We start from the raw sequence: 72,089 nt of genomic DNA, 5'->3' as shown, positions 1-72,089 counted from the left end.
ACTGGACTCACAGGAGATGTTGAAATCTTAGAAAGTGAGATTGTCTGTCTTCTTGTACTAAAGTCGCCATTGTGATTTTTGTATTAAATTCGGATGCAATTTCTGTGTTTCATCGTCAATAAGAAGGTCCAAGGGATACAGTAAACCTTAAGTGAAGCATCGGAATCTAAAAGTGGACTCACAGGAGAGGTGCAAATCATAGAAATTTAGAGTGTCAGTCCTCATGTACTTAAGTCGGCATTGTACCTTTTATATTAAATTCGGATGTAAACTCTGTGTTTCATCGTCAATTAGAAGGTCCAAGGGATACAGTAAACCTGAAGTGAAGCATCGGAATGTAAAACTGGACTCACACGAGTGGTTCAAATCATAGAAAGTGAGAGTGTCAGTCCTCTTGTACTTAAGTCGGCATTGTGCCTTTTGAATTTAATTCCGATGCCATTTCTGTGTTTCATCGTCAATAAGAAGGTGCAAGGTATACAGTAAACCTGAATTGAAGCGTCGGAATCTAAAACTGGACTCGCAGGAGAGGTTCAAATCATAGAATATTAGAGTGTCAGTCCTCTTTTACTTAAGACGGCATTGTGCCATTTGTATTAAATTCGGATGCGATTTCTGTGTTTTATCGTCAACAAGAAGGTCCAAGGGATACAGTAAACCTGAAGTGAAGCATCGGAATCTAAATCTGACCTCCCAGGAGAGGTTCGAATCATAGAAAGTGAGAGTGTCAGTCCTCTTGTACTTAAGTCGGCATTGTGCCATTTGTATTAAATTCGGATGCAATTTCTGTCTTTCATCGTCAATAAGAAGGTCCAAGAGATACAGTAAACCTGAGCTGAAGCATCGGAATCTAAAACTGGACTCACAGGAGAGGTTCAAATCATAGAAAGTGAGAGTGTCAGTCCTGTTGTACTAAAGTCACCATTGTGACTTTTGTATTAATTTCGGATGCAATTTCTGTGTTTCATCGTCAATAAGAAGGTCCAAGGGATACAGTAAACCTGAAGTGAAGCTTCGGAATCTAAAACTGGACTCACAGGAGAGGTTCAAATCATAAAAAGTTAGAGTGTCAGTCCTCTTGTACTTAAGTCTGCATTGTGCCTTTTGAATTTAATTCCGATGCTATTTCTGTGTTTCATTGTCAATAAGAAGGTCCAAGGGATTCAGTAAACCTGAAGTGAAGCATCGGAATCTAAAACTGGACTCACAGGAGAGATTCAATTCATAGATAGTGAGAGTGTCAGTCCTCTTTTGCTCAAGTCGGCATTGAGCGTTTTAAATTTAATTCCGATGCATTATCTGTGTTTCATCGTCAATAAGAAGGTCCAAGGGATACAGTTAACATGAAGTGAAGCATCGGAATCTAAAACTGGACACACAGGAGAGGTTCGAATCATAAAAAGTGAGAGTGTCAGTCCTCTTGGACTTAAGTCGGCATTGCGCCATTTGTATTAAATTCGGATGCAATTTCTATGTTTCATCGTCAATAAGAAGGTCCAAGGGATATAGTAAACCTGATTTGAAGCATCGGAATCTAAAACTGGACTCACAGGAGAGGTTCAAATCATAGAAAGTTAGAGTGTCAGTCCTCCTGTACTTAAGTCGGCATTGTGCCTTTTGTATTAAATTCGGATGCAAACTCTGTGTTTCATCGTCAACAAGAAGGTCCAAGGGATACAGTAAACCTGAAATGAAGCATCGGAATGTAAAACTGGACTCACAGGAGAGGTTCAAATCATAGAAAGTTAGAGTGTCAGTCCTCTTTTGCTTAAGTCGGCATTGTGCGTTTTGAATTTAATTCCGATGCAATTTCTGTGTTTCATCGTCAATAAGAAGGTTCAGGGGTACAGTAAACCTGAAGTGAAGCATCGGTATCTAAAACTGGACTCACAGGAGAGGTTCAACTCATAGAAAGTTAGAGTGTCAGTCCTCTTGTACTTAAGTCGGCATTGTACCTTTTGTATTATATTCGGATGTAATTTCTGTGTTTCATCGTCAATTAAAAGGTCCATGGGATACAGTAAACCTGAAGTGAAGCTTTGGAATCTAAAACTAGAATCACAGGAGAGGTTCAAATCATAGAAAGTGAGAGTGTCTGTCCTCTTGTACTTAAGACGGCATTGTGCCTATTGAATTCAATTCCGATGCATTTTCTGTGTTTCATCGTCAATATGAAGGTGCAAGGTATACAGTAAACCTGAAGTGATGCATCGGAATCTAAATCTGACCTCACAGGAGAGGTTCGAATCATAGAAAGAGAGAGTGTCAGTCCTCTTGTACTTAAGTCGGCATTGTGCCATTTGAATTAAATTCGGATGCAATTTCTGTGTTTCGTCGTCAATAAGAAGGTCCAAGGGATACAGTAAACCTGAAGTGAAGCATCGGAATCTAAAACTGGACTCACAGGGGAGGTTCAAAACATAGAAAGTGAGAGAGTCAGTCCTCTGGTACTCAAGTCGCCATTGTGCCTTTTGTATTAAATTCGGATGCAATTCCTGTTTTCATCGTCAATAAGAAGGTCCAAGGGATACAGTAAACCTGAAGTAAAGCATCGGAATCTAAAACTGGACTCACAGGAGAGGTTCAAATCATAAAATGTTAGAGTGTCAGTCCTCTTGTACTTAAGTCGGCATTGTGCTTTTTGAATTTAATTACGATGCTATTTCTGTGTTTCATTGTCAATAAGAAAGTCCAAGGGATACAGTAAACCTGAAGTGAAGCATCGGAATCTAAAACTGGACTCACAGGAGAGATTCAAATCTTAGAAAGTGAGAGTGTCAGTCCTCTTTTACTTAAGTCGGCATTGTGCGTTTTAAATTTAATTCCGATGCTATATCTGTGTCTCATCGTCAATAAGAAGGTCCAAGGGATACAGTAATCCTGAAGTGAAGCATCGGAATCTAGAACTGGACTCACAGGAGATGTTCAAATCATAGAAAGTGAGAGTGTCAGTCCTCTTGTACTTAAGCAGCCATTGTGATTTTTGTATTAAATTCGGATGCAATTTCTGTGTTTCATCGTCAATAAGAAGGTCCAAGGGATACAGCAAACCTGAAGTGAAGCATCGGAATCTAAAACTGGACTCACAGGAGAGGTTCAAATCATAGAAAGTTAGAGTGTCAGTCCTCTTTTGCGTAAGTCGGCATTGTGCGTTTTGAATTTAATTCCGTTGCAATTTCTGTGTTTCATCGTCAATAAGAAGGTTCAGGGGTACAGTAAACCTGAAGTGAAGCATCGGTATCTAAAACTGGACTCACAGGAGATGTTCAAATCATAGAAAGTGAGAGTGTCAGTCCTTTTGTACTTAAGTCGCCATTGTGATTTTTGTATTAAATTCGGATGCAATTTCTGTGTTTCATCGTCAATAAGAAGGTCCAAGGGATACAGTAAACCTGAAGTGAAGCATCGGAATCTAAAACTGGACTCACAGGAGAGGTTCAACTCATAGAAAGTTAGAGTGTCAGTCCTCTTGTACTTAAGTCGGCATTGTACCTTTTGTATTAAATTCGGATGTAATTTCTGTGTTTCATCGTCAATTAAAAGGTCCATGGGATACAGTAAACCTGAAGTGAAGCATCGGAATCTAAAACTAGAATCACAGGAGAGGTTCAAATCATAGAAAGTGAGAGTGTCTGTCTTCTTGTACTTAAGACGGCATTGTGCCTTTTGAATTTAATTCCGATGCATATTCTGTGTTTCATCGTCAATATGAAGGTGCAAGGTATACAGTAAACCTGAAGTGATGCATCGGAATCTAAATCTGACCTCACAGGAGAGGTTCGAATCATAGAAAGAGAGAGTGTCAGTCCTCTTGTACTTAAGTCGGCATTGTGCCATTTGAATTAAATTCGGATGCAATTTCTGTGTTTCGTCGTCAATAAGAAGGTCCAAGGGATACAGTAAACCTGAAGTGAACAATCGGAATCTAAAACTGGACTCACAGGGGAGGTTCCAATCATAGAAAGTGAGAGTGTCAGTCCTCTGGTACTCAAGTCGCCATTGTGCCTTTTGTATTAAATTCGGATGCAATTCCTGTTTTCATCGTCAATAAGAAGGTCCAAGGGATACAGTAAACCTGAAGTAAAGCATCGGAATCTAAAACTGGACTCACAGGAGAGGTTCAAATCATAAAAAGTTAGAGTGTCAGTCCTCTTGTACTTAAGTCGGCATTGTGCTTTTTGAATTTAATTACGATGCTATTTCTGTGTTTCATTGTCAATAAGAAAGTCCAAGGGATACAGTAAACCTGAAGTGAAGCATCGGAATCTAAAACTGGACTCACAGGAGAGATTCAAATCTTAGAAAGTGAGAGTGTCAGTCCTCTTTTACTTAAGTCGGCATTGTGCGTTTTAAATTTAATTCCGATGCTATATCTGTGTCTCATCGTCAATAAGAAGGTCCAAGGGATACAGTAATCCTGAAGTGAAGCATCGGAATCTAGAACTGGACTCACAGGAGATGTTCAAATCATAGAAAGTGAGAGTGTCAGTCCTCTTGTACTTAAGCAGCCATTGTGATTTTTGTATTAAATTCGGATGCAATTTCTGTGTTTCATCGTCAATAAGAAGGTCCAAGGGATACAGTAAACCTTAAGTGAAGCATCGGAATCTAAAAGTGGACTCACAGGAGAGGTGCAAATCATAGAAATTTAGAGTGTCAGTCCTCTTGTACTTAAGTCGGCATTGTACCTTTTGTATTAAATTCGGATGTAAACTCTGTGTTTCATCGTCAATTAGAAGGTCCAAGGGATACAGTAAACCTGAAGTGAAGCATCGGAATGTAAAACTGGTCTCACACGAGTGGTTCAAATCATAGAAAGTGAGAGTGTCAGTCCTCTTGTACTTAAGTCGGCATTGTGCCATTTGTATTAAATTCCGATGCCATTTCTGTGCTTCATCGTCAATAAGAAGGTGCAAGGTATACAGTAAACCTGAATTGAAGCATCGGAATCTAAAACTGGACTCGCAGGAGAGGTTCAAATCATAGAATATTTGAGTGTCAGTCCTCTTTTACTTAAGACGGCATTGTGCCATTTGTATTAAATTCGGATGCGATTTCTGTGTTTTATCGTCAACAAGAAGGTCCAAGGGATACAGTAAACCTGAAGTGAAGCATCGGAATCTAAATCTGACCTCACAGGAGAGGTTCGAATCATAGAAAGTGAGAGTGTCAGTCCTCTTGTACTTAAGTCGGCATTGTGCCATTTGTATTAAATTCGGATGCAATTTCTGAGTTTCATCGTCAATAAGAAGGTCCAAGAGATACAGTAAACCTGAGCTGAAGCATCGGAATCTAAAACTGGACTCACAGGAGAGGTTCAAATCATAGAAAGAGAGAGTGTCAGTCCTGTTGTACTTAAGTCACCATTGTGACTTTTGTATTAATTTCGGATGCAATTTCTGTGTTTCATCGTCAATAAGAAGGTCCAAGGGATACAGTAAACCTGAAGTGAAGCTTCGGAATCTAAAACTGGACTCACAGGAGAGGTTCAAATCATAAAAATTTAGAGTGTCAGTCCTCTTGTACTTAAGTCTGCATTGTGCCTTTTGAATTTAATTCCGATGCTATTTCTGTGTTTCATTGTCAATAAGAAGGTCCAAGGGATTCAGTAAACCTGAAGTGAAGCATCGGAATCTAAAACTGGACTCACAGGAGACATTCAATTCATAGACAGTGAGAGTGTCAGTCCTCTTTTGCTGAAGTCGGCATTGTGCGTTTTAAATTTAATTCCGATGCATTATCTGTGTTTCATCGTCAATAAGAAGGTCCAAGGGATACAGTTAACCTGAAGTGAAGCATCAGAATCTAAAACTGGACACACAGGAGAGGTTCGAATCATAAAAAGTGAGAGTGTCAGTCCTCTTGGACTAAGTCGGCATTGCGCCATTAGTATCAAATTCGGATGCAATTTCTATGTTTCATCGTCAATAAGAAGGTCCAAGGGATATAGTAAACCTGAGGTGAAGCATCGGAATCTAAAACTGGACTCACAGGAGAGGTTCAAATCATAGAATGTTAGAGTGTCAGTCCTCTTGTACTTAAGTCGGCATTGTGCCTTTTGTATTAAATTCGGATGCAAACTCTGTGTTTCATCGTCAACAAGAAGGTCCAAGGGATACAGTAAACCTGAAATAAAGCATCGGAATCTAAAACTGGACTCACAGGAGAGGTTCAAATCATAGAAAGTTAGAGTGTCAGTCCTCTTCTGCTTGAGTCGGCATTGTGCGATTTGAATTTAATTCCGATGCAATTTCTGTGTTTCATCGTCAATAAGAAGGTTCAGGGGTACAGTAAACCTGAAGTGAAGCATCGGTATCTAAAACTGGACTCACAGGAGATGTTCAAATCATAGAAAGTGAGAGTGTCAGTCCTTTTGTACTTAAGTCGCCATTGTGATTTTTGTATTAAATTCGGATGCAATTTCTGTGTTTCATCGTCAATAAGAAGGTCCAAGGGATATAGTAAACCTGAAGTGAAGCATCGGAATCTAAAACTGGACTCACAGGAGAGGTTCAACTCATAGAAAGTTAGAGTGTCAGTCCTCTTGTACTTAAGTCGGCATTGTACCTTTTGTATTAAATTCGGATGTAATTTCTGTGTTTCATCGTCAATTAAAAGGTCCATGGGATACAGTAAACCTGAAGTGAAACATCGGAATCTAAAACTAGAATCACAGGAGAGGTTCAAATCATAGAAAGTGAGAGTGTCTGTCCTCTTGTACTTAAGACGGCATTGTGCCTTTTGAATTTAATTCCGATGCATTTTCTGTGTTTCATTGTCAATATGAAGGTGCAAGGTATACAGTAAACCTGAAGTGATGCATCGGAATCTAAATCTGACCTCACAGGAGAGGTTCGAATCATAGAAACAGAGAGTGTCAGTCCTCTTGTACTTAAGTCGGCATTGTGCCATTTGAATTAAATTCGGATGCAATTTCTGTGTTTCGTCGTCAATAAGAAGGTCCAAGGGATACAGTAAACCTGAAGTGAAGCATCGGAATCTAAAACTGGACTCACAGGGGAGGTTCAAATCATAGAAAGTGAGAGTGTCAGTCCTCTGGTACTCAAGTCGCCATTGTGCCTTTTGTATTAAATTCGGATGCAATTCCTGTTTTCATCGTCAATAAGAAGGTCCAAGGGATACAGTAAACCTGAAGTGAAGCATCGGAATCTAAAACTGGACTCACAGGAAAGGTGCAAATCATAGAAAGTTAGAGTGTCAGTCCTCTTGTACTTAAGTCGGCATTGTGCGTTTTAAATTTAATTCCGATGCTATATCTGTGTCTCATCGTCAATAAGAAGGTCCAAGGGATACAGTAAACCTGAAGTAAAGCATCGGAATCTAAAACTGGACTCACAGGAGAGGTTCAAATCATAAAAAGTTGGAGTGTCAGTCCTCTTGTACTTAAGTCGGCATTGTGCTTTTTGAATTTAATTACGATGCTATTTCTGAGTTTCATTGTCAATAAGAAAGTCCAAGGGATACAGTAAACCTGAAGTGAAGCATCCGAATCTAAAACTGGACTCACAGGAGAGATTCAAATCTTAGAAAGTGAGAGTGTCAGTCCTCTTTTACTTAAGTCGGCATTGTGCGTTTTAAATTTAATTCCGATGCTATATCTGTGTCTCATCGTCAATAAGAAGGTCCAAGGGATACAGTAATCCTGAAGTGAAGCATCGGAATCTAGAACTGGACTCACAGGAGACGTTCAAATCATAGAAAGTGAGAGTGTCAGTCCTCTTGCACTTAAGCAGCCATTGTGATTTTTGTATTAAATTCGGATGCAATATCTGTGTTTCATCGTCAATAAGAAGGTCCAAGGGATACAGTAAACCTGAAGTGAAGCATCGGAATCTAAAACTGGACTCACAGGAGAGGTGCAAATCATAGAAAGTTAGAGTGTCAGTCCTCTTGTACTTAAGTCGGCATTGTACCTTTTGTATTAAATTCGGATGCAAACTCTGTGTTTCTACGTCAATTAGAAGGTCCAAGGAATACAGTAAACCTGAAGTGACACATCGGAATGTAAAACTGGACTCACTGGAGAGGTTCAAATCATAGAAAGTGAGAGTGTCAGTCCTCTTGTACTTAAGTCGGCATTGTGCCTTTTGAATTTAATTCCGATGCAATTTCTGTGTTTCATCGCCAATAAGAAGCTGCAAGGTATACAGTAAACCTGAAGTGAAGCTTCGGAATCCAAAACTGGTCTCACAGGAGAGGTTCAAATCATAGAAAGTCCTCATCTACTTAGGTCGGCACTGTGCCTTTTGAATTTAATTCCGATGCAATTTCTGTGTGTCATCGTCAATAAGAACGTCCAAGGGATACAGTAAACCTGAAGTGAAGCATCGGAATCTAAAACTGGACTCGCAGGAGAGGTTTAAATCATAGAATATTAGAGTGTCAGTCCTCTTTTACTTAAGACGGCATTGTGTCATTTGTATTAAATTCGGATGCGATTTCTGTGTTTTATCGTCAACAAGAAGGTCCAAGGGAAACAGTAGACCTGAAGTGAAGCATCGGAATCTAAATCTGTTCTCACAGGAGAGGTTCGAATCATAGAAAGTGAGAGTGTCAGTCCTCTTGTACTGAAGTCGACACTGTGCCATTTGTATTAAATTCGGATGCAATTTCTGTGTTTCATCGTCAATAAGAAGGTCCAAGGGATACAGTAAATGTGAGGTGATGCATCGGAATCTAAAACTGGACTCAGAGGAGAGGTTCAAATCATATAAAGTGAGAGTGTCAGTCCTCTTGTACTTAAGTCACCATTGTGACTTTTGTATTAATTTCGGATGCAATTTCTGTGTTTCATCGTCAATAAGAAGGTCCAAGGGATACAGTAAACCTGAAGTGAAGCATCGGAATCTAAAACTGGACTCACAGGAGAGGTTCAAATCATAGAAAGTGAGAGTGTCAGTCCTCATGTACTTAAGTCGCCATTGTGCCTTTTCTATTAAAATCGGATGCAATTTCTGTGTGTCATCGTCAATAAGAAAGTCCAAGGGATACGGTAAACCTGAAGTAAAGCATCGGAATCTAAAACTGGACTCACAGGAGAGGTTCAAATCATAGAAGGTTAGAGTGTCAGTCCTCTTGTACATAAGTCGGCATTGTGCCTTTTTAATTTAATTCCGATGCTATTTCTGTGCTTCATTGTCAATAAGAAGGTCCAAGGGATACAGTAAACCTGAAGTGAAGCATCGGAATCTAAAACTGGACTCACAGGAGAGATTCAAATCATAGATAGTGAGAGTATCAGTCCTCTTTTACTTAAGTCGGCATTGTGCGTTTTAAATTTAATTCCGGTGCATTATCTGTGTTTCATCGTCAATTAGAAGGTCCAAGGGATACAGTTAACGTGAAGTGAAGCATCGGAATCTAGAACTGGACTCACAGGAGATGTACAAATCATAGAAAGTGAGAGTGTCAGTCCTCTTGTACTGAAGCCGCCATTGTGATTTTTGTATTAAATTCGGATGCAATTTCTGTGGTTCATCGTCAACAAGAAGGTCCAAGGGATACAATAAACCTGAAGTGAAGCATCGGAATCTAAAACTGGACACACAGGAGTGGTTCTAATCATAAAAAGTGAGAGTGTCAGTCCTCTTGGAATTAAGTCGGCATTGCGCCATTTGTATTAAATTCGGATGCAATTTCTATGTTTCATCGTCAATAAGAACGTCCAAGGGATGCAGTAAACCTGAGGTGAAGCATCGGAATCTAAAACTGGACTCACAGGAGAGGTTCAAATCATAGAAAGTTAGAGTGTCAGTCCTCTTGTACTTAAGTCGGCATTGTGCCTTTTGTATAAAATTCGGATGCAATTTATGTGTTTCATCGTCAATAAGAAGGTCCATGGGATACACTAAATCTGAGGTGAAGCATCGGAATCTAAAACTGGAATCAGAGGAGAGGTTCAAATCATAGAAAGTGAGAGTGTCAGTCTTCTTTTACTTAAGTCGGCATTGTGCGTTTAAAATTTAATTCCGATGCTATATCTGTGTTTCATCGTCAATAAGAAGGACCAAGGGATACAGTAAAATTGAAGTGAAGCATCGGAATCTAGAACTGGACACACAGGAGATGTTCAAATCATAGAAAGTGAGAGTGTCAGTCCTCTTGTTTTTAAGTCGGCATTGTGCTATTTGAATTTAATTCCGATGCTATTTCTGTGTTTCATCGTCAACAAGACGTTCCAAGGGATACAGTAAACCTGAAGTGAAGCATCGGAATCGAAGACTGGACTCACAGGAGAGGTGCAAATCATAGAAAGTTAGAGTGTCAGTCCTCTTGTACTTAAGTCGGCATTGTACCTTTTGTATTAAATTCGGATGCAAACTCTGTGTTTCATCGTCAATTAGAAGGTCCAAGGGATACAGTAAACCTGAAGTGACGCATCGGAATGTAAAACTGGACTCACAGGAGAGGTTTAAATCATAGAAAGTGAGAGTGTCAGTCCTCTTGTACTTAAGTCACCATTGTGACTTTTGTATTAATTTCGGATGCAATTTCTGTGTTTTTTCGTCAATAAGAAGGTCCAAGGGGTACAGTAAACCTGAAGTGAAGCATTGGAATCTAAAACTGGACTCACAGGAGAGGTTCAAATCATAGAAAGTGAGAGGGTTTGTCCTCTTCTACTTAGGTCGGCACTGTGCCTTTTGAATGTAATTCCGATCCAATTTCTGTGTTTCATCGTCAATAAGAATGTCCAAGGGGTACAGTAAACCTGAAGTGAAGCATCGGAATCTATAACTCGACTCACAGGGAGAGGTTCGAATCATAGAGAGTGAGAGTGTCAGTCCTCTTCTACTTAAGTCGGCATTGCGCCATTTGTATTAAATTCGGATGCAATCTCTGTGTTTCATCGTCAATAAGAAGGTCCAAGGGATACAGTAAACCTGAAGTGAAGCATTGGAATCTAAAACTGGACTCACAGGAGAGGTGCAAATCATAGAAAGTTAGAGTGTCAGTCCTCTTGTACTTAAGTCGGCATTGTACCTTTTGTATTAAATTCGGATGCAAACTCTGTGTTTCATCGTCAATTAGGAGGTCCAAGGGATACAGTAAACCTGAAGTGACGCATCGGAATGTAAAACTGGACTCACAGGAGAGGTTCAAATCATAGAAAGTGAGAGTGTCAGTCCTCTTGTACTTAAGTCGCCATTGTGCCTTTTGAATTTAATTCCGATGCAATTTCTGTGTTTCATCGTCAATAAGAAGCTGCAAGGTATACAGTAAACCTGAAGTGAAGCTTCGGAATCTAAAACTGGATTCACAGAAGAGGTTCAAATCATAGAAAGTGAGAGTGTTAGTCCTCTTCTACTTAGGTCGGCACTGTGCCTTTTGAATTTAATTCCGATGCAATTTCTGTGTTTCATCGTCAATAAGAACGTCCAAGGGGTACAGTAAACCTTAAGTGAAGCATCGGAATCTAAAACTGGACTCACAGGAGAGGTTCGAATCATAGAAAGTGAGAGTGTCAGTCCTCTTGTACATAAGTCGGCATTGCGCCATTTGTATTAAATTCGGATGCAATTTCTGTGTTTCATCGTCAATAAGATGGTCCAAGGGATACAGTAAACCTGAAGTGAAGCATCGGAATCTAAAACTGGACTCAGAGGAGAGGTTCAAATCATAGAAAGTTAGAGTGTCAGTCCTCTTGTACTTAAGTCGGCATTGTGCCTTTTGAATTTATTTGCGATGCTATTTCTGTGTTTCATTGTCAATAAGAAGGTCCAAGGGATACAGTAAACCTGAAGTGAAGCATCGGAATCTAAATCTGACCTCACAGGAGAGGTTCAAATCATAGAAAGTGAGAGTGTCAGTCCTCTTTTACTTAAGTCGGCATTGTGCGTTTTAAATTTAATTCCGATGCAATATCTGTGTTTCATCGTCAATAAGAAGGTCCAAGGGATACAGTGAACCTGTAGTGAAGCATCGGAATCTAAAACTGGATTCACAGGAGAAGTTCAAATCCTAGAAAGTGAGATTGTCGGTCCTCTTGTACTACAGTCGCCATTGTGATTTTTGTATTAAATTCGGATGCAATTTCTGTGTTTCATCGTCAATAAGAAGGTCCAAGGGATACAGTAAACCTGAAGTGAAGCATCGGAATCTATAACTGGACTCACGGGAGAGGTGCAAATCATAGAAAGATGGAGTGTCATTCCTCTTGTACTTAAGTCGGCATTGTGCCTTTTGTATTAAATTCGGATGCAAACTCTGTGTTTCATCGTCAATTAGAAGGTCCAAGGGATACAGTAAACCTGAAGTGAAGCATCGGAATGTAAAACTGGACTCACACGAGAGGCTCAAATCATAGAAAGTGTGAGTGTCAGTCCTCTTGTCCTTGAGTCGGCATTGTGCCGTTTGAATTTAATTCCGATGCAAATTCTGTGTTACATCGCCAATAAGAAGGTGCAAGGTATACAGTAAACCTGTAGTTAAGGATTGGAATCTAAAACTGGACTCACATAAGAGGTTCAATTCATAGAAAGTGAGAGTGTTAGTCGTCTTCTACTTAGGACGGCACTGTGCCTTTTGAATTTAATTCCGATGCAATTTCTGTGTTTCATTGTCAATATGAACGTCCAATGGATACAGTAAAACTGAAGTGAAGCATCGGAATCTAAAACTGGACTCACAGGAGAGGCTCAAATTAAAAATGTTAGAGTGTCAGTCATCTTGTACTTAAGTCGGCATTGTGCTTTTTGAATTTAATTCCGATGCTATTTCTGTGTTTCATTGTCAATAAGAAGGTCCAAGGGATACAGTAAACCTGAAGTGAAGCATCGGAATCTAAAACTGGACTCACAGGAGAGATTCAAATAATAGAAAGTGAGAGTGTCAGTCCTCATTTACTTAAGACGGCATTGTGCGTTTTAAATTTAATTCCGATGCTATATCTGTGTTTCATCGTCAATAAGAAAGTCCAAGGGATACAGTAAACCTGAAGTGTAGCATCGGAATATAGAACTGGACTGACAGGAGATGTTCAAATCATAGAAAGTGAGAGTGTCAGTCCCCTTGTACTTAAGTCGGCATTGTACCTTTCGTTTAAATTCGGATGCAAACTCTGTGTTTCATCGTCAATTAGAAGGTCCAAGGGATACAGTAAACCTGAAGTGACGCATCGGAATGTAAAACTGGACTCACAGGAGAGGTTCAAATCATAGAGAGTGACAGTGTCAGTCCTCTTGTACTTAAGTCGGCATTGTGCCTTTTGAATTTAATTCCGATGCAATTTCTGTGTTTCATCGTCAATAAGAAGCTGCAAGGTATACAGTAAACCAGAAGTGAAGCTTCGGAAACTAAAACTGGTCTCACAGGAGAGGTTCAAATCATAGAAAGTGAGAGTGTTAGTCCTCTTCTACTTAGGTCGGCACTGTGCCTTTTGAATTTAATTCCGATGCAATTTCTGTGTTTCATCGTCAATAAGAACGTCCATGGGGTACAGTAAACCTGAAGTGAAGCATCGGAATCTAAAACTGGACTCACAGGGAGAGGTTCGAATCATAGAAAGTGTGAGTGTCAGTCCTCTTGTACTTAAGTCGGCATTGCGCCATTTGTATTAAATTCGGATGCAATTTCTGTGTTTCATCGTCAATAAGAAGGTCCAAGGGATACAGTAAATCTGAGGCGAAGCATCGGAATCTAAAACTGGACTCAGAGGAGAGGTTCAAATCATAAAAAGTGAGAGTGTCAGTCCTCTTGTACTTAAGTCACCATTGTCACTTTTGTATTAATTTCGGATGCAATTTCTGTTTATCATCGTCAATAAGAAGGTCCAAGGGATACAGTAAACCTGAAGTGAAGCATCGGAATCTAAAACTGGACTCACATGAGAGGTTCAAATCATTGAAAGTGAGAGTGTCAGTCCTCTTGTACTTAAGTTGCCATTGTGCCTTTTGCATTAAATTCGGATGCAATTTCTGTGTGTCATCGTCAATAAGAAGGTCCAAGGGATACAGTAAACCTGAAGTGAAGCATCGGAATCTAAAACTGGACTCACAGGAGAGGTTCCAATAATAGAAAGTTAGAGTGTCAGTCCTCTTGTGCTTAAGTCGGCATTGTGCCTTTTGTATTAAATTCGGATGCAAACTCTGTGTTTCATCGTCAATAAGAAGGTCCAAGGGATACAGTGAACCTGTAGTGAAGCATCGGAATCTAAAACTGGACTCACAGGAGATGTTCAAATCTTAGAAAGTGAGATCGTCGGTCCTCTTGTACTAAAGTCGCCATTGTGATTTTTGTATTAAATTCGGATGCAATTTCTGTGTTTCATCGTCAATAAGAAAGTCCAAGGGATATAGTAAACCTGAAGTGAAGCATCGGAATCTAAAACTGGACTCACAGGAGAGGTGCAAATCATAGAAAGTGAGAGTGTCAGTCCTCTTGTACTTAAGTCGGCATTGTGCCTTTTGTATTAAATTCGGATGCAAACTCTGTGTTACATCGTCAATTAGAAGGTCCAAGGGATACAGTAAACCTGAATTGAAGCATCAGAATGTAAAACTGGACTCACACGAGAGGTTCAAATCATAGAAAGTGAGAGTGTCAGTCCTCTTGTACTTAAGTCGGCATTGTGCCTTTTCAATTTAATTCCGATGCAATTTCTGTGTTTCATCGTCAATAAGAAGGTGCAAGGTATACAGTAAACCTGAAGTGAAGCACCGGAATCTAAAACTGGACTCGCAGGAGAGGTTCAAATCATAGAATATTAGAGTGTCCGTCCCCTTTTACTTAAGGCGGCATTGTGCCATTTGTATTAAATTCGGATGCGATTTCTGTGTTTTATCGTCAACAAGAAGGTCCAAGAGATACAGTAAACCTGAAGTAAAGCATCGGAATCTAAATCTGACCTCACAGGTAAGGTTCGAATCATAGAAAGTGAGAGTGTCAGTCCTCTTGTACTTAAGTCTGCATTGTGCCATTTGTATTAAATTCGGATGCAATTTCTGTGTTTCATCGTCAATAAGAAGGTCCAAGGAATACAGTAAATCTGAGGTGAAGCATCGGAATCTAAAACTGGACTCAGAGGAGAGGTTCAAATCATATAAATTGAGAGTGTCAGTCCTCATGTACTTAAGTCACCATTGTGACTTTTATATTAATTTCGGATGCAATTTCTGTGTTTCATCGTCAATAAGAAGGTCCAAGGGATACAGTAAACCTGAAGTGAAGCATCGGAATCTAAAACTGGACTCACAGGAGAGGTTCAAATCATAGAAAGTGAGAGTGTCAGTCCTCTTGTACTTACGTCGCCCTTGTGCCTTTTGTATTAAATTCGGATGCAATTTCTGTGTGTCATCGTCAATAAGAAGGTCCAAGGGATACAGTAAACCTGAAGTAAAGCATCGGAATCTAAAGCTGGACTCACAGGAGAGGTTCAAATCATAGAAAGTTAGAGTGTCAGTCCTCTTGTACTTAAGTCGGCATTGTGCCTTTTGTATTAAATTCGGATGCAAACTCTGTGTTTCATCGTCAATAAGAATGTCCAAGGGATACAGTAAACCTGAAGTGAAGCATCGGAATCTAAAACTGGACTCACAGGAGAGGTTCAAATCATAGAAAGTTAGATTGTCAGTCCTCTTGTACTTAAGTCGACATTGTGCCCTTTGAATTTAATTCCGATGCAAATTCTGTGTTTCATCGTCAATAAGAAGGTGCAAGGTATACAGTAAACCTGAAGTTAAGCATCGGAATCTAAAACTGGACTCACATAAGAGGTTCAAATCATAGAAAGTGAGAGTGTTAGTCGTCTTCTACTTAGGGCGGCACGGTGAATTTTGAATTTATTTCCGATGCAATTTCTGTGTTTCATCGTCAATAAGAAGGTCCAAGGGATACAGTAAAACTGAAGTGAAGCAACGGAATCTAAAACTGGACTCACAGGAGAGGTTCAAAGCATAAAAAGTTAGAGTGTCAGTCCTCTTGTACTTAAGTCGGCATTGTGCTTTTTGAATTTAATTCCGATGCTATTTCTGTGTTTCATTGTCAATAAGAAGGTCCAAGGGATACAGTAAACCGAAAGTGAAGCATCGGAATCTGAAACTGGACTCACAGGAGAGATTCAAATCATAGAAAGTGAGAGTGTCAGTCCTCTTTTACTTAAGTCGGCATTGTGCGTTTTAAATTTAATTCCGATGCTATATCTGTGTTTCATCGTCAATAAGAAGATCCAAGGGATACAGTAAACCTGAAGTGAAGCATCGGAATCTAGAACTGGACTCACAGGAGATATTCAAATCATAGAAAGTAAGAGTGTCAGTCCTCTTGTACTTAAGCCGCCATTGTGATTTTTGTATTAATTTTGGATGCAATTTCTGTGTTTCATCGTCAATAAGAAGGTCCAAGGGATACAGTAAACCTGAAGTGAAGCATCGGAATCTAAAACTGGTCTCACAGGAGAGGTGCAAATCATAGAAAGTTAGAGTGTCAGTCCTCTTGTACTTAAGTCGGCATTGTACCTTTTGTATTAAATTCGGATGCAACCTCTGTGTTTCATCGTCAATTGGAAGGACCAAGTGATACAGTAAACCTGAAGTGACGCATCGGAATGTAAAACTGGACTCACAGGAGAGGTTCAAATCATAGAAAGTGACAGTGTCAGTCCTCTTGTACTTAAGTCGGCATTGTGCCGTTTGAATTTAATTCCGATGCAATTTCTGTGTTTCATCGTCAATAAGAAGCTGCAAGGTATACAGTAAACCTGAAGTGAAGCTTCGGTATCTAAAACTGGACTCACAGGAGAGGTTCAAATCATAGAAAGTGAGAGTGTTAGTCCTCTTGTACTTAAGTCGGCATTGTGCCTTTTGAAATTAATTCCGATGCAATATCTGTGTTTCATCGTCAATAAGAAGCTGCAAGGTATACAGTAAACCTGAAGTGAAGCTTCGGAATCTAAAACTGGACTCACAGGAGAGGTTCAAATCATAGAAAGTGAGAGTGTTAGTCCTCTTCTACTTAGGTCGGCACTGTGCCTTTTGAATTTAATTCCGATGCAATTTCTGTGTTTCATCGTCAATAAGAAGGTCCAAGGGATACAGTAAATATGAGGTGAAGTATCGGAATCTAAAACTGGACTCAGAGGAGGGGTTCAAAACATATAAAGTGAGAGTGTCAGTCCTCTTGTACTTAAGTCGGCATTGTGCCTTTTGAATTTATTTCCGATGCTATTTCTGTGTTTCGTTGTCTATAAGAAGGTCCAAGGGATACAGTAAACCTGAAGTGAAGCATCGGAATCTAAATCTGACCTCACAGGAGAGGTTCAAATCATAGAAAGTGAGAGTGTCAGTCCTCTTTTACTTAAGTCGGCATTGTGCGTTTTAAATTTAATTCCGATGCAATATCTGTGTTTCATCGTCAATAAGAAGGTCCAAGGGATACAGTGAACCTGTAGTGAAGCATCGGAATCTAAAACTGGACTCACAGGAGATGTTCAAATCTTAGAAAGTGAGATTGTCGGTCCTCTTGTACTAAAGTCGCCATTGTGATTTTTGTATTAAATTCGGATGCAATTTCTGTGTTTCATCGTCAATAAGAAGGTCCAAGGGATACAGTAAACCTGAAGTGAAGCATCGGAATCTAAAACTGGACACACAGGAGAGGTGCAAATCATAGAAAGATAAAGTGTCAGTCCTCTTGTACTTAAGTCGGCATTGTACCTTTTGTATTAAATTCGGATGCAAACTCTGTGTTTCATTGTCAATTAGAAGGTCCAGGGGATACAGTAAACCTGAAGTGAAGCATCGGAATGTAAAACTGGACTCACACGAGAGGTTCAAATCATAGAAAGTGTGACTGTCAGTCCTCTTGTACTTAAGTCGGCATTGTTTCTTTTGAATTTAATTCCGATGCAATTTCTGTGTTTCATCGTCAATAAGAACGTCCAAGGGATACAGTAAAACTGAAGTGAAGCATCGGAATCTAAAACTGGACTCACAGGAGAGGTTCAAATCAAAAAAAGTTAGAGTGTCAGTCCTCTTGTACTTAAGTCGGCATTATGCTTTTTGAATTTAATTCCGATGCTATTTCTGTGTTTCATTGTCAATAAGAAGGTCCAAGGGATACAGTAAACCTGAAGTGAAGCATCGGAATCTAAAACTGGACTCACAGGAGAGATTCAAATAACAGAAAGTGAGAGTGTCAGTCCTCTTTTACTTAAGTCGGCATTGTGCGTTTTGAATTTAATTCCTATGCAATTTCTGTGTTTCATCGTCAATAAGAAGGTCCAAGGGATACAGTAAACCTGAAGTGACGCATCGGAATGTAAAACTGGACTCACAGGAGAGGTTCAAATCATAGAAAGTGACAGTGTCAGTCCTCTTGTACTTAAGTCGGCATTGTGCCTTTTGAATTTAATTCCGATGCAATTTCTGTGTTTCATCGTCAATAAGAAGCTGCAAGGTATACAGTAAACCTGAAGTGAAGCTTCGGAAACTAAAACTGGACTCACAGGAGAGGTTCAAATAATAGAAAGTGAGAGTGTTAGTCCTCTTCGACTTAGGTCGGCACTGTGCCTTTAGTATTTAATTCCGATGCAATTTCTGTGTTTCATCGTCAATAAGAAGGTCCAAGGGGTATAGTAAACCTGAAGTGAAGCATCGGAATCTAAAACTGGACTCACAGGGAGAGGTTCGAATCATAGAAAGTGAGAGTGTCATTCCTCTTGTACTTAAGTCGGCATTGCGCCATTTGTATTAAATTCGGATGCAATTTCTGTGTTTCATCGTCAATAAGAAGGTCCAAGGGATACAGTAAATCTGAGGTGAAGCATCGGAATCTAAAACTGGACTCAGAGGAGAGGTTCAAATCATATAAAGTGAGAGTGTCAGTTCTCTTGTACTTAAGTCACCATTGTGACTTTTGTATTAATTTCGGATGCAATCTCTATGTATCATCGTCAATAAGAAAGTCCAAGGGATACAGTAAACCTGAAGTGAAGCATCGGAATCTAAAACTGGACTCACAGGAGAGGTTCAAATCATAGAAAGTGAGAGTGTCAGTCCTCTTGTACTTAAGTCGCCATTGTGCCTTTTGCATTAAATTCGGATGCAATTTCTGTGTGTCATCGTCAATAAGAAGGTCCAAGGGATAGAGTAAACCTGAAGTAAAGCATCGGAATCTAAAACTGGACTCACAGGAGAGGTTCCAATCATAGAAAGTTTGAGTGTCAGTCCTCTTGTGCTTAAGTCGGCATTGTGCCTTTTGTATTAGATTCGGATGCAAACTCTGTGTTTCATCGTCAATAAGAAGGTCCAAGGGATACAGTGAACCTATAGTGAAGCATCGGTATCTAAAACTGGACTCACAGGAGATGTTCAAATCTTAGAAAGTGAGATTGTCGGTCCTCTTGTACTAAAGTCGCCATTGTGATTTTTGTATTAAATTCGGATGTAATTTCTGTGTTTCATCGTCCATAAGAAAGTCCAAGGGATATAGTAAACCTGAAGTGAAGCATCGGAATCTAAAACTGGACTCACAAGAGAGGTGCAAATCATACAAAATTAGAGTGTCAGACCTGTTTTACTTAAGTCGGCATTGTACCTTTTGTATTAAATTCGGATGCAAACTCTGTGTTTCATCGTCAATTAGAAGGTCCAAGGGATACAGTAAACCTGAAGTGATGCATCGGAATGTAAAACTGGACTCACACGAGAGGTTCAAATCATAGAAAGTGTGACTGTCAGTCCTCTTGTACGTAAGTCGGCATTGTAACTTTTGAATTTAATTCCGATGCTATTTCTGTGTTTCATTGTCAATAAGAAGGTCCAAGGGATACAGTAAACCTGAAGTGAAGCATCGGAATCTAAAACTGGACTCACAGGAGAGATTCAAATAACAGAAAGTGAGAGTGTCAGTCCTCTTTTACTTAAGTCGGCATTGTGCGTTTTAAATTTAATTCCGATGCTATATCTGTGTTTCATCGTCAATAAGAAGGTCCAAGGGATACAGTAAACCTGAAGTGAAGCATCGGAATCTAGAACTGGACTCACAGGAGATGTTCAAATCATAGCAAGTGAGAGTGTCAGTCCTCTTGTACTTAAGTCGGCATTGTACCTTTTGTATTAAATTCGGATGCAAACTCTGTGTTTCATCGTCAATTAGAAGGTCCAAGGGATACAGTAAACCTGAAGTGACGCATCGGAATGTAAAACTGGACTCACAGGAGAGGTTCAAAACATAGAAAGTGACAGTGACAGTCCTCTTGTACTTAAGTCGGCATTGTGCCTTTTGAATCTAATTCCGATGCAATTTCTGTGTTTTATCGTCAATAAGAAGCTGCAAGGTATACAGTAAACCTGAAGTGAAGCTTCGGAAACTAAAACTGGACTCACAGGAGAGGTTCAAATCATAGAAAGTGAGAGTGTTAGTCCTCTTCGACTTAGGTCGGCACTGTGCCTTTAGTATTTAATTCCGATGCAATTTCTGTGTTTCATCGTCAATAAGAACGTCCAAGGGGTACAGTAAACCTGAAGTGAAGCATCGGAATCTAAAACTGGACTCACAGGGAGAGGTTCGAATCATAGAAAGTGAGAGTGTCAGTCCTCTTGTACTTAAGTCGGCATTGCGCCATTTGTATTAAATTCGGATGCAATTTCTGTGTTTCATCGTCAATAAGAAGGTCCAAGGGATACAATAAATCTGAGGTGAAGCATCGGAATCTAAAACTGGACTCAGAGGAGAGGTTCAAATCATATAAAGTGAGAGTGTCAGTCCTCTTGTACTTAAGTCACCATTGTGACTTTTGTATTAATTTCGGATGCAATTTCTGTGTATCATCGTCAATAAGAAGGTCCAAGGGATACAGTAAACCTGAAGTGAAGCATCGGAATCTAAAACTGGACTCACAGGAGAGGTTCAAATCATAGAAAGTGAGAGTGTCAGTCCTCTTGTACTTAAGTCGCCATTGTGACTTTTGCATTAAATTCGGATGCATTTTCTGTGTGTCATCGTCAATAAGAAGGTCCAAGGGATAGAGTAAACCTGAAGTAAAGCATCGGAATCTAAAACTGGACTCACAGGAGAGGTTCCAATCATAGAAAGTTAGAGTGTCAGTCCTCTTGTGCTTAAGTCGGCATTGTGCCTTTTGTATTAAATTCGGATGCAAACTCTGTGTTTCATCGTCAATAAGAAGGTCCAAGGGATACAGTGAACCTGTAGTGAAGCATCGGAATCTAAAACTGGACTCACAGGAGATGTTCAAATCTTAGAAAGTGAGATTGTCGGTCCTCTTGTACTAAAGTCGCCATTGTGATTTTTGTATTAAATTCGGATGTAATTTCTGTGTTTCATCGTCAATAAGAAAGTCCAAGGGATATAGTAAACCTGAAGTGAAGCATCGGAATCTAAAACTGGACTCACAAGAGAGGTGCAAATCATACAAAATTAGAGTGTCAGTCCTCTTTTACTTAAGTCGGCATTGTACCTTTTGTATTAAATTCCGATGCAAACTCTGTGTTTCATCGTCAATTAGAAGGTCCAAGGGATACAGTAAACCTGAAGTGAAGCATCGGAATGTAAAACTGGACTCACACGAGAGGTTCAAATCATAGAAAGTGAGAGTGTCAGTCCTCTCGTACTTAAGTCGGCATTGTGCCTTTTGAATTTAATTCCGATGCAATTTCTGTGTTTCATCGTCAATAAGAAGGTCCAAGGAATACAGTAAATCTGAGGTGAAGCATCGGAATCTCAAACTGGACTCACAGGAGAGGTTCAAATCATAGAAAGTGAGAGTGTCAGTCCTCTTGTACTTACGTCGCCATTGTGCCTTTTGTATTAAATTCGGATGCAATTTCTGTGTGTCATCGTCAATAAGAAGGTCCAAGGGATACAGTAAACCTGAAGTAAAGCATCGGAATCTAAAACTGGACTCACAGGAGAGGTTCAAATCATAGAAAGTTAGAGTGTCAGTCCTCTTGTACTTAAGTCGGCATTGTGCCTTTTGTATTAAATTCGGATGCAATCTCTATGTTTCATCGTCAATAAGAAGGTCCAAGGGATACAGTAAACCTGAAGTGAAGCATCGGAATCTAAAACTGGACTCACAGGAGAGGTTCAAATCATAAAAAGTTAGAGTGTCAGTCTTCTTGTACTTAAGTCGGCATTGTGCTTTTTGAATTTAATTCCGATGCTATTTCTGTGTTTCATTGTCAATAAGAAGATCCAAGGGATACAGTAAACCTGAAGTGAAGCATCGGAATCTGAAACTGGACTCACAGGAGAGATTCAAATCATAGAAAGTGAGAGTGTCAGTCCTCTTTTACTTAAGTCGGCATTGTGCGTTTTGAATTTAATTCCGATGCTATATCTGTGTTTCATCGTCAATAAGAAGATCCAAGGGATACAGTAAACCTGAAGTGAAGCATCGGAATCTAGAACTGGACTCATAGGAGATATTCAAATCATAGAAAGTAAGAGTGTCAGTCCTCTTGTACTTATGCCGCCATTGTGATTTTTGTATTAATTTTGGATGCAATTTCTGTGTTTCATCGTCAATAAGAAGGTCCAAGGGATGCAGTAAACCTGAAGTGAAGCATTGGAATCTAAAACTGGTCTCACAGGAGACGTGCAAATCATAGAAAGTTAGAGTGTCAGTCCTCTTGTACTTAAGTCGGCATTGTACCTTTTGTATTAAATTCGGATGCAACCTCTGTGATTCATCGTCAATTAGAAGGTCCAAGTGACACAGTAAACCTGAAGTGACGCATCGGAATGTAAAACTGGACTCACAGGAGAGGTTCAAATCATAGAAAGTGACAGTGTCAGTCCACTTCTACTTAAGTCAGCATTGTGCCTTTTGAATTTAATTCCGATGCAATTTCTGTGTTTCACGGTCAATAAGAAGCTGCAAGGTATACAGTAAACCTGAAATGAAGCTTCGGAATCTAAAACTGGACTCAAAGGAGAGGTTCAAATCATAGAAAGTGAGTGTGTTAGTCCTCTTGTACTTAAGTCGGCATTGTGCCTTTTGAAATTAATTCCGATGCAATTTCTGTGTTTCATCGTCAATAAGAAACTGCAAGGTATACAGTAAACCTGAAGTGAAGCTTCGGAATCTAAAACTGGACTCACAGGAGAGGTTCAAATCATAGAAAGTGAGAGTGTTAGTCCTCTTCTACTTAGGTCGGCACTGTGACTTTTGAATTTAATTCCGATGCAATTTCTGTGTTTCATCGTTAATAAGAAGGTCCAAGGGATACAGTAAATATGAGGTGAGGTATCGGAATCTAAAACTGGACTCAGAGGAGAGGTTCAAATCATATAAAGTGAGAGTGTCAGTCCTCTCGTACTTAAGTCGGCATTGTGCCTTTTGAATTTAATTCCGATGCAATTTCTGTGTTTCATCGTCAATAAGAAGGTGCAAGGTATACAGTAAACCTGAAGTGAAGCATCGGAATCTAAAACTGGACTCGCAGGAGCGGTTCAAATCATAGAATATTAGAGTGTCAGTCCTCTTTTACTTAAGACGGCATTGTGCCATTTGTATTAAATTCGGATGCGATTACTGTGTTTTATCGTCAACAAGAACGTCCAAGGGATACAGTAAACCTGAAGTGAAGCATCGGAATCTAAATCTGACCTCACAGGTGAGGTTCGAATCATAGAAAGTGAGAGTGTCAGTCCTCTTGTACTTAAGTCGGCATTGTGCCATTTGTATTAAATTCGGATTCAATTTCTGTGTTTCATCGTCAATAAGAAGGTCCACGGAGTACAGTAAATCTGAGGTGAAGCATCGGAATCTCAAACTGGACTCACAGGAGAGGTTCAAATCATAGAAAGTGAGAGTGTCAGTCCTCTTGTACTTACGTCGCCATTGTGCCTTTTGTATTAAATTCGGATGCAATTTCTGTGTGTCATCGTAAATAAGAAGGTCCAAGGGATACAGTAAACCTGAAGTAAAGCATCGGAATCTAAAACTGGACTCACAGGAGAGGTTCAATTCATAGAAAGTTAGAGTGTCAGTCCTCTTGTACTTAAGTCGGCATTGTGCCTTTTGTATTAAATTCGGATGCAATCTCTATGTTTCATCGTCAATAAGAAGGTCCAAGGGATACAGTAAACCTGAAGTGAAGCATCGGAATCTAAAACTGAACTCACAGGAGAGGTTCAAATCATAAAAAGTTAGAGTAGCAGTCTTCTTGTACTTAAGTCGGCATTGTGCTTTTTGAATTTAATTCCGATGCTATTTCTGTGTTTCATTGTCAATAAGAAGATCCAAGGGATACAGTAAACCTGAAGTGAAGCATCAGAATCTGAAACTGGACTCACAGGAGAGATTCAAATCATAGAAAGTGAGAGTGTCAGTCCTCTTTTACTTAAGTCGGCATTGTGCGTTTTAAATTTAATTCCGATGCTATATCTGTGTTTCATCGTCAATAAGAAGATCCAAGGGATACAGTAAACCTGAAGTGAAGCATCGGAATCTAGAACTGGACTCATAGGAGATATTCAAATCATAGAAAGTAAGAGTGTCAGTCCTCTTGTACGTATGCCGCCATTGTGATTTTTGTATTAATTTTGGATGCAATTTCTGTGTTTCATCGTCAATAAGAAGGTCCAAGGGATACAGTAAACCTGAAGTGAAGCATCGGAATCTAAAACTGGACTCACAGGAGAGGTTCAAATCATAGAAAGTGAGAGTGTCAGTCCTCTTGTACTTAAGTCGCCATTGTGCCATTTGTATTAAATTCGGATGCAATTTCTGTGTGTCATCGTCAATAAGAAGGTCCAAGGGATACAGTAAACCTGAAGTAAAGCATCGGAATCTAATACTGGACTCACAGGAGAGGTTCAAATCACAGAAAGTTAGAGTGTCAGTCCTCTTGTACTTAAGTCGGCATTGTGCCTTTTGCATTAAATTCGGATGCAAACTCTGTGTTTCATCTTCAATAAGAAGGTCCAAGGGATACAGTAAACCTGAAGTGAAGCATCGGAATCTAAAACTGGACTCACAGGAGAGGTTCAAATCACAGAAAGTTAGAGTGTCAGTCCTCTTGTACTTAAGTCGGCATTGTGCCTTTTGCATTAAATTCGGATGCAAACTCTGTGTTTCATCTTCAATAAGAAGGTCCAAGGGATACAGTAAACCTGAAGTGAAGCATCGGAATCTAAAACTGGACTCACAGGAGAGGTTCATATCATAGAAAGTTAGAGTATCAGTCCTCTTGTACTTAAGTCGACATTGTGCCTTTTGAATTTAATTCTGATGCTATTTCTGTGTTTCATTGTCAATAAGAAGGTCCAAGGGATACAGTAAACCTGAAGTGAAGCATCGGAATCTAAATCTGACCTCACAGGAGAGGTTCAAATCATAGAAAGTGAGAGTGTCAGTCCTCTTGTACTTAAGTCGGCATTGTGCGTTTTAAATTTAATTCCGATGCAATATCTGTGTTTCATCGTCAATAAGAAGGTCCAAGGGATACAGTGAATCTGTAGTGAAGCATCGGAATCTAAAACTGGACTCACAGGAGATGTTCAAATCTTAGAAAGTGAGATTGTCGGTCCTCTTGTACTAAAGTCGCCATTGTGATTTTTGTATTAAATTCGGATGCAATTTCTGTGTTTCATCGTCAATAAGAAGGTCCAAGGGATATAGTAAACCTGAAGTGAAGCATCGGAATCTAAAACTGGACTCACAGGAGAGGTGCAAATCATACAAAGTTAGAGTGTCAGTCCTCTTGTACTTAAGTCACCATTGTGACTTTTGTATTAATTTCGGATGCAATTTCTGTGTTCCATCTTCAATAAGAAGGTCCAAGGGATACAGTAAACCTGAAGTGAAGCATCGGAATCTAAAACTGGACTCACAGGAGAGGTTCAAATCATAGAAAGTGAGAGTGTCAGTCCTCTTGTACTTAAGTCGCCATTGTGCCTTTTGAATTTAATTCCGATGCAATTTCTGTGTTTCATCGTCAATAAGAATGTGCAAGGTATACAATAAACCCGAAGTGAAGCATCGGAATCTAAAACTGGACCCGCAGGAGAGGTTCAAATCATAGAATATTAAAGTGTCAGTCCTCTTTTACTTAAGACGGCATTGTGCCATTTGTATTAAATTCGGATGCGATTTATGTGTTTTATCGTCAACAAGAAGGTCCAAGGGACACAGTAAACCTGACGTGAAGCATCAGAATCTAAATCAGACCTCACAGGTGAGGTTCGAACCATAGAAAGTGAGAGTGTCAGTCCTCTTGTACTTAAGTCGGCATTGTGCCATTTGTATTAAATTCGGATGCAATTTCTGTGTGTCATCGTCAATAAGAAGGTCCAAGGGATACAGTAAACCTGAAGTAAAGCATGGGAATCTAAAACTGGAGTCACAGGAGAGGTTCAAATCACAGAAAGTTAGAGTGTCAGTCCTCTTGTACTTAAGTCGGCATTGTGCCTTTTGTATTAAATTCGGATGCAAACTCTGTGTTTCATCGTCAATAACAAGGTCCAAGGAATACAGTAAACCTGAAGTGAAGCATCGGAATCTAAAACTGGACTCACAGGAGATGTTCAAATCATACAAAGTTAGAGTGTCAGTCCTCTTGTACTTAAGTCGGCATTGTGCCTTTTGAATTTAATTCCGATGCTATTTCTGTGTTTCATTGTCAATAAGAAGGTCCAAGGGATACAGTAAACCTGAAGTGAAGCATCGGAATCTAAATCTGACCTCACAGGAGAGGTTCAAATCATAGAAAGTGAAAGTGTCAGTCCTCTTTTACTTAAGTCGGCATTGTGCGCTTTAAATTTAATTCCGATGCAATATCTGTGTTTCATCGTCAATAAGAAGGTCCAAGGGATACAGTGAACCTGAAGTGAAGCATCGGAATCTATAACTGGACTCACTGGAGATGTTCAAATCTTAGAAAGTGAGATTGACGGTCCTCTTGTACTAACGTCGCCATTGTGATTTTTGTATTAAATTCGGATGCAATTTCTGTGTTTCATTGTCAATAAGAAGGTCCAAGGGATACAGTAAACCTGAAGTGAAGCATCGGAATCTAAAACTGGTCTCACGGGAGAGGTGCAAATCATAGAAAGTTAGAGTGTCAGTCCTCTTGTACTTAAGGCGGCATTGTAGGTTTTGTATTAAATTCAGATGCTAACTCTGTGTTTCATCGTCTATTAGAAGGTCCAAGGGATACAGTAAACCTGAAGTGAAGCATCGGAATGTAAAACTGGACTTACACGAGAGGTTCAAATCATAGAAAGTGAGAGTGTCAGTCCTCTTGTACTTAAGTCGGCATTGTGCCTTTTGAATTTAATTCCGATGCAATTTCTGTGTTTCATCGTCAATAAGAAGGTGCAAGGTATACAGTAAACCTGAAGTGAAGCATCGGAAACTAAAACTGGACTCACAGGAGATGTTCAAATCTTAGAATATTAGAGTGTCAGTCCTCTTTTACTTAAGACGGCATTGTGCCATTTGTATTAAATTCGGATGCGATTTCTGTGTTTCATCGTCAATAAGAAGGTCCAAGAGATACAGTAAACCTGAGGTGAAGCATCGGAATCTAAAACTGGACTCACAGGAGAGGTGCAAATCATACAAAGTTAGAGTGTCAGTCCTCTTGTACTTAAGACGTCATTGTGCCTTTTGAATTTAATTCCGATGCTATTTCTGTGTTTCATTGTCAATAAGAAGGTCCAAGGGATACAGTAAACCTGAAGTGAAGCATCGGAATCTAAAACTGGACTCACAGGAGAGATTCAAATCATAGATAGTGAGAGTGTCAGTCCTCTTTTACTTAAGTCGGCATTGTGCGTTTTAAATTTAATTCCGATGCATTATCTGTGTTTCATCGTCAATAAGAAGGTCCAAGGGGTACAGTTAACCTGAAGTGAAGCATCGGAAACTAGAACTTTACTCACAGGAGATGTTCAAATCATAGAAAGTGAGAGTGTCAGTCCTCTTGTACTTAAGCCGAAATTGTGATTTTTGTATTAAATTCGGATGCAATTTCTGTGTTTCATCGTCAACAAGAAGGTCCAAGGGATACAGTAAACCTGAAGTGTAGCATCGGAATCTAAAACTGAACTCACAGGAGAGGTGCAAATCATAGAAAGTTAGAGTGTCAGTCCTCTTGTACTTAAGTCGGCATTGTACCTTTTGTATTAAATTCGGATGCAAACTCTGTGCTTCATCGTCAATTAGAAGGTCCAAGGGATACAGTAAACCTGAAGTGAAGCATCGGAATCTAAAACTGGACTCACAGGAGAGGTTCGATTCATAGAAAGTGAGAGTGTCAGTCCTCTTGTACTTAAGTCGGCATTGCGCCATTTGTATTAAATTCGGATGCAATTTCTGTGTTTCATCGTCAATAAGAAGGTCCAAGGGATACAGTAAACCTGAGGTGAAGCATCGGAATCTAAAACTGATCTCACAGGAGAGGTTCAAATCATAGAAAGTTAGAGTGTCAGTCCTCTTGTACTTAAGTCGGCATTGTGCCTTTTGTATTAAATTCGGATGCAAACTCTGTGTTTCATCGTCAATAAGAAGGTCTAAGGGATACAGTAAACCTGAAGTGAAGCATCGGAATCTAAAACTGGACTCACAGGAGAGGTTCAAATCATAGAAAGTTAGAGTGTCAGTCCTCTTGTACTTAAGTCGGCATTGTGCCTTTTGAATTTAATTCCGATGCTATTTCTGTGTTTCATTGTCAATAAGAAGGTCCAAGGGATACAGTAAACCTGAAGTGAAGCATCGGAATCTAAATCTGACCTCACAGGAGAGGTTCAAATCATAGAAAGTGAAAGTGTCAGTTCTCTTTTACTTAAGTCGGCATTGTGCGCTTTAAATTTAATTCCGATGCAATATCTGTGTTTCATCGTCAATAAGAAGGTCCAAGGGATACAGTGAACCTGAAGTGAAGCATCGGAATCTATAACTGGACTCACTGGAGATGTTCAAATCTTAGAAAGTGAGATTGTCGGTCCTCTTGTACTAACGTCGCCATTGTGATTTTTGTATTAAATTCGGATGCAATTTCTGTGTTTCATCGTCAATAAGAAGGTCCAGGGGATACTGTAAACCTGAAGTGAAGCATCGGAATCTAAAACTGGTCTCACAGGAGAGGTGCAAATCATAGAAAGTTAGAGTGTCAGTCCTCATGTACTTAAGGCGGCATTGTAGGTTTTGTATTAAATTCGGATGCTAACTCTGTGTTTCATCGTCTATTAGAAGGTCCAAGGGATACAGTAAACCTGAAGTGAAGCATCGGAATGTAAAACTGGACTTACACGAGAGGTTCAAATCATAGAAAGTGAGAGTGTCAGTCCTCTTGTACTTAAGACGGCATTGTGCCTTTTGAATTTAATTCCGATGCAATTTCTGTGTTTCATCGTCAATAAGAAGGTGCAAGGTATACAGTAAACCTGAAGTGAAGCATCGGATTCTAAAACTGGACTCACAGGAGAGGTTCAAATCTTAGAATATTAGAGTGTCAGTCCTCTTTTACTTTAGACGGCATTGTGCCATTTGTATTAAATTCGGATGCGATTTCTGTGTTTTATCGTCAACAAGAAGGTCCAGGGGATACAGTAAACCTCAAGTGAAGCATCGGAATCTAAATCTGACCTCACAGGAGAGGTTCGAATCATAGAAAGTGAGAGTGTCAGTCCTCTTGTACTTAAGTCGGCATTGTGCCATTTGTATTAAATTCGGATGCAATTTCTGTGTTTCATCGTCAATAAGAAGGTCCAAGAGATACAGTAAACCTGAGGTGAAGCATCGGAATCTAAAACTGGACTCACAGGAGAGGTGCAAATCATACAAAGTTAGAGTGTCAGTCCTCTTGTACTTAAGTCGTCATTGTGCCTTTTGAATTTAATTCCGATGCTATTTCTGTGTTTCATTGTCAATAAGAAGGTCCAAGGGATACAGTAAACCTGAAGTGAAGCATCGGAATCTAAAACTGGACTCACAGGAGAGATTCAAATCATAGATAGTGAGAGTGTCAGTCCTCTTTTACTTAAGTCGGCATTGTGCGTTTTAAATTTAATTCCGATGCATTATCTGTGTTTCATCGTCAATAAGAAGGTCCAAGGGATACAGTTAACCTGAAGTGAAGCATCGGAAACTAGAACTTTACTCACAGGAGATGTTCAAATCATAGAAAGTGAGAGTGTCAGTCCTCTTGTACTTAAGCCGAAATTGTGATTTTTGTATTAAATTCGGATGCAATTTCTGTGTTTCATCGTCAACAAGAAGGTCCAAGGGATACAGTAAACCTGAAGTGTAGCATCGGAATCTAAAACTGAACTCACAATAGAGGTGCAAATCATAGAAAGTTAGAGTGTCAGTCCTCTTGTACTTAAGTCGGCATTGTACCTTTTGTATTAAATTCGGATGCAAACTCTGTGCTTCATCGTCAATTAGAAGGTCCAAGGGATACAGTAAACCTGAAGTGAAGCATCGGAATCTAAAACTGGACTCACAGGAGAGGTTCGATTCATAGAAAGTGAGAGTGTCAGTCCTCTTGTACTTAAGTCGGCATTGCGCCATTTGTATTAAATTCGGATGCAATTTCTGTGTTTCATCGTCAATAAGAAGGTCCAAGGGATACAGTAAACCTGAGGTGAAGCATCGGAATCTAAAACTGATCTCACAGGAGAGGTTCAAATCATAGAAAGTTAGAGTGTCAGTCCTCTTGTACTTAAGTCGGCATTGTGCCTTTTGTATTAAATTCGGATGCAAACTCTGTGTTTCATCGTCAATAAGAAGGTCTAAGGGATACAGTAAACCTGAAGTGAAGCATCGGAATCTAAAACTGGACTCACAGGAGAGGTTCAAATCATAGAAAGTTAGAGTGTCAGTCCTCTTGTACTTATGTCGGCATTGTGCCTTTTGAATTTAATTCCGATGCTATTTCTGTGTTTCATTGTCAATAAGAAGGTCCAAGGGATACAGTAAACCTGAAGTGAAGCATCGGAATCTAAATCTGACCTCACAGGAGAGGTTCAAATCATAGAAAGTGAAAGTGTCAGTTCTCTTTTACTTAAGTCGGCATTGTGCGCTTTAAATTTAATTCCGATGCAATATCTGTGTTTCATCGTCAATAAGAAGGTCCAAGGGATACAGTGAACCTGAAGTGAAGCATCGGAATCTATAACTGGACTCACTGGAGATGTTCAAATCTTAGAAAGTGAGATTGTCGGTCCTCTTGTACTAACGTCGCCATTGTGATTTTTGTATTAAATTCGGATGCAATTTCTGTGTTTCATCGTCAATAAGAAGGTCCAGGGGATACTGTAAACCTGAAGTGAAGCATCGGAATCTAAAACTGGTCTCACAGGAGAGGTGCAAATCATAGAAAGTTAGAGTGTCAGTCCTCATGTACTTAAGGCGGCATTGTAGGTTTTGTCTTAAATTCGGATGCTAACTCTGTGTTTCATCGTCTATTAGAAGGTCCAAGGGATACAGTAAACCTGAAGTGAAGCATCGGAATCTAAAACTGGACTTACACGAGAGGTTCAAATCATAGAAAGTGAGAGTGTCAGTCCTCTTGTACTTAAGACGGCATTGTGCCTTTTGAATTTAATTCCGATGCAATTTCTGTGTTTCATCGTCAATAAGAAGGTGCAAGGTATACAGTAAACCTGAAGTGAAGCATCGGATTCTAAAACTGGACTCACAGGAGAGGTTCAAATCTTAGAATATTAGAGTGTCAGTCCTCTTTTACTTTAGACGGCATTGTGCCATTTGTATTAAATTCGGATGCGATTTCTGTGTTTTATCGTCAACAAGAAGGTCCAGGGGATACAGTAAACCTCAAGTGAAGCATCGGAATCTAAATCTGACCTCACAGGAGTGGTTCGATTCATTGAAAGTGAGAGTGTCAGTCCCCTTGTACTTAAGTCGGCATTGTGCCATTTGTATTAAATTCGGATGCAATTTCTGTGTTTCATCGTCAATAAGAAGGTCCAAGAGATACAGTAAACCTGAAGTGAAGCATCGGAATCTAAAACTGGACTCACAGGAGAGGTGCAAATCATACAAAGTTAGAGTGTCAGTCCTCTTGTACTTAAGTCGTCATTGTGCCTTTTGAATTTAATTCCGATGCTATTTCTGTGTTTCATTGTCAATAAGAAGGTCCAAGGGATACAGTAAACCTGAAGTGAAGCATCGGAATCTAAAACTGGACTCACAGGAGAGATTCAAATCATAGATAGTGAGAGTGTCAGTCCTCTTTTACTTAAGTCGGCATTGTGCGTTTTAAATTTAATTCCGATGCATTATCTGTGTTTCATCGTCAATAAGAAGGTCCAAGGGATACAGTTAACCTGAAGTGAAGCATCGGAAACTAGAACTGGACTCACAGGAGATGTTCAAATCATAGAAAGTGAGAGTGTCAGTCCTCTTGTACTTAAGCCGCCATTGTGATTTTTGTATTAAATTCGGATGCAATTTCTGTGTTTCATCGTCAACAAGAAGGTCCAAGGGATACAGTAAACCTGAAGTGTAGCATCGGAATCTAAAACTGGACTCACAGGAGAGGTGCAAATCATAGAAAGTTAGAGTGTCAGTCCTCTTGTACTTAAGTCGGCATTGTACCTTTTGTATTAAATTCGGATGCAAACTCTGTGCTTCATCGTCAATTAGAAGGTCCAAGGGATACAGTAAACCTGAAGTGAAGCATCGGAATCTAAAACTGGACTCACGGGAGAGGTTCGATTCATAGAAAGTGAGAGTGTCAGTCCTCTTGTACTTAAGTCGGCATTGCGCCATTTGTATTAAGTTCGGATGCAATTTCTGTGTTTCATCGTCTATAAGAAGGTCCAAGGGATACAGTAAACCTGAGGTGAAGCATCGGAATCTAAAACTGGTCTCACAGGAGAGGTTCAAATCATAGAAAGTTAGAGTGTCAGTCCTCTTGTACTTAAGTCGGCATTGTGCCTTTTGTACTAAATTCGGATGCAAACTCTGTGTTTCATCGTCAATAAGGAGGTCTAAGGGATACAGTAAACCTGAAGTGAAGCATCGGAATCTAAAACTGGACTCACAGGAGAGGTTCAAATCATAGAAAGTTAGAGTGTCAGTCCTCTTGTACTTAAGTCGGCATTGTGCCTTTTGAATTTAATTCCGATGCTATTTCTGTGTTTCATTGTCAATAAGAAGGTCCAAGGGATACAGTAAACCTGAAGTGAAGCATCGGAATCTAAATCTGACCTCACAGGAGAGGTTCAAATCACAGAAAGTGAGAGTGTCAGTCCTCTTTTACTTAAGTCGGCAATGTGCGTTTTAAATTTAATTCCTATGCAATATCTGTGTTTCATCGTCAATAAGAAGGTCCAAGGGATACAGTGAACCTGAAGTGAAGCATCGGAATCTAAAACTGGACTCACAGGAGATGTTCAAATCATAGAAAGTGAGATTGTCGGTCCTCTTATACTAAGGTCGCCATTGTGAGTTTTGTATTAAATTCGGATGCAATTTCTGTGTTTCATCGTCAATTAGAAGGTCCAAGGGATACAGTAAACCTGAAGTGAAGCATCGGAATCTAAAACTGGACTCACAGGAGAGGTGCAAATCATAGAAAGTTAGAGTGTCAGTCCTCTTGTAATTAAGTCGGCATTGTAGCTTTTGTATTAAATTCGGATGCAAACTCTGTGTTTCATCGTCAATTAGAAGGTCCAAGGGATACAGTAAACCTGAAGTGAAGCATCGGAATGTAAAACTGGACTCACACGAGAGGTTCAAATCATAGAAAGTGAGAGTGTCAGTCCTCTTGTACTTAAGTCGGCACTGTGCCTTTTGAATTTAATTCCGATGCAATTTCTGTGTTTCATCGTCAATAGGAACGTCCAAGGGATACAGTAAACCTGAAGTGAAGCATCGGAATCTAAAACTGGACTCACAGGAGAGGTTCGAATCATAGAAAGTGAGAGTGTCAGTCCTCTTGTACTTAAGTCGGCATTGCGCCATTTGTATTAAATTCGGATGCAATTTCTGTGTTTCATCGTCAATAAGAAGGTCCATGGGATACACTAAATCTGAGGTGAAGCATCGGAATCTAAAACTGGACTCAGAGAAGAGGTTCAAATCATATAAAGTGAGAGTGTCAGTCCTCTTGTACTTAAATCTCCATTGTGACTTTTGTATTAATGTCGGATGCAATTTCTGTGTTTCATCGTCAATAAGAAGGTCCAAGGGATACAGTAAACCTGAAGTGAAGCATCGGAATCTAAATCTGACCTCACAGGAGAGGTTCAAATCATAGAAAGTGAGAGTGTCAGCCTCTTTTACTTAAGTCGGAATTGTGGGTTTTAAATTTAATTCCGATGCAATATCTGTGTTTCATCGTCAATAAGAAGGTCCAAGGGATACAGTGAACCTGTAGTGAAGCATCGGAATCTAAAACTGGACTCACAGGAGATGTTCAAATCTTAGAAAATGAGATTGTCCGTCCTCTTGTACTAAAGTCGCCATTGTGATTTTTGTATTAAATTCGGATGCAATTTCTGTGTTTCATCGTCAATAAGAAGGTCCAAGGGATACAGTAAACCTGAAGTGAAGCATCGGAATCTAAAACTGGACTCACAGGAGTGGTGCAAATCATAGAAAGTTAGAGTGTCAGTCCTCTTGTACTTAAGTCGGCATTGTAGCTTTTGTATTAAATTCGGATGCAAACTCTGTGTTTCATCGTCAATTAGAAGGTCCAAGGGATACAGTAAACCTGAAGTGAAGCATCGGAATGTAAAACTGGACTCACACGAGAGGTTCAAATCATAGAAAGTGAGAGTGTCAGTCCTCTTGTACTTAAGTCGGCACTGTGCATTTTGAATTTAATTCCGATGCAATTTCTGTGTTTCATCGTCAATATGAACGTCCAAGGGATACAGTAAACCTGAAGTGAAGCATCGGAATCTAAAACTGGACTCACAGGAGAGGTTCGAATCATAGAAAGTGAGAGTGTCAGTCCTCTTGTACTTAAGTCGGCATTGCGCCATTTGTACTAAATTCGGATGCAATTTCTGTGTTTCATCGTCAATAAGAAGGTCCATGGGATACACTAAATCTGAGGTGAAGCATCGGAATCTAAAACTGGACTCAGAGAAGAGGTTCAAATCATATAAAGTGAGAGTGTCAGTCCTCTTGTACTTAAATCACCATTGTGACTTTTGTATTAATTTCGGATGCAATTTCTGTGTTTCATCGTCAATAAGAAGGTCCAAGGGATACAGGAAACCTGAAGTGAAGCATCGGAATCTAGAACTGGACTCACAGGAGAGGTTCAAATCATAGAAAGTGAGAGTGTCAGTCCTCTTGTACTTAAGTTGCCATTGTGCCTTTTGTATTAAATTCGGATGCAATGACTGTGTGTCATCGTCAATAAGAAGGTCCAAGGGAAACAGTAAACTTGAAGTAAAGCATCGGAATCTAAAACTGGACTCACAGGAGAGCTTCAAATCATAGAAAGTTAGAGTGTCAGTCCTCTTGTACTTAAGTTGGCATTGTGACTTTTGTATTAAATTCGGATGCAAACTCTGTGTTTCATCGTCAATAAGAAGGTCCAAGGGATACAGTAAACCTGAAGTGAAGCATCGGAATCTAAATCTGACCTCACAGGAGAGGTTCAAATCATAGAAAGTGAGAGTGTCAGTCCTCTTTTACTTAAGTCGGAATTGTGCGTTTTAAATTTAATTCCGATGCAATATCTGTGTTTCATCGTCAATAAGAAGGTCCAAGGGATACAGTGAACCTGTAGTGAAGCATCGGAATCTAAAACTGGACTCACAGGAGATGTTCAAATCTTAGAAAGTGAGATTGTCCGTCCTCTTGTACTAAAGTCGCCATTGTGATTTTTGTATTAAATTCGGATGCAATTTCTGTGTTTCATCGTCAATAAGAAGGTCCAAGGGATACAGTAAACCTGAAGTGAAGCATCGGAATCTAAAACTGGACTCACAGGAGAGGTGCAAATCATAGAAAGTTAAAGTGTCAGTCCTCTTGTACTTAAGTCGGCATTGTACCTTTTGTATTAAATTCGGATACAAACTCTGTGTTTCATCGTCAATTAGAAGGTCCAAGGGATACAGTAAACCAGAAGTGAAGCATTGGAATGTAAAACTGGACTCACACGAGAGGTTCGAATCATAGAAAGTGAGAGTGTCAGTCCTCTTGTACTTAAGTCGGCATTGTGCCTTTTGAATTTAATTCCGATGCAATTTCTGTGTTTAATCGTCAATAAGAAGGTGCAAGGTATACAGTAAACCTGAAGTGAAGCATCGGAATCTAAAACTGGACTCGCTGGTGAGGTTCAAATCATAGAATATTAGTGTCAGTCCTCTTTTACTTAAGACGGCATTGTGCCATTTCTATTAAATTCGGATGCGATTTCTGTGTTTTATCGTCAACAAGAAGTTCCAAGGGATACAGTAAACCTGAAGTGAAGCATCGGAATCTAAAACTGGACTCACAGGAGAGGTTCGATTCATAGAAAGTGAGAGTGTCAGTACTCTTGTACTTAAGTCGGCATTGCGCCATTTGTATTAAATTCGGATGCAATTTCTGTGTTTCATCGTCAATATGAAGGTCCAAGGGATACAGTAAACCTGAGGTGAAGCATCGGAATCTAAAACTGGACTCACAGGAGAGGTTCAAATCATAGAAAGTGAGAGTGTCAGTCCTCTTGTACTTAAGTCGGCACTGTGCCTTTTGAATTTAATTCCGATGCAATTTCTGTGTTTCATCGTCAATAAGAACGTCCAGGGGATACAGTAAACCTGAAGTGAAGCATCGGAATCTAAAACTGGACTCACAGGAGAGGTTCGAATCATAGAAAGTGAGAGTGTCGGTCCTCTTGTACTTAAGTCGGCATTGCGCCATTTGTATTAAATTCGGATGCAATTTCTGTGTTTCATCGTCAATAAGAAGGTCCATGGGATACACTAAATCTGAGGTGAAGCATCGGAATCTAAAACTGGACTCAGAGAAGAGGTTCAAATCATATAAAGTGAGAGTGTCAGTCCTCTTGTAATTAAATCACCATTGTGACTTTTGTATTAATTTCGGATGCAATTTCTGTGTTTCATCGTCAATAAGAAGGTCCAAGGGATACAGGAAACCTGAAGTGAAGCATCGGAATCTAGAACTGGACTCACAGGAGAGGTTCAAATCATAGAAAGTGAGAGTGTCAGTCCTCTTGTACTTAAGTCGCCATTGTGCCTTTTGTATTAAATTCGGATGCAATTACTGTGTGTCATCGTCAATAAGAAGGTCCAAGGGTAACAGTAAACTTGAAGTAAAGCATCGGAATCTAATACTGGGCTCACAGGAGAGCTTCAAATCATAGAAAGTTAGAGTGTCAGTCCTCTTGTACTTAAGTCGGCATTGTGCCTTTTGTATTAAATTCGGATTCAAACTCTGTGTTTCATCGCCAATAAGAAGGTCCAAGGGATACAGTAAACCTGAAGTGAAGCATCGGAATCTAAATCTGACCTCACAGGAGAGGTTCAAATCATAGAAAGTGAGAGTGTCAGTCCTCTTTTACTTAAGTCGGAATTGTGCGTTTTAAATTTAATTCCGATGCAATATCTGTGTTTCATCGTCAATAAGAAGGTCCAAGGGATACAGTGAACCTGTAGTGAAGCATCGGAATCTAAAACTGGACTCACAGGAGATGTTCAAATCTTAGAAAGTGAGATTGTCCGTCCTCTTGTACTAAAGTCGCCATTGTGATTTTTGTATTAAATTCGGATGCAATTTCTGTGTTTCATCGTCAATAAGAAGGTCCAAGGGATACAGTAAACCTGAAGTGAATCATCGGAATCTAAAACTGGACTCACAGGAGAGGTGCAAATCATAGAAAGTTAGAGTGGCAGTCCTCTTGTACTTAAGTCGGCATTGTAGCTTTTGTATTAAATTCGGATGCAAACTCTGTGTTTCATCGTCAATTAGAAGGTCCAAGGGATACAGTAAACCTGAAGTGAAGCATTGGAATGTAAAACTGGACTCACACGAGAGGTTCGAATCATAGAAAGTGAGAGTGTCAGTCCTCTTGTACTTAAGTCGGCATTGTGCCTTTTGAATTTAATTCCGATGCAATTTCTGTGTTTCATCGTCAATAAGAAGGTGCAAGATATACAGTAAACCTGAAGTGAAGCATCGGAATCTAAAACTGGACTCGCTGGTGAGGTTCAAATCATAGAATATTAGTGTCAGTCCTCTTTTACTTAAGACGGCATTGTGCCATTTCTATTAAATTCGGATGCGATTTCTGTGTTTTATCGTCAACAAGAAGTTCCAAGGGATACAGTAAACCTGAAGTGAAGCATCGGAATCTAAAACTGGACTCACAGGAGAGGTTCGATTCATAGAAAGTGAGAGTGTCAGTACTCTTGTACTTAAGTCGGCATTGCGCCATTTGTATTAAATTCGGATGCAATTTCTGTGTTTCATCGTCAATATGAAGGTCCAAGGGATACAGTAAACCTGAGGTGAAGCATCGGAATCCAAAACTGGACTCACAGGAGAGGTGCAAATCATAGAAAGTTAGAGTGTCAGTCCTCATGTACTTAAGTCGGCATTGTAGCTTTTGTATTATATTCGGATGCAAACTCTGTGTTTCATCGCCAATTAGAGGGCCCAAGGGATACAGTAAACCTGAAGTGAAGCATCGGAATGTAAAACTGGACTCACACGAGAGGTTGAAATCATAGAAAGTGAGAGTGTCAGTCCTCTTGTACTTAAGTCGGCACTGTGCCTTTTGAATTTAATTCCGATGCAATTTCTGTGTTTCATCGTCAATAAGAACGTCCAAGGGATACAGTAAACCTGAAGTGAAGCATCGGAATCTAAAACTGGACTCACAGGAGAGGTTCGAATCATAGAAAGTGAGAGTGTCGGTCCTCTTGTACTTAAGTCGGCATTGCGCCATTTGTATTAAATTCGGATGCAATTTCTGTGTTTCATCGTCAATAAGAAGGTCCATGGGATACACTAAATCTGAGGTGAAGCATCGGAATCTAAAACTGGACTCAGAGAAGAGGTTCAAATCATATAAAGTAAGAGTGTCAGTCCTCTTGTAATTAAATCACCATTGTGACTTTTGTATTAATTTCGGATGCAATTTCTGTGTTTCATCGTCAATAAGAAGGTCCAAGGGATACAGGAAACCTGAAGTGAAGCATCGGAATCTAGAACTGGACTCACAGGAGAGGTTCAAATCATAGAAAGTGAGAGTGTCAGTCCTCTTGTACTTAAGTCGCCATTGTGCCTTTTGTATTAAATTCGGATGCAATTACTGTGTGTCATCGTCAATAAGAAGGTCCTAGGGAAACAGTAAACTTGAAGTAAAGCATCGGAATCTAAAACTGGACTCACAGGAGAGCTTCAAATCAAAGAAAATTAGAGTGTCAGTCCTCATGTACTTAAGTCGGCATTGTGCCTTTTGTATTAAATTCGGATGCAAACTCTGTGTTTCATCGTCAATAAGAAGGTCCAAGGGATACAGTAAACCTGAAGTGAAGCATCGGAATCTAAATCTGACCTCACAGGAGAGGTTCAAATCATAGAAAGTGAGAGTGTCAGTCCTCTTTTACTTAAGTCGGAATTGTGCGATTTAAATTTAATTCCGATGCAATATCTGTGTTTCATCGTCAATAAGAAGGTCCAAGGGATACAGTGAACCTGTAGTGAAGCATCGGAATCTAAAACTGGAGTCACAGGAGATGTTCAAATCTTAGAAAGTGAGATTGTCCGTCCTCTTGTACTAAAGTCGCCATTGTGATTTTTGTATTACATTCGGATGCAATTTCTGTGTTTCATCGTCAATAAGAAGGTCCAAGGGTTACAGTAAACCTGAAGTGAAGCATCGGAATGTAAAACTGGACTCACACGAGAGGTTCGAATCATAGAAAGTGAGAGTGTCAGTCCTCTTGTACTTAATTCGGCATTGTGCCTTTTGAATTTAATTCCGATGCAATTTCTGTGTTTCATCGTCAATAAGAATGTGCAAGGTATACAGTAAACCTGAAGTGAAGCATCGGAATCTAAAACTGGACTCGCAGGTGAGGTTCAAATCATAGAATATTAGTGTCAGTCCTCTTTTACTTAAGACGGCATTGTGCCATTTGTATTAAATTCGGATGCGATTTCTGTGTTTTATCGTCAACAAGAAGTTCCAAGGGATACAGTAAACCTGAAGTGAAGCATCGGAATCTAAAACTGGACTCACAGGAGAGGTGCAAATCATAGAAAGTTAGAGTGTCAGTCCTCTTGTACTTACGTCGGCATTGTACCTTTTGTATTAAATTCAGATGCAAACTCTTTGCTTCATCGTCAATTAGAAGGTCCAAGGGATACAGTAAACCTGAAGTGAAGCATCGGAATCTAAAACTGGACTCACAGGAGAGGTTCGATTCATAGAAACTGAGAGTGTCAGTCCTCTTGTACTTAAGTCGGCATTGCGCCATTTGTATTAAATTCGGATGCAATTTCTGTGTTTCATCGTCAATATGAAGGTCCAAGGGATACAGTAAACCTGAGGTGAAGCATCGGAATCTAAAACTGGACTCACAGAAGAGTTGCAAATCATAGAAAGTTAGAGTGTCAGTCCTCTTGTACTTAAGTCGGCATTGTAGCTTTTGTATTAAATTCGGATGCAAACTCTGTGTTTCATCGTCAATTAGAAGGTCCAAGGGATACAGTAAACCTGAAGTGAAGCATCGGAATGTAAAACTGGACTCACACGAGAGGTTCAAATCATAGAAAGTGAGAGTGTCAGTCCTCTTGTACTTAAGTCGGCACTGTGCCTTTTGAATTTAATTCCGATGCAATTTCTGTGTTTCATCGTCAATAAGAACGTCCAAGGGATACAGTAAACCTGAAGTGAAGCATCGGAATCTAAAACTGGACTCACAGGAGAGGTTCGAATCATAGAAAGTGAGAGTGTCAGTCCTCTTGTACTTAAGTCGGCATTGCGCCATTTGTATTAAATTCGGATGCAATTTCTGTGTTTCATCGTCTATAAGAAGGTCCATGGGATACTCTAAATCTGAGGTGAAGCATCGGAATCTAAAACTGGACTCAGAGAAGAGGTTCAAATCATATAAAGTGAGAGTGTCAGTCCTCTTGTACTTAAATCACCATTGTGACTTTTGTATTAATTTCGGATGCAATTTCTGTGTTTCATCGTCAATAAGAAGGTCCAAGGGATACAGGAAACCTGAAGTGATGCATCGGAATCTAGAACTGGACTCACAGGAGAGGTTCAAATCAAAGAAAGTGAGAGTGTCAGTCCTCTTGTACTTAAGTCACCATTGTGCCTTTTGTATTAAATTCGGATGCAATTACTGTGTGTCATCGTCAATAAGAAGGTCCAAGGGAAACAGTAAACTTGAAGTAAAGCATCGGAATCTAAAACTGGACTCACAGGAGAGCTTCAAATCATAGAAAGTTAGAGTGTCAGTCCTCTTGTACTTAAGTCGGCATTGTGCCTTTTGTATTAAATTCGATTGCAAACTCTGTGTTTCATCGTCAATAAGAAGGTCCAAGGGATACAGTAAACCTGAAGTGAAGCATCGGAATCTAAATCTGACCTCACAGGAGAGGTTCAAATCATAGAAAGTGAGAGTGTCAGTCCTCTTTTACTTAAGTCGGAATTGTGCGTTTTAAATTTAATTCCGATGCAATATCTGTGTTTCATCGTCAATAAGAAGGTCCAAGGGGTACAGTGAACCTGTAGTGAAGCATCGGAATCTAAAACTGGACTCACAGGAGATGTTCAAATCTTAGAAAGTGAGATTGTCCGTCCTCTTGTACTAAAGTCGCCATTGTGATTTTTGTATTAAATTCGGATGCAATTTCTGTGTTTCATCGTCAATAAGAAGGTCCAAGGGATACAGTAAACCTGAAGTGAAGCATCGGAATCTAAAACTGGACTCACAGGAGAGGTGCAAATCATAGAAAGTTAAAGTGTCAGTCCTCTTGTACTAAAGTCGGCATTGTACCTTTTGTATTGAATTCGGATGCAAACTCTGTGTTTCATCGTCAATTAGAAGGTCCAAGGGATACAGTAAACCTGAAGTGAAGCATCGGAATGTAAAACTGGACTCACACGAGAGGTTCGAATCATAGAAAGTGAGAGTGTCAGTCCTCTTGTACTTAAGTCGGCATTGTGCCTTTTGAATTTAATTCCGATGCAATTTCTGTGTTTCATCGTCAATATGAAGGTCCAAGGGATACAGTAAACCTGAGGTGAAGCATCGGAATCTAAAACTGGACTCACAGGAGAGGTTCAAATCATAGAAAGTGAGAGTGTCAGTCCTCTTGTACTTAAGTCGGCACTGTGCCTTTTGAATTTAATTCCGATGCAATTTCTGTGTTTCATCGTCAATAAGAACGTCCAAGGGATACAGTAAACCTGAAGTGAAGCATCGGAATCTAAAACTGGACTCACAGGAGAGGTTCGAATCATAGAAAGTGAGAGTGTCGGTCCTCTTGTACTTAAGTCGGCATTGCGCCATTTGTATTAAATTCGGATGCAATTTCTGTGTTTCATCGTCAATAAGAAGGTCCATGGGATACACTAAATCTGAGGTGAAGCATCGGAATCTAAAACTGGACTCAGAGAAGAGGTTCAAATCATATAAAGTGAGAGTGTCAGTCCTCTTGTAATTAAATCACCATTGTGACTTTTGTATTAATTTCGGATGCAATTTCTGTGTTTCATCGTCAATAAGAAGGTCCAAGGGATACAGGAAACCTGAAGTGAAGCATCGGAATCTAGAACTGGACTCACAGGAGAGGTTCAAATCATAGAAAGTGAGAGTGTCAGTCCTCTTGTACTTAAGTCGCCATTGTGCCTTTTGTATTAAATTCGGATGCAATTACTGTGTGTCATCGTCAATAAGAAGGTCCAAGTGTAACAGTAAACTTGAAGTAAAGCATCGGAATCTAATACTGGGCTCACAGGAGAGCTTCAAATCATAGAAAGTTAGAGTGTCAGTCCTCTTGTACTTAAGTCGGCATTGTGCCTTTTGTATTAAATTCGGATTCAAACTCTGCGTTTCATCGCCAATAAGAAGGTCCAAGGGATACAGTAAACCTGAAGTGAAGCATCGGAATCTAAATCTGACCTCACAGGAGAGGTTCAAATCATAGAAAGTGAGAGTGTCAGTCCTCTTTTACTTAAGTCGGAATTGTGCGTTTTAAATTTAATTCCGATGCAATATCTGTGTTTCATCGTCAATAAGAAGGTCCAAGGGATACAGTGAACCTGTAGTGAAGCATCGGAATCTAAAACTGGACTCACAGGAGATGTTCAAATCTTAGAAAGTGAGATTGTCCGTCCTCTTGTACTAAAGTCGCCATTGTGATTTTTGTATTAAATTCGGATGCAATTTCTGTGTTTCATCGTCAATAAGAAGGTCCAAGGGATACAGTAAACCTGAAGTGAATCATCGGAATCTAAAACTGGACTCACAGGAGAGGTGCAAATCATAGAAAGTTAGAGTGGCAGTCCTCTTGTACTTAAGTCGGCATTGTAGCTTTTGTATTAAATTCGGATGCAAACTCTGTGTTTCATCGTCAATTAGAAGGTCCAAGGGATACAGTAAACCTGAAGTGAAGCATTGGAATGTAAAACTGGACTCACACGAGAGGTTCGAATCATAGAAAGTGAGAGTGTCAGTCCTCTTGTACTTAAGTCGGCATTGTGCCTTTTGAATTTAATTCCGATGCAATTTCTGTGTTTCATCGTCAATAAGAAGGTGCAAGATATACAGTAAACCTGAAGTGAAGCATCGGAATCTAAAACTGGACTCGCTGGTGAGGTTCAAATCATAGAATATTAGTGTCAGTCCTCTTTTACTTAAGACGGCATTGTGCCATTTCTATTAAATTCGGATGCGATTTCTGTGTTTTATCGTCAACAAGAAGTTCCAAGGGATACAGTAAACCTGAAGTGAAGCATCGGAATCTAAAACTGGACTCACAGGAGAGGTTCGATTCATAGAAAGTGAGAGTGTCAGTACTCTTGTACTTAAGTCGGCATTGCGCCATTTGTATTAAATTCGGATGCAATTTCTGTGTTTCATCGTCAATATGAAGGTCCAACGGATACAGTAAACCTGAGGTGAAGCATCGGAATCTAAAACTGGACTCACAGGAGAGGTGCAAATCATAGAAAGTTAGAGTGTCAGTCCTCATGTACTTAAGTCGGCATTGTAGCTTTTGTATTACATTCGGATGCAAACTCTGTGTTTCATCGCCAATTAGAGGGCCCAAGGGATACAGTAAACCTGAAGTGAAGCATCGGAATGTAAAACTGGACTCACACGAGAGGTTGAAATCATAGAAAGTGAGAGTGTCAGTCCTCTTGTACTTAAGTCGGCACTGTGCCTTTTGAATTTAATTCCGATGCAATTTCTGTGTTTCATCGTCAATAAGAACGTCCAAGGGATACAGTAAACTTGAAGTGAAGCATCGGAATCTAAAACTGGACTCACAGGAGAGGTTCGAATCATAGAAAGTGAGAGTGTCGGTCCTCTTGTACTTAAGTCGGCATTGCGCCATTTGTATTAAATTCGGATGCAATTTCTGTGTTTCATCGTCAATAAGAAGGTCCATGGGATACACTAAATCTGAGGTGAAGCATCGGAATCTAAAACTGGACTCAGAGAAGAGGTTCAAATCATATAAAGTAAGAGTGTCAGTCCTCTTGTAATTAAATCACCATTGTGACTTTTGTATTAATTTCGGATGCAATTTCTGTGTTTCATCGTCAATAAGAAGGTCCAAGGGATACAGGAAACCTGAAGTGAAGCATCGGAATCTAGAACTGGACTCACAGGAGAGGTTCAAATCATAGAAAGTGAGAGTGTCAGTCCTCTTGTACTTAAGTCGCCATTGTGCCTTTTGTATTAAATTCGGATGCAATTACTGTGTGTCATCGTCAATAAGAAGGTCCTAGGGAAACAGTAAACTTGAAGTAAAGCATCGGAATCTAAAACTGGACTCACAGGAGAGCTTCAAATCAAAGAAAGTTAGAGTGTCAGTCCTCATGTACTTAAGTCGGCATTGTGCCTTTTGTATTAAATTCGGATGCAAACTCTGTGTTTCATCGTCAATAAGAAGGTCCAAGGGATACAGTAAACCTGAAGTGAAGCATCGGAATCTAAATCTGACCTCACAGGAGAGGTTCAAATCATAGAAAGTGAGAGTGTCAGTCCTCTTTTACTTAAGTCGGAATTGTGCGATTTAAATTTAATTCCGATGCAATATCTGTGTTTCATCGTCAATAAGAAGGTCCAAGGGATACAGTGAACCTGTAGTGAAGCATCGGAATCTAAAACTGGAGTCACAGGAGATGTTCAAATCTTAGAAAGTGAGATTGTCCGTCCTCTTGTACTAAAGTCGCCATTGTGATTTTTGTATTACATTCGGATGCAATTTCTGTGTTTCATCGTCAGTAAGAAGGTCCAAGGGTTACAGTAAACCTGAAGTGAAGCATCGGAATGTAAAACTGGACTCACACGAGAGGTTCGAATCATAGAAAGTGAGAGTGTCAGTCCTCTTGTACTTAATTCGGCATTGTGCCTTTTGAATTTAATTCCGATGCAATTTCTGTGTTTCATCGTCAATAAGAATGTGCAAGGTATACAGTAAACCTGAAGTGAAGCATCGGAATCTAAAACTGGACTCGCAGGTGAGGTTCAAATCATAGAATATTAGTGTCAGTCCTCTTTTACTTAAGACGGCATTGTGCCATTTGTATTAAATTCGGATGCGATTTCTGTGTTTTATCGTCAACAAGAAGTTCCAAGGGATACAGTAAACCTGAAGTGAAGCATCGGAATCTAAAACTGGACTCACAGGTGAGGTGCAAATCATAGAAAGTTAGAGTGTCAGTCCTCTTGTACTTACGTCGGCATTGTACCTTTTGTATTAAATTCAGATGCAAACTCTGTGCTTCATCGTCAATTAGAAGGTCCAAGGGATACAGTAAACCTGAAGTGAAGCATCGGAATCTAAAACTGGACTCACAGGAGAGGTTCGATTCATAGAAACTGAGAGTGTCAGTCCTCTTGTACTTAAGTCGGCATTGCGCCATTTGTATTAAATTCGGATGCAATTTCTGTGTTTCATCGTCAATATGAAGGTCCAAGGGATACAGTAAACCTGAGGTGAAGCATCGGAATCTAAAACTGGACTCACAGAAGAGTTGCAAATCATAGAAAGTTAGAGTGTCAGTCCTCTTGTACTTAAGTCGGCATTGTAGCTTTTGTATTAAATTCGGATGCAAACTCTGTGTTTCATCGTCAATTAGAAGGTCCAAGGGATACAGTAAACCTGCAGTGAACAATCGGAATGTAAAACTGGACTCACACGAGAGGTTCAAATCATAGAAAGTGAGAGTGTCAGTCCTCTTGTACTTAAGTCGGCACTGTGCCTTTTGAATTTAATTCCGATGCAATTTCTGTGTTTCATCGTCAATAAGAACGTCCAAGGGATACAGTAAACCTGAAGTGAAGCATCGGAATCTAAAACTGGACTCACAGGAGAGGTTCGAATCATAGAAAGTGAGAGTGTCAGTCCTCTTGTACTTAAGTCGGCATTGCGCCATTTGTATTAAATTCGGATGCAATTTCTGTGTTTCATCGTCTATAAGAAGGTCCATGGGATACTCTAAATCTGAGGTGAAGCATCGGAATCTAAAACTGGACTCAGAGAAGAGGTTCAAATCATATAAAGTGAGAGTGTCAGTCCTCTTGTACTTAAATCACCATTGTGACTTTTGTATTAATTTCGGATGCAATTTCTGTGTTTCATCGTCAATAAGAAGGTCCAAGGGATACAGGAAACCTGAAGTGATGCATCGGAATCTAGAACTGGACTCACAGGAGAGGTTCAAATCAAAGAAAGTGAGAGTGTCAGTCCTCTTGTACTTAAGTCACCATTGTGCCTTTTGTATTAAATTCGGATGCAATTACTGTGTGTCATCGTCAATAAGAAGGTCCAAGGGAAACAGTAAACTTGAAGTAAAGCATCGGAATCTAAAACTGGACTCACAGGAGAGCTTCAAATCATAGAAAGTTAGAGTGTCAGTCCTCTTGTACTTAAGTCGGCATTGTGCCTTTTGTATTAAATTCGATTGCAAACTCTGTGTTTCATCGTCAATAAGAAGGTCCAAGGGATACAGTAAACCTGAAGTGAAGCATCGGAATCTAAATCTGACCTCACAGGAGAGGTTCAAATCATAGAAAGTGAGAGTGTCAGTCCTCTTTTACTTAAGTCGGAATTGTGCGTTTTAAATTTAATTCCGATGCAATATCTGTGTTTCATCGTCAATAAGAAGGTCCAAGGGGTACAGTGAACCTGTAGTGAAGCATCGGAATCTAAAACTGGACTCACAGGAGATGTTCAAATCTTAGAAAGTGAGATTGTCCGTCCTCTTGTACTAAAGTCGCCATTGTGATTTTTGTATTAAATTCGGATGCAATTTCTGTGTTTCATCGTCAATAAGAAGGTCCAAGGGATACAGTAAACCTGAAGTGAAGCATCGGAATCTAAAACTGGACTCACAGGAGAGGTGCAAATCATAGAAAGTTAAAGTGTCAGTCCTCTTGTACTAAAGTCGGCATTGTACCTTTTGTATTGAATTCGGATGCAAACTCTGTGTTTCATCGTCAATTAGAAGGTCCAAGGGATACAGTAAACCTGAAGTGAAGCATCGGAATGTAAAACTGGACTCACACGAGAGGTTCGAATCATAGAAAGTGAGAGTGTCAGTCCTCTTGTACTTAAGTCGGCATTGTGCCTTTTGAATTTAATTCCGATGCAATTTCTGTGTTTCATCGTCAATAAGAAGGTGCAAGGTATACAGAAAACCTGAAGTGAAGCATCGGAATCTAAAACTGGACTCGCAGGTAAGGTTCAAATCATAGAATATTAGTGTCAGTCCTCTTTTACTTAAGACGGCATTGTGCCATTTGTATTAAATTCGGATGCAAACTCTGTGCTTCATCGTCAATTAGAAGGTCCAAGGGATACAGTAAACCTGAAGTGAAGCATCGGAATCTAAAACTGGACTCACAGGAGAGGTTCGATTCATAGAAAGTGAGAGTGTCAGTCCTCTTGTACTTAAGTCGGCATTGCGCCATTTGTATTAAATTCGGATGCAATTTCTGTGTTTCATCGTCAATATGAAGGTCCAAGGGATACAGTAAACCTGAGGTGAAGCATCGGAATCTAAAACTGGTCTCACAGGAGAGGTTCAAATCATAGAAAGTTAGAGTGTCAGTCCTCTTGTACTTAAGTCGGCATTGTGCCTTTTGTATTAAATTCGGATGCAAACTCTGTGTTTCATCGTCAATAAGAAGGTCTAAGGGATACAGTAAACCTGAAGTGAAGCATCGGAATCTAAAACTGGACTCACAGGAGAGGTTCGATTCATAGAAAGTGAGAGTGTCAGTCCTCTTGTACTTAAGTCGGCATTGCACCATTTGTATTACATTCGGATGCAATTTCTGTGTTTAATCGTCAATATGAAGGTCCAAGGGATAGAGTAAACCTGAGGTGAAGCATCGGAATCTAAAACTGGTCTCACAGGAGAGGTTCAAATCATAGAAAGTTAGAGTGTCAGTCCTCTTGTACTTAAGTCGGCATTGTGCCTTTTGTATTAAATTCGGATGCAAACTCTGTGTTTCATCGTCAATAAGAAGGTCTAAGGGATACAGTAAACCTGAAGTGAAGCATCGGAATCTAAATCTGACCTCACAGGAGAGGTTCAAATCATAGAAAGTTAGAGTGTCAGTCCTCTTTTACTTAAGTCGGAATTGTGCGTTTTAAATTTAATTCCGATGCAATTTCTGTGTTTCATCGTCAATAAGAAGGTCCAAGGGATACAGTGAACCTGTAGTGAAGCATCGGAATCTAAAACTGGACTCACAGGAGATGTTCAAATCTTAGAAAGTGAGATTGTCCGTCCTCTTGTACTAAAGTCGCCATTGTGATTTTTGTATTAAATTCGGATGCAATTTCTGTGTTTCTTCGTCAATAAGAAGGTCCAAGGGATACAGTAAACCTGAAGTGAAGCATCGGAATCTAAAACTGGACTCACAGGAGAGGTGCAAATCATAGAAAGTTAAAGTGTCAGTCCTCTTGTACTTAAGTCGGCATTGTACCTTTTGTATTAAATTCGGATGCAAACTCTGTGTTTCATCGTCAATTAGAAGATCCAAGGGATACAGTAAACCTGAAGTGAAGCATCGGAATGTAAAACTGGACTCACAGGAGAGGTTCGATTCATAGAAAGTGAGAGTGTCAGTCCTCTTGTACTTAAGTCGGCATTGCGCCATTTGTATTAAATTCGGATGCAATTTCTGTGTTTCATCGTCAATATGAAGGTCCAAGGGATACAGTAAACCTGAGGTGAAGCATCGGAATCTAAAACTGGTCTCACAGGAAAGGTTCAAATCACAGAAAGTTAGAGTGTCAGTCCTCTTGTACTTAAGTCGGCATTGTGCCTTTTGTATTAAATTCGGATGCAAACTCTGTGTTTCATCGTCAATAAGAAGGTCTAAGGGATACAGTAAACCTGAAGTGAAGCATCGGAATCTAAAACTGGACTCACAGCAGAGGTTCAAATCATAGAAAGTCAGAGTGTCAGTCCTCTTGTACCTAAGTCGGCATTGTGCCTTTTGAATTTAATTCCGATGCTATTTCCGTGTTTCATTGTCAATAAGAAGGTCCAATGGATACAGTAAACCTGAAGTGAAGCATCGGAATCTAAATCTGACCTCACAGGAGAGGTTCAAATTACAGAAAGTGAGAGTGTCAGTCCTCTTTTACTTAAGTCGGCAATGTGCGTTTTAAATTTAATTCCGATGCAATATCTGTGTTTCATCGTCAATAAGAAGGTCCAAGGGATACAGTGAACTTGAAGTGAAGCATCGGAATCTAATACTGGACTCACAGGAGATGTTCAAATCATAGAAAGTGAGATTGTCGGTCCTCTTGTACTAAGGTCGCCATTGTGATTTTTGTATTAAATTCGGATGCAATTTCTGTGTTTCATCGTCAATTAGAAGGTCCAAGGGATACAGTAAACCTGAAGTGAAGCATCGGAATCTAAAACTGGACTCACAGGAGAGGTGCAAATCATAGAAAGTTAGAGTGCCAGTCCTCTTGTACTTAAGTCGGCATTGTAGCTTTTGTATTAAATTCGGATGCAAACTCTGTGTTTCATCGTCAATTAGAAGGTCCAAAGGATACAGTAAACCTGAAGTGAAGCATCGGAATGTAAAACTGGACTCACACGAGAGGTTCAAATCATAGAAAGTGAGAGTGTCAGTCCTCTTGTACTTAAGTCGGCACTGTGCCTTTTGAATTTAATTCCGAGGCAATTTCTGTGTTTCATCGTCAATATGAACGTCCAAGGGATACAGTAAACCTGAAGTGAAGCATCGGAATCTAAAACTGGACTCACAGGAGAGGTTCGAATCATAGAAAGTGAGAGTGTCAGTCCTCTTGTACTGAAGTCGGCATTGCGCCATTTGTATCAAATTCGGATGCAATTTCTGTGTTTCATCGTCAATAAGAAGGTCCATGGGATACACTAAATCTGAGGTGAAGCATCGGAATCTAAAACGGGACTCAGAGAAGAGGTTCAAATCATAGAAAGTGAGAGTGTCACTCCTCTTGTACTTAAGTCACCATTGTGACTTTTGTATTAATTTCGGATGCAATTTCTGTGTTTCATCGTCAATAAGAAGGTCCAAGGGTTATAGGAAACCTGAAGTGAAGCATCGGAATCTAGAACTGGACTCACAGGAGAGGTTCAAATCATAGAAAGTGAGAGTGTCTGTCCTCTTGTACTTAAGTCGCCATTGTGCCTTTTGTATTAAATTCGGATGCAATTACTGTGTGTCATCGTCAATAAGAAGGTCCAAGGGATACAGTAAACTTGAAGTAAAGCATCGGAATCTAAAACTGGACTCACAGGAGAGCTTCAAATCATAGAAAGTTAGAGTGTCAGTCCTCTTGTACTTAAGTCGGCATTGTGCCTTTTGTATTAAATTCGGATGAAAACTCTGTGTTTCATCGTCAATAAGAAGGTCCAAGGGATACAGTAAACCTGAAGTGAAGCATCGGAATCTAAATCTGACCTCACAGGAGAGGTTCAAATCATAGAAAGTGAGAGTGTCAGTCCTCTTTTACTTAAGTCGGAATTGTGCGTTCTAAATTTAATTCCGATGGAATATCTGTGTTTCATCGTCAATAAGAAGGTCCAAGGGATACAGTGAACCTGTAGTGAAGCATTGGCATCTAAAACTGGACTCACAGGAGATGATCAAATCTTAGAAAGTGAGATTGTCCGTCCTCTTGTACTAAAGTCGCCATTGTGATTTTTGTATTAAATTCAGATGCAATTTCTGTGTTTCATCGTCAATAAGAAGGTCCAAGGGATACAGTAAACCTGAAGTGAAGCATCGGAATCTAATACTGGACTCACAGGAGAGGTGCAAATCATAGAAAGTTAAAGTGTCAGTCCTCTTGTACTTAAGTCGGCATTGTACCTTTTGTATTAAATTCGGATGCAAACTCTGTGTTTCATCGTCAATTAGAAGGTCCAAGGGATACAGTAAACCTGAAGTGAAGCATCGGAATGTAAAACTGGACTCACACGAGAGGTTCAAATCATAGAAAGTGAGAGTGTCAGTCCCCTTGTACTTAAGTCGGCATTGTGCCTTTTGAATTTAATTCCGATGCAATTTCTGTGTTTCATCGTCAATAAGGAGGTGCAAGGTATACAGTAAACCTGAAGTGAAGCATCGGAATCTAAAACTGGACTCGCAGGAGAGGTTCAAATCGTAGAATATTAGTGTCAGTCCTCTTTTACTTAAGACGGCATTGTGCCATTTGTATTAAATTCGGATGCGATTTCTGTGTTTTATCGTCAACAAGAAGTTCCAAGGGATACAGTAAACCTGAAGTGAAGCATCGGAATCTAAAACTGGACTCACAGGAGAGGTTCAAATCATAGATAGTTAGAGTGTCAGTCCTCTTGTACTTAAGTCGGCAGTGTGCCTTTTGTATTAAAATCGAATGCAAACTCTGTGTTTCATCGTCAATAAGATGGTCCAAGGGATACAGTAAACCTGAAGTGAAGCATCGGAATCTAAAACTGGACTCACAGGAGAGGTTCAAATCATAGAAAGTTAGAGTGTCAGTCTTCTTGTACTAAAGTTGGCATTGTGCCCTTTGAATTTAATTCCGATGCTATTTCTGTGTTTCATTGTCAATAAGAAGGTCCAAGGGATACTGTAAACCTGCAGTGAAGCATCGGAATCTAATTCTGACCTCATAGTAGAGGTTCAAATCATAGAAAGTGAGAGTGTCAGTCCTCTTTTACTTAAGCCGGCATTGTGCGTTTTAAATTTAATTCCGATGCAATATCTGTGTTACATCGTCAATAAGAAGGTCCAAGGGATACTGTGAAACTGAAGTGAAGCATCGGAATCTAAAACTGGACTCACAGGAGATCTTCAAATCTTAGAAAGTGAGATTGTCGGTCCTCTTGTACTAAAGTCGCCATTGTGATATTTGTATTAAATTAGGATGCAATTTCTGTGTTTCATCGTCAATAAGAAGGTCCAAGGGATACAGTAAACCTGAAGTAAAGCTTCGGAATCTAAAACTGGACTCACAGGAGAGGTTCAAATCATAGATAGTTAGAGTGTCAGTCCTCTTGTACTTAAGTCGCCATTGTGCCTTTTGTATTAAATTCGGATGCAATTTCTGTGTGTCATCGTCAATAAGAAGGTCCAAGGGATACAGTAAACCTGAAGTAAAGCATCGGAATCTAAAACTGGACTCACAGGAGAGGTTCAAATCATAGATAGTTAGAGTGTCAGTCCTCTTGTACTTAAGTCGGCAGTGTGCCTTTTGTATTAAAATCGAATGCAAACTCTGTGTTTCATCGTCAATAAGATGGTCCAAGGGATACAGTAAACCTGAAGTGAAGCATCGGAATCTAAAACTGGACTCACAGGAGAGGTTCAAATCATAGAAAGTTAGAGTGTCAGTCTTCTTGTACTAAAGTTTGCATTGTGCCCTTTGAATTTAATTCCGATGCTATTTCTGTGTTTCATTGTCAATAAGAAGGTCCAAGGGATACTGTAAACCTGCAGTGAAGCATCGGAATCTAATTCTGACCTCATAGTAGAGGTTCAAATCATAGAAAGTGAGAGTGTCAGTCCTCTTTTACTTAAGCCGGCATTGTGCGTTTTAAATTTAATTCCGATGCAATATCTGTGTTACATCGTCAATAAGAAGGTCCAAGGGATACTGTGAAACTGAAGTGAAGCATCGGAATCTAAAACTGGACTCACAGGAGATCTTCAAATCTTAGAAAGTGAGATTGTCGGTCCTCTTGTACTAAAGTCGCCATTGTGATATTTGTATTAAATTAGGATGCAATTTCTGTGTTTCATCGTCAATAAGAAGGTCCAAGGGATACAGTAAACCTGAAGTGAAGCATCGGAATGTAAAACTGGACTCACACAAGAGGTTCAAATCATAGAAAGTGAGAGTGTCAGTCCTCTTGTACTTAAGTGGGCATTGTGCCTTTTGAATTTAATTCCGATGCAATTTCTGTGTTTCATCGTCAATAAGAAGGTGCAAGGTATACAGTAAACCTGAAGTGAAGCATCGGAACCTAAAACTGGACTCGCAGGAGAGGTTAAAATCATAGAATATTAGAGTGTCAGTCCTCTTTTACTTAAGACGGCATTGTGCCATTTATATTAAATTCGGATGCGATTTCTGTGTTTTATCGTCAACAAGAAGGTCCAAGGGATACAGTAAACCTGAAGTGAAGCATCGGAATCTAAATCTGACCTCACAGGAGAGGTTCGAATCATAGAAAGTGTGAGTGTCAGTCCTCTTGTACTTAAGTCGGCATTGTGCCATTTGTATTAAATTCGGATGCAATTTCTGTGTTTCATCGTCAATAAGAAGGTCCAAGAGATACAGTAATCCTAAGGTGAAGCATCGGAATCTAAAACTAGACTCACAGGAGAGGTTCAAATCATAGAAAGTGAGAGTGTCAGTCCTCTTGTACTTAAGTCACCATTGTGACTTTTGTATTAATTTCGGATGCAATTTCTGTGTTTCATAGTCAATAAGAAGGTCCAAGGAATACAGTAAACCTGAAGTGATGCATCGGAATCTAAAACTGGACTGACAGGAGAGGTTCAAATCATAAAAAGTTAGAGTGTCAGTCCTCTTGTACTTAAGTCGGCATTGTGCCTTTTGAATTTATTTCCGATGCTATTTCTGTGTTTCATTGTCAATAAGAAGGTCCAAGAAATACAGGAAACCTGAAGTGAAGCATCGGAATCTAAAACTGGACTCACAGGAGAGATTCAAATCATATATGGTGAGAGTGTCAGTCCTCTTTTACTTAAGTCGGCATTGTGCGTTTTAAATTTATTTCCGATGCATTATCTGTGTTTCATCGTCAATAAGAAGGTCCAAGGGATACAGTTAACCTGAAGTGAAGCATCGTAATCTAGAACTGCACTCACAGGAGATGTTCAAATCATAGAAAGTGAGAGTGTCAGTCCTCTTGTACTTCAGCCGCCATTGTGATTTTTGTATTAAATTCGGATGCAATTTCTGTGTTTCATCGTCAACAAGAAGGTCCAAGGGATACAGTAAACCTGAAGTGAAGCATCGGAATCTAAAACTGGAATCACAGGAGAGGTCAAATCATAGATAGTTAGAGTGTCAGTCCTCTTGTACTTAAGTCGGCATTGTGCCTTTTGTATTAAAATCGGATGCAAACTCTGTGTTTCATCGTCAATAAGAAGGGCCAAGGGATACAGTAAACCTGAAGTGAAGCATCGGAATCTAAAACTGGAATCACAGGAGAGGTTCAAATCATAGAAAGTTAGAGTGTCAGTCTTCTTGTACTAAAGTCGGCATTGTGCCTTTTGAATTAAATTCCGATGCTATTTCTGTGTTTCATTGTCAATAAGAAGGTCCAAGGGATACTGTAAACCTGAAGTGAAGCATCGGAATCTAATTCTGACCTCACAGGAGAGGTTCAAATCATAGAAAGTGAGAGTGTCAGTCCTCTTTTACTTAAGCCGGCATTGTGCGTTTTAAATTTAATTCCGATGCAATATCTGTGTTTCATCGTCAATAAGAAGGTCCAAGGGATACAGTGAAACTGAAGTGAAGCATCGGAATCTAAAACTGGACTCACAGGAGATGTTCAAATCTTAGAAAGTGAGATTGTCGGTCCTCTTGTACTAAAGTCGCCATTGTGATTTTTGTATTAAATTACGATGCAATTTCTGTGTTTCATCGTCAATAAGAAGGTCCAAGGGATACAGTAAACCTGAAGTGAAGCATCGGAATGTAAAACTGGACTCACACGAGAGGTTCAAATCATAGAAAGTGAGAGTGTCAGTCCTCTTGTACTTAAGTGGGCATTGTGCCTTTTGAATTTAATTCCGATGCAATTTCTGTGTTTCATCGTCAATAAGAAGGTGCAAGGTATACAGTAAACCTGAAGTGAAGCATCGGAATCTAAAACTGGACTCGCAGGAGAGGTTAAAATCATAGAATATTAGAGTGTCAGTCCTCTTTTACTTAAGACGGCATTGTGCCATTTATATTAAATTCGGATGCGATTTCTGTGTTTTATCGTCAACAAGAAGGTCCAAGGGATACAGTAAACCTGAAGTGAAGCATCGGAATCTAAATCTGACCTCACAGGAGAGGTTCGAATCATAGAAAGTGTGAGTGTCAGTCCTCTTGTACTTAAGTCGGCATTGTGCCATTTGTATTAAATTCGGATGCAATTTCTGTGTTTCATCGTCAATAAGAAGGTCCAAGAGATACAGTAAACCTAAGGTGAAGCATCGGAATCCAAAACTAGACTCACAGGAGAGGTTCAAATCATAGAAAGTGAGAGTGTCAGTCCTCTTGTACTTAAGTCACCATTGTGACTTTTGTATTAATTTCGGATGCAATTTCTGTGTTTCATAGTCAATAAGAAGGTCCAAGGAATACAGTAAACCTGAAGTGATGCATCGGAATCAAAAACTGGACTCACAGGAGAGGTTCAAATCATAAAAAGTTAGAGTGTCAGTCCTCTTGTACTTAAGTCGGCATTGTGCCTTTTGAATTTATTTCCGATGCTATGTCTGTGTTCCATTGTCAATAACAAGGTCCAAGGGATACAGTAAACCTGAAGTGAAGCATCGGAATCTAAAACTGGACTCACAGGAGAGATTCAAATCATATATAGTGAGAGTGTCAGTCCTCTTTTACTTAAGTCGGCATTGTGCGTTTTAAATTTATTTCCGATGCATTATCTGTGTTTCATCGTCAAAAAGAAGGTCCAAGGGATACAGTTAACCTGAAGTGAAGCATCGGAATCTAAAACTGGACTTACAGGAGAGGTGCAAATCATAGAAAGTTAAAGTGTCAGTCCTCTTGTACTTAAGTCGGCATTGTACCTTTTGTATTAAATTCGGATGCAAACTCTGTGTTTCATCGTCAAGTAGAAGGTCCAAGGGATACAGTAAACCTGAAGTGAAGCATCGGAATGTAAAACTAGACTCACACGAGAGTTTCAAATCATAGAAAGTGAGTGTGTCAGTCCTCTTGTACTTAAGTCACCATTGTGACTTTTGTATTAATTTCGGATGCAATTTCTGTGTTTCATCGTCAATAAGAAGGTCCAAAGGATACAGTAAACCTGAAGTGAAGCATCTGAATCTAAAACTGGACTCACAGGAGAGGTTCAATCACAGAAATTGAGAGTGTCAGTCCTCTTGTACTTATGTCGCCATTGTGCCTTTTGTATTAAATTCGGATGCAATTTCTGTGTGTCATCGTCAATAAGAAGGTCCAAGGGATACAGTAAACCTGAAGTAAAGCATCGGAATCTAAAACTGGACTCACAGGAGAGGTTCAAATCATAGATAGTTAGAGTGTCAGCCCTCTTGTACTTAAGTCGGCATTGTGCCTTTTGTATTAAAATCGGATGCAAACTCTGTGTTTCATCGTCAATAAGAAGGCCCATGGGATACAGTAAACCTGAAGTGAAGCATCGGAATCTAAAACTGGACTCACAGGAGAGGTTCACATCATAGAAAGTTAGAGTGTCCGTCCTCTTGTTCTTAAGTCGGCATTGTGCCTTTTGAATTTAATTCCGATGCTATTTCTGTGTTTCATTGTCAATAAGAAGGTCCAAGGGATACTGTAAACCTGAAGTGAAGCATCGGAATCTAATTCTGACCTCACAGGAGAGGTTCAAATCATAGAAAGTGAGAGTGTCAGTCCTCTTTTACTTAAGCCGTCATTGTGCGTTTTAAATTTAATTCCGATGCAATATCTGTGTTTCATCGTCAATAAGAAGGTCCAAGGGATACAGTAAACCTGAAGTGAAGCATCGGAATGTAAAACTGGACTCACACGAGAGGTTCAAATCATAGAAAGTGAGAGTGTCAGTCCTCTTGTACTTAAGTCGGCATTCTGCCTTTTGAATTTAATTCCGATGCAATTTCTGTGTTTCATCGTCAATAAGAAGGTGCAAGGTATACAGTAAACCTGAAGTGAAGCATCGGAATCTAAAACTGGACTCGCAGGAGAGGTTCAAATCATAGAATATTAGAGTGTCAGTCCTCTTTTACTTAAGACGGCATTGTGCCATTTGTATTAAATTCGGATGCGATTTCTGTGTTTTATCGTCAACAAGAAGGTCCAAGGGATACAGTAAACCTGAAGTGAAGCGTCGGAATCTAAATGTGACCTCACAGGAGAAGTTCGAATCATAGAAAGTGTGAGTGTCAGTCCTCTTGTACTTAAGTCTGCATTGTGCCATTTGTATTACATTCGGATGCAATTTCTGTGTTTCATCGGCAATAAGAAGGTCCAAGAGATACAGTAATCCTAAGGTGAAGCATCGGAATCTACAACTAGACTCACAGGAGAGGTTCAAATCATAGAAAGTGAGAGTGTCAGTCCTCTTGTACTTAAGTCACCATTGTGACTTTTGTATTAATTTCGGATGCAATTTCTGTGTTTCATCGTCAATAAGAAGGTCCAAGGGATACAGTAAACCTGAAGTGATGCATCGGAATCTAAAACTGGACTCACAGGAGAGGTTCAAATCATAAAAAGTTAGAGTGTCAGTCCTCTTGTACTTAAGTCGGCATTGTGCCTTTTGAATTTATTTCCGGTGCTATTTCTGTGTTTCATTGTCAATAAGAAGGTCCAAGGGATACTGTAAACCTGAAGTGAAGCATCGGAATCTAATTCTGACCTCACAGGAGAGGTTCAAATCATAGAAAGTGAGAGGGTCAGTCCTCTTTTACTTAACCGTCATTGTGCGTTTTAAATTTAATTCCGATGCAATATCTGTGTTTCATCGTCAATAAGAAGGTCCAAGGGATACAGTAAACCTGAAGTGAAGCATCGGAATGTAAAACTGGACTCACACGAGAGGTTCAAATCATTGAAAGTGAGAGTGTCAGTCCTCTTGTACTTAAGTCGGCATTCTGCCTTTTGAATTTAATTCCGATGCAATTTCTGTGTTTCATCGTCAATAAGAAGGTGCAAGGTATACAGTAAACCTGAAGTGAAGCATCGGAATCTAAAACTGGACTCGCAGGAGAGGTTCAAATCATAGAATATTAGAGTGTCAGTCCTCTTTTACTTAAGACGGCATTGTGCCATTTGTATTAAATTCGGATGCGATTTCTGTGTTTTATCGTCAACAAGAAGGTCCAAGGGATACAGTAAACCTGAAGTGAAGCGTCGGAATCTAAATGTGACCTCACAGGAGAGGTTCGAATCATAGAAAGTGTGAGTGTCAGTCCTCTTGTACTTAAGTCTGCATTGTGCCATTTGTATTACATTCGGATGCAATTTCTGTGTTTCATCGGCAATAAGAAGGTCCAAGAGATACAGTAATCCTAAGGTGAAGCATCGGAATCTACAACTAGACTCACAGGAGAGGTTCAAATCATAGAAAGTGAGAGTGTCAGTCCTCTTGTACTTAAGTCACCATTGTGAGTTTTGTATTAATTTCGGATGCAATTTCTGTGTTTCATCGTCAATAAGAAGGTCCAAGGGATACAGTAAACCTGAAGTGATGCATCGGAATCTAAAACTGGACTCACAGGAGAGGTTCAAATCATAAAAAGTTAGAGTGTCAGTCCTCTTGTACTTAAGTCGGCATTGTGCCTTTTGAATTTATTTCCGATGCTATTTCTGTGTTTCATTGTCAATAAGAAGGTCCAAGGGATACAGTAAACCTGAAGTGAAGCATCGGAATGTAAAACTGGACTCACAGGAGAGATTCAAATAATATATAGTGAGAGTGTCAGTCCTCTTTTACTTAAGTCGGCATTGTGCGTTTTAAATTTATTTCCGATGCATTATCTGTGTTTCATCGTCAATAAGAAGGTCCAAGGGATACAGTTAACCTGAAGTGGATCATCGTAATGTAGAACTGGACTCACAGGAGATGTTTAAATCATAGAAAGTGAGAGTGTCAGTCCTCTAGTACTTAAGCCGCCATTGTGATTTTTGTATTAAATTCGGATGCAATTTCTGTGTTTCATCGTCAACAAGAAGGTCCAAGGGATACAGTAAACCTAAAGTGCAGCATCGGAATCTAAAACTGGACTCACAGGAGAGGTGCAAATCATAGAAAGTTAGAGTGTCAGTCCTCTTGTACTTAAGTCGGCATTGTACCTTTTGTATTAAATTCGGATGCAAACTCTGTGTTTCATCGTCAATTAGAAGGTCCAAGGGATACAGTTAACCTGAAGTGAAGCATCGGAATCTAAAACTGGACTCACAGGAGAGGTTCGAATCATAGAAAGTGAGAGTGTCAGTCCTCTTGTACTTAAGTCGGCATTGTGCCATTTGTATTAAATTCGGATGCAATTTCTGTGTTTCATGGTCAATTGGAAGGTCCAAGGGATACAGTAAACCTGAGGTGAAGCATCGGAATCTAAAACTGGACTCACAGGAGAGGTTCAAATCATAGAAAGTTAGAGTGTCAGTCCTCTTGTACTTAAGTCGGCATTGTGCCTTTTGTATTAAATTCGGATGCAAACTCTGTGTTTCATCGTCAATTAGAAGGTCCAAGGGATACAGTAAACCTGAAGTGAAGCATCGGAATCTAAAACTGGACTCACAGGAGAGGTTCGAATCCTAGAAAGTGAGAGTGTCAGTCCTCTTGTACTTAAGTCGGCATTGTGCCTTTTGAATTTAATTCCGATGCTATTTCTGTGTATCATTGTCAATAAGAAGGTCCAGGGGATACAGTACACCTGAAGTGAAGCATCGGAATCTAAATCTGACCTCACAGGACAGGTTCAAATCATAGAAAGTGAGAGTGTCAGTCCTCTTTTACTTTAGTCGGCATTGTGCGTTTTAAATTTAATTCCGATGCAATATCTGTGTTTCATCGTCAATAAGTAGGTCCAAGGGATACAGTGAACCTGAAGTGAAGCATGGAAATCTAAAACTGGACTCACAGGAGATGTTCAAATCTTAGAAAGTGAGATTGTCGGTCCTCTTGTACTAAAGTCGCCATTGTGATTTTTGTATTAAATTCGGATGCAATTTCTGTGTTTCATCGTCAATAAAAAGGTCCAAAGGATACAGTAAACCGGAAGTGAAGCATCGGAATGTGAAACTGGACTCACACGAGAGGTTCAAATCATAGAAAGTGAGAGTGTCAGTCCTCTTGTACTTAAGTCGGCATTGTGCCATTTGAATTTAATTCCGATGCAATTTCTGTGTTTCATCGTCAATAAGAAGGTGCAAGGTATACAGTAAACCTGAAGTAAAGCATCGAAATCTAAAACTGGACTCGAAGGAGAGGTTCAAATCATAAAATATTAGAGTGTCAGTCCTCTTTTACTTAAGACGGCATTGTGCCATTTGTATTAAATTCTTATGCGATTTCTGTCTTTTATCGTCAACAAGAAGGTCCAAGGGATACAGTAAACCTGAAGTGAAGCATCGGAATCTAAATCTGACCTCACAGGAGAGGTTCGAATCATAGAAAGTGAGAGTGTCAGTCCTCTAGTGCTTAAGTCGGCATTGTGCCATTTGTATTAAATTCGGATGCAATTTCTGTGTTTCATCGTCAATAAGAAGGTCCAAGAGATACAGTAAACCTAAGGTGAAGCATCGGAATCTGAAACTAGACTCACAGGAGAGGTTCAAATCATAGAAAGTGAGACTGTCAGTCCTCTTGTACTTAAGTCACCTTTGTGACTTTTGTATTAATTTCGAATGCAATTTCTGTGTTTCATCGACAAAAAGAAGGTCCAAGGGATTCAGTAAACCTGAAGTGAAGCATCGGAATCTAAAACTGGACTCACAGGAGAGGTTCAAAAAAAAAAAGTTAGAGTGTCAGTCCTCTTGTAGTTAAGTCGGCATTGTGCCTTTTGAATTTATTTCCGATGCTATTTCTGTGTTTCATTGTCAATAAGAAGGTCCAAGGGATACAGTAAACCTGAAGTGATGCATCGGAATCTAAAACTGGACTCACAGGAGAGATTCAAATCAGATATAGTGAGAGTGTCAGTCCTCTTTTACTTAAGTCGGCATTGTGCGTTTTAAATTTATTTCCGATGCATTATCTGTGTTTCATCGTCACTAAGAAGGTCCAAGGGATACAGTTAACCTGAAGTGAAGCATCGGAGTCTAGAACTGGACTCTCAGGAGATGTTCAAATCATAGAAAGTGAGAGTGTCAGTCCTCTTGTACTTCAGCCGACATTGTGATTTTTGTATTAAATTCGGATGCAATTTCTGTGTTTCATCGTCAACAAGAAGGTCCAAGGGATACAGTAAACCTGAAGTGAAGCATCGGAATCTAAAACTGGACTCACAGGAGAGGTGCAAATCATAGAAAGTTAGAGTGTCAGTCCTCTTGTACTTAAGTCGGCATTGTACCTTTTGTATTAAATTCGGATGCAAACTCTGTGTTTCATCGTCAGTTAGAAGGTCCAAGGGATACAGTAAACCTGAAGTGAAGCATCGGAATCTAAAACTGGACTCACAGGAGAGGTTCGAATCATAGAAAGTGAGAGTGTCAGTCCTCTTGTACTTAAGCTGGCATTGCGCCATTTGTATTAAATTCGGATGCAATTTCTGTGTTTCATCGTCAATACGAAGGTCCAAGGGATACAGTAAACCTGAGGTGAAGCATCGGAATCTAAAACTGGACTCACAGGAGAGGTTCAAATCATAGAATATTAGAGTGTCAGTCCTCTTTTACTTAAGACGGCATTGTGCCATTTGTATTAAATTCGGATGCGATTTCTGTGTTTTATCGTCAACAAGAAGGTCCAAGGTTATACAGTAAACCTGAAGTGAAGCATCAGAATCTAAATCTGACTTCACAGGAGAGGTTCGAATCATAGAAAGTGAGAGTGTCAGTCATCTTGTACTTAAGGCGGCATTGTGCCATTTGTATTAAATTCGGATGCAATTTCTGTGTTTCATCGTCAACAAGAAGGTCCAAGAGATACAGTAAACCTGAGGTGAAGCATCGGAATCTAAAACTGGACTCACAGGAGAGGTTCAAATCATAGAAAGTGAGAGTGTCAGTCCTCTTGTACTTAAGTCACCATTGTGACTTTTGTATTAATTTCGGATGCAATTTCTGTGTTTCATCGTCAATAAGAAGGTCCGAGGGATACAGTAAACCTGAAGTGAAGCTTTGGAATCTAAAACTGGACTCACAGGAGAGGTTCATATCATAAAAAGTTAGAGTGTCAGTCCTCTTGTACTTAAGTCACCATTGTGACTTTTGTATTAATTTCGGATGCTATTTCTGTGTTTCATCGTCAATAAGAAGGTCCAAGGGATACAGTAAACCTGAGGTGAAGCATCGGAATCTAAACCTGGACTCACAGGGGAGATTCAAATCATAGATAGTGAGAGTGTCAGTCCTCTTTAACTTAAGTCGGCATTGTGCGTTTTAAATTTAATTCCGATGCGTTATCTGTGTTTCATCGTCAATAAGAAGGTCCAACGGATACAGTTAACCTGAAGTGAAGCATCGGAATCTAGAACTGGACTCACAGGAGATGTTCAAATCATAGAAAGTGGGAGTGTCAGTCCTCTTGTACTTAAGCCGCCATTGTGATTTTTGTATTAAATTCGGATGCAATTTCTGTGTTTCATCGTCAACAAGAAGGTCCAAGGTATACAGTAAACCTAAAGTGAAGCATCGGAATCTAAAACTGGACTCACAGGAGAGGTGCAAATCATAGAAAGTAAGTGTGTCAGTCCTCTTGTACTTAAGTCGGCATTGTGACTTTTGTATTAAATTCGGATGCAAACTCTGTGTTTCGTCGTCAATAAGAAGGTCTAAGGGATACAGTAAACCTGAAGTGAAGCATCGGAATCTAAAACTGGACTCACAGGAGAGGTTCGAATCATAGAAAGTGAGAGTGTCAGTCCTTTTGTACTTAAGTCGGCATTGCGCCATTTGTATTAAATTCGGATGCAATTTCTGTGTTTCATCGTCAATAAGAAGTTCCAAGGGATACAGTAAACCTAAGGTGAAGCATCGGAATTTAAATCTGGACTCACAGGAGAGGTTCAAATCATAGAAAGTAAGTGTGTCAGTCCTCTTGTACTTAAGTCGGCATTGTGACTTTTGTATTAAATTCGGATGCAAACTCTGTGTTTCGTCGTCAATAAGAAGGTCTAAGGGATACAGTAAACCTGAAGTGAAGCATCGGAATCTAAAACTGGACTCACAGGAGAGGTTCAAATCATAGAAAGCTAGAGTGTCAGTCCTCTTGTACTTAAGTCGGCATTGTGCCTTTTGAATTTAATTCCGATGCTATTTCTGTGTTTCATTGTCAATAAGAAGGTCCAAGGGATACAGTAAACCTGAGGTGAAGCATCGTTATCTAAATCTGACCTCACAGGAGAGGTTCATATCATAGAAAGTGAGAGTGTCAGTCCTCTTTTACTTGAGTCGGCATTGTGCGTTTTAAATTTAATTCCGATGCAATATCTGTGTTTCATCGTCAATAAGAAGGTCCAAGGGATACAGTGAACCAGAAGTGAAGCATCGGAATCTAAAACTGGACTCACAGGAGATATTCAAATTATAGAAAATGAGATTGTCGGTCCTCTTGTACTAAAGTCGCCATTGTGATTTTTGTATTAAATTCGGATGCAATTTCTGTGTCTCATCGTCAATAAGAAGGTCCAAGGGATACAGTAAACCTGAAGTGAAGCATCGGAATCTAAAACTGGACTTACAGGAGAAGTGCAAATCATAGAAAGTTACAGTGTCAGTCCTCTTGTACTTAAGTCGGCATTGTACCTTTTGTATTAAATTCGGATGCAAACTCTGTGTTTCATCGTCAATTAGAAGGTCCAAGGGATACACTTAAACTGAAGTGAAGCATCGGAATGTAAAACTGGACTCACACGAGGGGTTCAAATCATAGGAAGTGAGAGTGTCTGTGCTCTTGTACTTAAGTCGGCATTGTGCCTTTTGAATTTAATTCCGATGCAAATTCTGTGTTTCATCGTCAATAAGAACGTCCAAGGGATACAGTAAAACTGAAGTGAATCATCGGAATCGAAAACTAGACTCACAGGAGAGATTCAAATCATAGAAAGTTAGAGTGTCACTCCTCTTGTACTTAAGTCGATAATGTGCCTTTTGTATTAAATTCGGATGCAATTTCTGTGTTTCATCGTCAATAAGAAGGTCCAAGGGATACAGTAAACCTTAAGTGAAGCATCGGAATCTAAAACTGTACTCGCAGGAGAGGTTCAAATCATAGAATGTTAGAGTGTCAGTCCTCTTTTACTTATGACGGCATTGTGCCATTTGTATTAAATTCGGATGCGATTTCTGTGTTTTATAGTTAACAAGAAGGTCCAAGGGATACAGTAAACCTGAAGTGAAGCATCAGAATCTAAAACTGGACTCACAGGAGAGTTTCAAATCATAGATAGTGAGAGTGTCAGTCCTCTTTTACTTAAGTCGGCATTGTGCGTTTTAAATTTAATTCCGATGCATTATCTGTGTTTCATCGTCAATAATAAGGTCCAAGGGAAACAGTAAACCTGAAGTGAAGCATCGGAATCTAGAACTGGACTCACAGGAGATGTTCAAATCATAGAAAGTGAGAGTGTCAGTCCTCTTGTACTAAAGCCGCCATTGTGATTTTTGTATTAAATTCGGACGCAATTTCTGTGTTTCATCGTCAATAAGAAGGTACAAGGGATACAGTAAACCTGAAGTGAAGCATCGGAATCTAAAACTGGACTCACAGGAGAGGCGCAAATCATAGAAAGTTAGAGTGTCAGTCCTCTTGTACTTAAGTCGGCATTGTGCCCTTTGAATTTAATTCCGTTGCAATTTCTGTGTTTCATCGTCAATAAGAAGCTGCAAGGTATACAGTAAACCTGAAGTGAAGCATCGGAATCTAAAACTGGACTCACAGGATAGGATCAAATCATAGAAAGTGAGAGTGTTTGTCCTCTTCTACTTAGGTCGGCACTGTGCCTTTTGAAATTCATTCCGATGCAATTTCTGTGTTTCATCGTCAGTAAGAACGTCCAAGGGAAACAGTAAACCTGAAGTGAAGCATCGGAATCTAGAACTGGACTCACAGGAGATATTCAAATCATAGAAAGTGAGAGTGTCAGTCCTCTTCTACTTAAGCCGCCATTGTGATTTTTGTATTTAATTCGGATGCAATTTCTGTGTTTCATCGTCAATAAGAAGGTCCAATGGATACAGTAAACCTGAAGTGAAGCATCGGAATCTAAAACTGGACTCACAGGAGAGGTTCAAATCATAAAAAGTTAGAGTGTCAGTCCTCTTGTACTTAAGTCGGCATTGTGCCTTTTCAATTTAATTCCGATGCTATTTCCGTGTTTCATTGTCAATAAGAAGGTCCAAGGGATACAGTTAACCTGAAGTGAAGCATCGGAATCTAAAACTGGACTCACAGGAGAGATTCAAATCATAGATAGTGAGAGTGTCAGTCCTCTTTTACTTAAGTCGGCATTGTGCGTTTTAAATTTAATTCCGATGCATTATCTGTGTTTCAAAGTCAATAAGAAGGTCCAAGGGATACAGTTAACCTGAAGTGAAGCATCGGAATCTAGACCTGTACTCACAGGAGATATTCAAATCATAGAAAGTGAGAGTGTCAGTCCTCTTGTACTTAAGCCGCCATTGTGATTTTTGTATTAAATTCGGATGCAATTTCTATGTTTCATCGTCAACAAGAAGGTCCAAGGGATACAGTAAACCTGAAGTGAAGCATCGGAATGTAAAACTGGACTCACAGGAGAGGTGCAAATCATAGAAAGTTAGAATGTCAGTCCTCTTGTACTTAAGTCGGCATTGTGCGTTTTAAATTTAATTCCGATGCAATATCTGTGTTTCATCGTCAATAAGATGGTCCAAGGGATACAGTGAACCTGAAGTGAAGCATCGGAATCTTAAACTGGACTCACAGGAGATGTTCAAATCATAGAAAGTGAGATTGTCGGTCCTCTTGTACTAATGTCGCCATTGAGATTTTTGTATTAAATTCGGATGCAATTTCTGTGTTTCATCGTCAATAAGAAGGTCCAAGGGATACAGTAAACCTGAAGTGAAACATCGGAATGTAAAACTGGACTCACAGGAGAGGTTCAAATCATAGAAAGTGAGAGTGTCAGTCCTCTTGTTCTTAAGTCACCATTGTGACTTTTGTATTAATTTCGGATGCAATTTCTGTGTTTCATCGTCAATAAGAAGGTCCAAGGGATACATTAAACCTGAAGTGAAGCATCAGAATCTAAAACTGGACTCACAGGAGAGGTTCAAATCATTAAAAGTAAGTGTGTCAGGCCTCTTGTACTTAAGTCGGCATTGTGCCCTTTGAATTTAATTCCGTTGCAATTTCTGTGTTTCATCGTCAATAAGAAGCTGCAAGGTATACAGTAAACCTGAAGTGAAGCATCGGAATCTAAAACTGGACTCACAGGATAGGATCAAATCATAGAAAGTGAGAGTGTTTGTCCTCTTCTACTTAGGTCGGCACTGTGCCTTTTGAAATTCATTCCGATTCAATTTCTGTGTTTCATCGTCAGTAAGAACGTCCAAGGGAAACAGTAAACCTGAAGTGAAGCATCGGAATCTAGAACTGGACTCACAGGAGATGTTCAAATCATAGAAAGTGAGAGTGTCAGTCCTCTTCTACTTAAGCCGCCATTGTGATTTTTGTATTAAATTCGGATGCAATTTCTGTGTTTCATCGTCAATAAGAAGGTCCAATGGATACAGTAAACCTGAAGTGAAGCATCGGAATCTAAAACTGGACTCACAGGAGAGGTTCAAATCATAAAAAGTTAGAGTGTCAGTCCTCTTGTACTTAAGTCGGCATTGTGCCTTTTCAATTTAATTCCGATGCTATTTCCGTGTTTCATTGTCAATAAGAAGGTCCAAGGGATACAGTTAACCTGAAGTGAAGCATCGGAATCTAAAACTGGACTCACAGGAGAGATTCAAATCATAGATAGTGAGAGTGTCAGTCCTCTTTTACTTAAGTCGGCATTGTGCGTTTTAAATTTAATTCCGATGCATTATCTGTGTTTCAAAGTCAATAAGAAGGTCCAAGGGATACAGTTAACCTGAAGTGAAGCATCGGAATCTAGACCTGTACTCACAGGAGATATTCAAATCATAGAAAGTGAGAGTGTCAGTCCTCTTGTACTTAAGCCGCCATTGTGATTTTTGTATTAAATTCGGATGCAATTTCTATGTTTCATCGTCAACAAGAAGGTCCAAGGGATACAGTAAACCTGAAGTGAAGCATCGGAATGTAAAACTGGACTCACAGGAGAGGTGCAAATCATAGAAAGTAAGAATGTCAGTCCTCTTGTACTTAAGTCGGCATTGTGCGTTTTAAATTTAATTCCGATGCAATATCTGTGTTTCATCGTCAATAAGATGGTCCAAGGGATACAGTGAACCTGAAGTGAAGCATCGGAATCTTAAACTGGACTCACAGGAGATGTTCAAATCATAGAAAGTGAGATTGTCGGTCCTCTTGTACTAATGTCGCCATTGAGATTTTTGTATTAAATTCGGATGCAATTTCTGTGTTTCATCGTCAATAAGAAGGTCCAAGGGATACAGTAAACCTGAAGTGAAACATCGGAATGTAAAACTGGACTCACAGGAGAGGTTCAAATCATAGAAAGTGAGAGTGTCAGTCCTCTTGTTCTTAAGTCACCATTGTGACTTTTGTATTAATTTCGGATGCAATTTCTGTGTTTCATCGTCAATAAGAAGGTCCAAGGGATACATTAAACCTGAAGTGAAGCATCAGAATCTAAAACTGGACTCACAGGAGAGGTTCAAATCATTAAAAGTAAGTGTGTCAGGCCTCTTGTACTTAAGTCGGCATTGTGCCTTTTGAATTTAATTCCGATGCTATTTCTGTGCTTCATTGTCAATAAGAAGGTCCAAGGGATACAGTAAACCTGAAGTGAAGCATCGGAATCTAAATCTGACCTCACAGGAGAGGTTCAAATCATAGAAAGTGAGAGTGTCACTCCTCTTTTACTTAAGTCGGCCTTGTGCCTTTTCTATTTAATTCCGATGCTATATCCGTGTTTCATTGTCAATAAGAAGGTCCAAGGGATACAGTTAACCTGAAGTGAAGCACCGGAATCTAAAACTGGACTCACAGGAGAGATTCAAATCATAGATAGTGAGAGTGTCAGTCCTCTTTTACTTAAGTCGGCATTGTGCGTTTTAAATTTAATTCCGATGCATTATCTGTGTTTCATCGTCAGTAAGAACGTCCAAGGGAAACAGTAAACCTGAAGTAAAGCATCGGAATCTAGAACTGGACTCACAGGAGATGTTCAAATCATAGAAAGTGAGAGTGTCAGTCCTCTTCTACTTAAGCCGCCATTGTGATTTTAGTATTAAATTCGGATGCAATTTCTGTGTTTCATCGTCAATAAGAAGGTCCAATGGATACAGTAAACCTGAAGTGAAGCATCGGAATCTAAAACTGGACTCACAGGAGAGGTTCAAATCATAAAAAGTTAGAGTGTCAGTCCTCTTGTACTTAAGTCGGCATTGTGCCTTTTCAATTTAATTCCGATGCTATTTCCGTGTTTCATTGTCAATAAGAAGGTCCAAGGGATACAGTTAACCTGAAGTGAAGCATCGGAATCTAAAACTGGACTCACAGGAGAGATTCAAATCATAGATAGTGAGAGTGTCAGTCCTCTTTTACTTAAGTCGGCATTGTGCGTTTTAAATTTAATTCCGATGCATTATCTGTGTTTCAAAGTCAATAAGAAGGTCCAAGGGATACAGTTAACCTGAAGTGAAGCATCGGAATCTAGACCTGTACTCACAGGAGATATTCAAATCATAGAAAGTGAGAGTGTCAGTCCTCTTGTACTTAAGCCGCCGTTGTGATTTTTGTATTAAATTCGGATGCAATTTCTATGTTTCATCGTCAACAAGAAGGTCCAAGGGATACAGTAAACCTGAAGTGAAGCATCGGAATGTAAAACTGGACTCACAGGAGAGGTGCAAATCATAGAAAGTTAGAATGTCAGTCCTCTTGTACTTAAGTCGGCATTGTGCGTTTTAAATTTAATTCCGATGCAATATCTGTGTTTCATCGTCAATAAGATGGTCCAAGGGATACAGTGAACCTGAAGTGAAGCATCGGAATCTTAAACTGGACTCACAGGAGATGTTCAAATCATAGAAAGTGAGATTGTCGGTCCTCTTGTACTAATGTCGCCATTGAGATTTTTGTATTAAATTCGGATGCAATTTCTGTGTTTCATCGTCAATAAGAAGGTCCAAGGGATACAGTAAACCTGAAGTGAAACATCGGAATGTAAAACTGGACTCACAGGAGAGGTTCAAATCATAGAAAGTGAGAGTGTCAGTCCTCTTGTTCTTAAGTCACCATTGTGACTTTTGTATTAATTTCGGATGCAATTTCTGTGTTTCATCGTCAATAAGAAGGTCCAAGGGATACATTAAACCTGAAGTGAAGCATCAGAATCTAAAACTGGACTCACAGGAGAGGTTCAAATCATTAAAAGTAAGTGTGTCAGGCCTCTTGTACTTAAGTCGGCATTGTGCCCTTTGAATTTAATTCCGTTGCAATTTCTGTGTTTCATCGTCAATAAGAAGCTGCAAGGTATACAGTAAACCTGAAGTGAAGCATCGGAATCTAAAACTGGACTCACAGGATAGGATCAAATCATAGAAAGTGAGAGTGTTTGTCCTCTTCTACTTAGGTCGGCACTGTGCCTTTTGAAATTCATTCCGATGCAATTTCTGTGTTTCATCGTCAGTAAGAACGTCCAAGGGAAACAGTAAACCTGAAGTGAAGCATCGGAATCTAGAACTGGACTCACAGGAGATGTTCAAATCATAGAAAGTGAGAGTGTCAGTCCTCTTCTACTTAAGCCGCCATTGTGATTTTTGTATTAAATTCGGATGCAATTTCTGTGTTTCATCGTCAATAAGAAGGTCCAATGGATACAGTAAACCTGAAGTGAAGCATCGGAATCTAAAACTGGACTCACAGGAGAGGTTCAAATCATAAAAAGTTAGAGTGTCAGTCCTCTTGTACTTAAGTCGGCATTGTGCCTTTTCAATTTAATTCCGATGCTATTTCCGTGTTTCATTGTCAATAAGAAGGTCCAAGGGATACAGTTAACCTGAAGTGAAGCATCGGAATCTAAAACTGGACTCACAGGAGAGATTCAAATCATAGATAGTGAGAGTGTCAGTCCTCTTTTACTTAAGTCGGCATTGTGCGTTTTAAATTTAATTCCGATGCATTATCTGTGTTTCAAAGTCAATAAGAAGGTCCAAGGGATACAGTTAACCTGAAGTGAAGCATCGGAATCTAGACCTGTACTCACAGGAGATATTCAAATCATAGAAAGTGAGAGTGTCAGTCCTCTTGTACTTAAGCCGCCATTGTGATTTTTGTATTAAATTCGGATGCAATTTCTATGTTTCATCGTCAACAAGAAGGTCCAAGGGATACAGTAAACCTGAAGTGAAGCATCGGAATGTAAAACTGGACTCACAGGAGAGGTGCAAATGCCTTTTGAAATTCATTCCGATGCAATTTCTGTGTTTCATCGTCAGTAAGAACGTCCAAGGGAAACAGTAAACCTGAAGTGAAGCATCGGAATCTAGAACTGGACTCACAGGAGATGTTCAAATCATAGAAAGTGAGAGTGTCAGTCCTCTTCTACTTAAGCCGCCATTGTGATTTTTGTATTAAATTCGGATGCAATTTCTGTGTTTCATCGTCAATAAGAAGGTCCAATGGATACAGTAAACCTGAAGTGAAGCATCGGAATCTAAAACTGGACTCACAGGAGAGGTTCAAATCATAAAAAGTTAGAGTGTCAGTCCTCTTGTACTTAAGTCGGCATTGTGCCTTTTCAATTTAATTCCGATGCTATTTCCGTGTTTCATTGTCAATAAGAAGGTCCAAGGGATACAGTTAACCTGAAGTGAAGCATCGGAATCTAAAACTGGACTCACAGGAGAGATTCAAATCATAGATAGTGAGAGTGTCAGTCCTCTTTTACTTAAGTCGGCATTGTGCGTTTTAAATTTAATTCCGATGCATTATCTGTGTTTCAAAGTCAATAAGAAGGTCCAAGGGATACAGTTAACCTGAAGTGAAGCATCGGAATCTAGACCTGTACTCACAGGAGATATTCAAATCATAGAAAGTGAGAGTGTCAGTCCTCTTGTACTTAAGCCGCCATTGTGATTTTTGTATTAAATTCGGATGCAATTTCTATGTTTCATCGTCAACAAGAAGGTCCAAGGGATACAGTAAACCTGAAGTGAAGCATCGGAATGTAAAACTGGACTCACAGGAGAGGTGCAAATCATAGAAAGTTGGAATGTCAGTCCTCTTGTACTTAAGTCGGCATTGTGCGTTTTAAATTTAATTCCGATGCAATATCTGTGTTTCATCGTCAATAAGATGGTCCAAGGGATACAGTGAACCTGAAGTGAAGCATCAGAATCTTAAACTGGACTC

The sequence above is a fragment of the Schistocerca serialis genome, unplaced genomic scaffold (assembly GCF_023864345.2).
Source record: "Schistocerca serialis cubense isolate TAMUIC-IGC-003099 unplaced genomic scaffold, iqSchSeri2.2 HiC_scaffold_1417, whole genome shotgun sequence".
Taxonomy (NCBI): Eukaryota; Metazoa; Arthropoda; class Insecta; order Orthoptera; family Acrididae; genus Schistocerca; species Schistocerca serialis.
This window is presented reverse-complemented; position numbering follows the sequence as displayed.